The sequence below is a fragment of the Triturus cristatus genome, chromosome 11 (assembly GCF_964204655.1).
Source record: "Triturus cristatus chromosome 11, aTriCri1.1, whole genome shotgun sequence".
NCBI lineage: Eukaryota > Metazoa > Chordata > Amphibia > Caudata > Salamandridae > Triturus > Triturus cristatus.
The window spans coordinates 1,130,390,127-1,130,462,215 of NC_140594.1; the positions used below are offsets into that span (position 1 = coordinate 1,130,390,127).

The window sequence follows — 72,089 nt, forward strand, 5'->3', positions numbered from 1 at the left end:
TAGCAAAACATTGGCAGCCGTCTAACTGCCGCTATAGTTTTCTTAAAATACGGTACAGGATTAAATAACAAATTACTTCTTTTCGAACGCTCATACATAGGCCCCAGCATTCAGTGACTCACATCAGCGTTTGCTTAGGTGACTGTTCGCGCCACGTTAGTTGGCCTCTTGCGTTGCTACATGATTAGCATAGCTCCAACTGTTAGCAAAACATTGTCCTTTATACACTGTGCACAGAGTATTGGCCTTCTTTATAAAATGCACCAGCGTTTTGGTTAAAAGCAGTCTGCTGATATCGCCACATTAATTGGCTGCTTGCGGCCTACATGATTAGCATAGCTCCAACTTATAGCAAAACCTTTGGCAGCCGTCTAACTGGCGCCATAGTTTTCTTAAGGAACAGCACGGCATTAAATGTCAAATTATTTGTTATTATCTCATTGCTAAGTTTCGCTCTTTCTTCCCCTTTAAGCCGTATACGAACTGCTTTTGTGATATGCGTTGGATGTTCGATGTACTTTGCTGAGTAAACAATCATTGGCCATCTAATTTTATTCATGTTATCGTAGACAATCAGCATACAAGTTCATGTTCCTACGAAAACATGAACTGCTATAGCGAATCTGTGCGCTATATTCAACACCATTATCATGCTTGTAAGAGCAGTTGTCTACTGATCAAAGTATAATAATTTTTAGCATACCTTATAATATGCTCAATAGTATTCTGCTTAATATATGCTCAATAGTATTTTGCTTTACATTTAATATTGTTCTCTGGTCTTTCGTACTACGAAAGGGGGAACACTACTATACACTTTTGCTGTTTTTGGGGCATAACGTCCTTTATACACTGTGCACAGAGTATTGGCCTACTTTATAAAATGCAACAGCGTTTTTGTTAAAAGCAGTCTGCTGATATCGCCACATTAATTGGCTGCTTGCGGCCTACACGATTAGCATAGCTCCAACTTGTAGCGAAACCTTTAGCAGCCGTCTAACTGGCGCCATAGTTTTTTTAAAGAACGGAAAAGGACTAAATGAAAAATTACTTATTTTTAACTCATTGTTAAGTATTGCTTTTTTTCCCCTTTCAGCCTTATACGAACTGCTTTTGTGATATGCGTTGGATTTCCGATGGGCTTTGCTGTATTAAACATTCATTGGCTGTTTAATTTATTCATTATGTTATCGTAGACAATCAGGATACAAGCTCATGTTCATACGGAAACATGAACTTCTATAGCGATTCTGTGCGCTATATTAAACGCCATTATTACCGCTGTAAGAGCAGTTGTCTACTGATCTAAATATAATAAGTTTTAGCATACCTTCAAATATGCTCAATAGTATTCTGCTTAATATATACTCAATAGTATTTGGCTTACCATCTAATATTGTTGCCTGGTCCTTTGTGCTATAAAGGAGAGACACTACTAGACGCTTTTGCTGTTTTTGGGGCATGACGGTCTTTATACACTGTGCACAGAGTATTCACCTTATTTATAAAATGCATCAGCGTTTATATTAAAAGCAGCCTGCCCATATTAGTGGTATTGCATACAAACATATAGTTCTCCTGATGTTCTCAGTTGTATCTTATATTGTTGTCTAATCCTTCCAACATTAAGAAGAAATACTACTATAATCCTTTACTGCATATAAAAATTTGTCAACGTTTACATACTATGCACATGATATTGTTTTTTTTTATAAAATACAACCAAGTGTTAATTTATAAGAATACCTCGATATAAGTGGAACTGCACACAAACTTATAATTTAGCTGGTGTTCACATTCGTCATATTTTTATCGTACTTGCATACTTTATGAATAGACATTACTACTAGATGCATTTAGCTGAAATGTGCGCTTTGATGTTACACCGTATGCAAAAAGGCGTTCTCCGCATTTACAATGCCCACATGTTGTTTGTAGCACCTGCCTATCTTCACACCATCACTATACATTTCCTTTACTGTGTCTTCCCCCATTTTATGACTTTTCTTCATGGCAATGTGCTTTTCAAGGTCTATTTAAACGTGATACACCAACCATTCTACAGAATGCTGAAGCTGTGGTGCCCATTGTACGAGCTATATCTTTATCTACATACTGCTGTTATTGTGGTAAGTTTTACTGAGGTTTTATATTATTTATTTACCTGTTCATAATTATTGTACAATCTAAAATAGTTACTTATTGCACAATCTTTTTTCATAAGTGCATATGTATTATTAAGCTTATAATTTTCTTTACGTTAGTTTTATAATATTAATTATTTACATGTTATGCTACTTTAGTAAAATACTGCGTTATTGCACATATATTACCTACTTATAAGTACCATATAACTACTCGCATCTTAACATGCATACAGAGACATCGTTTGTTGGGAGCCTTACTCAACTAGCTTCTTGTACAATTTGTTACGATTACACAGCATTTGCTACAAGTGCGACTTACATACGGATACTGTACGCAGCATTGTATTATTATGCACCTTGTTTTAAAAGTCTTAATATGTGTGTAGCATATCTTAAAGCATTCTGTTAAGATGTTTTTTTAACATACATTATTTACCCAACATTATAGAAAACATATCTATAACCTTTTGCTTTGCACGTAGTACAAACGCATGTGTTTAATGCGCTTTGCCCGTTCAGCTGCCATGTATTATGCTACTTAATAATTAGTGTTGCCATGTATTTACATGTACCTGTATATTTACAACTATCTTTTTTGGATTGCAGGGTAAAAAGCTCATTGTGCCATATCGTCATTTGGATTTTTAGCTGCCTTAAAAATAATCCTTGGCTATAGTACTTCAACGAACATACGTGTGAGTAAATAATAACCTTTGTATAGTATACACTGCAATTCAAATGCAATTATGCTCTTAGTAAAATCAACTTTAGTAATTGCCCAATTTAACAGTTACTAACGTCGCTTAAGCAATTGCACTTTTAATGCTCATATAAAGCGTATTAGCGATTGCGTATTATTTCATTGGTAAACTGCTTTTAATAGAAAAATATTTTTACGTGCTTCGGGTTTGCCGCTAACACAGGTAATGTTTGCTTGTATATAAAGTACATATTACCAAACACTTTCAGGTTAATACCTATGTTTCTATTTCTTTACAAACTCACCACAATGTACTTGCCTGTATTTATATGCCGTTTTATATATGTAGTTTACACGTACTTTGTTTACCTTGTGTGCGTGATATCTTAACCTAATATATTAATAACGAATAATTTACTTGTTGTGGTTGATTTTTAATTATTTGCCTGGTTGCGAAACAGTAATACACGTAATTTTGTATTACAATTCTCGCTGTTATGTTATGCACATGCTGTGGTCTATATTACGTTAAAAAGCATCTGTTACTGTTGCACTCAAAAAATACATTTTCCAAACAGAGTACCTCAAATACATTGGATCTTATAAGCAAGCTGCATTTTATTGAGTCAATTTCCCCTATTTTTTTGGCTCTCCACTTTCATTTACCCCTTTGGTTTTCCTATATCTTTTTCTCCATCTATATTATAACGTGCATTAGTTGCTAATTAGTATATTAAAGTATCCACATGTAACTTCCTTTTACTGCTACGTGTATCTATACTCCGTTTTACTAGTTCGCATTATTTTAGATTATTACAACAAAAGCATATATAATTAGAACTATCCATGATGGTGCAATTCTTAACATGCTGCACACCTACTACTTGGCATTTTCCACATTGCTGATTATACAACGGTCTATTTAACTGCTATTTTCGATTACATTTGCTACTGTCTTCACCAAACCACCAAGCTGCAATTTCCACTACTTTCTAACATTTTCGCAATAAAATCAATTGTCAGTTCGTACTTGTACTCTCCTACCAACACTAATATATAAATATAGTCTTTCCAATCCTGTGAAGTAGCTCTTACTCTATCTGCAGTACATAAACACTGCACTACCAACGCGGTTCCTACGCTATACCTTTTGTCCTACTACAACATTCAATATCTTTACTTTGGCTTACCTACAACTATTTCTTTATGCTAAGACTGCACACTCCTCTCAACGTAATAATCTTCTAAGGTACTTACAGTTAGCAGCATTTAAAATAAGCTGAGTTCAAGTTTTCATGTACACATACAGCTAACGTTCGCATTATGCCTGTATATCACATCGAAAGCAAAATGCTCTCAGCAGCAATAATACATGCACGAATACACTAGCGAGGTTGTATCACGTGATATTTTTTTTCCCGTCTAGCATACGTTCAGTAGACGAATAGTTATAAGATAAATGCTCCTTCTTATTAAAAATAGTCTACAAATAAAGATATATTTTACATTATTGCTTTTACGATGTTGCTCTTTAGGCAACGCACTAATTATATGCATTTTTAAACATATAATGTAAACACGTGTATATATGTTTAAAGTCTTTCCTTAAAAGCGAAAAAAACATAACAACAAAACCATTAAACAAGCATTTAAAATGCAATAGTCTCGGCATTGATAAAGTTAGACTTATTGCCATTGCTCATGAAATTATTTTTGCTAATGTTTTTTGTTTTTAATGCATTTAAAAATACGTCATTGTCACTGTGCAGCAGACGTAGCACAAAAGGCATAACCTTACAGACACGCAGGGGTCTTGTCTTTTAGAGGGCAACCTTAACGCTGCCCACGCTTCTAATCGAGTGGATCCCGTTCGTAGCAGGACGATCTCGCGCTCTTGTCCCCTTCGCCTCCATCCCTCAAGCACTTCACTCCTATCGCACTATCTATCGGTAATAGGAACAGAAGCAGTATTAATAGTCTCAATTTGTGTTCCCTTTGGCATTAAATATTTATACGATCGATCGCTTGGTTTAGGGTTTTATAGATGTCTTAACACATCTTAAGGCAGGAGTCTTCGGTGGGTTATTTAGATAGCTAACTTCTAAGCCTTTGTGTGCAGTTTATTCACCCCTCCGCACAAAATTCGTGTCCAGGACGCAACGCTAATAGATATTCATTAAAAATACTCTTTTAATACTCGCTAAAGTATTATTAAAACCCATTAGCATAAGAAGTGCTGCCTTCTTACCTCCACCGGCGAATTGTCTTTGTATAGCTTGAACCTTAGAACGGTAGAGGCGAGAGCTGGGCGGAGCTACGAATTCGTTCCTAACACGTATTAAGAGCTAGTAAATGTACAGTGCCATACAAAATTATATTACAAAAATCAACGCCCTTTATTTAACTTGCTTTCTTGTACAAAGTAGTGTGTGAAACCATTTTTAAAAGTTTCGCTTAAAAATGAGCATGCTAGCCGAGATGTGCATCGTGTATTACAGCAATAATATAAGAGTTCCGTAAATTAGACAATCATTGAACAGAGCCAGTGAGAGGAAACAGCTTCCTGTGGCCAGGCATGCATTTATTTACTCACCCATTAGTTCGTAATCACTATATATAAGTGTCCACATGTAACTTCCTTTTACTGCTACGTATATCTATACTCCGTTTTACTAGTTCGTCTTCTAATATATTATAACAACAAAACCATATACAATTAAAACTATCTATTATAGTGCGATTCCTAACATGCTGCACACCTACTCCCCGGCATTTCCCACATTGCTGATTATACATCTGTCTATCTTACTGCTATTTTCGATTACATTTGCTACTGTCCTCACCGCATCTCACTAAACTGCAATCTCCACTACTTTCGCAACATTTTTGGCGAAACTCCATTTTTACTCGTATTTACCCATTTGCGCTCTCCTACTAACACTAATATTTAAATATAGTCTATACTCCCCTGCAACCTAGCACTTACTCTATCTGCAATACATAAACACTACACTACCAACGCGGTTACTACGCCATACCTTTTCTCTTCTTACAACATTCAATCCTTTTACTTTAGCATTCTTACAACTATTTGGTCATGCTAGGATTCTACGCTCCTCTTAATGTAATAATCTTTTAAGGTACTTACAGTTAGCAGCATTTAAAATAGCCTCGCTACGAGTTTCCGTGTGCCCATCCAGCTAACGTTTCCATTGTGCCTGTGTATAAACGAAAGCAAAATGCTCCCAGCAGCAATGTGCACGAGCACGCTAGCAAGGTCGTATCACGTGATATTTTTTTTCCCCAACTAGCATACGTTCAGCATGACGAACAGTTTTAAGATAAATGTTAGTTGTTATTAAAAATACTCTATAAATAAAGATATATTTTATATATTGCTTTTACGATGTTGCTCTTTCAGCAACGCACTAATTATATGCATATTTGAACACATATTGTAAACACGTGTATACGTGTTTAAAGTCTTTACTTAAAAGTGAAAAACCATAACACAAAAGCATTAAACAAGCTTTTACAATGCAAAAATCTCGGCATTGGTAAACTTACAGCTATTACCTTGCTCATAACATTATTTTTGCTTATGTTTTTTTTTAAAATTCATTTACAAAAACGTCATTGTCACCGTGCAGCAGACGTATCACAAACAGCATGACATTACTGACACGGTCGGGTCCTGTATTCTATAAAAGCAACCTGTAAGCCAACCACGCTTATAATCGAGTGGGTCCCATTTGTGGCAGGAATGATCTTGCGCTGTTGTTGTCCTAGCCCCCACCCCTCAAGCACTTCACCCATCGCACTATCTATCGGTAATAGAAACAGAAGCAATGTTAATAATTTACAATTTGTGGTATTTGTAACTGAAAAATATATAGCGATCGATCGCTCACTTCAGGATATTACATGCGGCTTAACACATATCAAGGCAAGAGTCCTCAGTGGGTTATTTAGATAGCTAACTTCTAAGCCTTTGTATGCGATTTCTGCAGTTTATCGACCCATCCGCCCACAATTCGTGTCCGGGACGCAGGGCTAATAGATTTTTATAAAACATACTCTTTTAATACTCGCTAAAATATTATTAAAAGGCCATTAGCATAAGAGGTGCTCCCTTCTATTATAAACTTACGCTCTGTCTCTGTGTAGCTTGTATCTTAAAGGGGTATAAACGAAGGCTACGCGGAAGTACAAATCCCTTCCCAACAGGTATTTATAGCTACTGAATGTACAGTGCCACACAAAATTATATGACAGATTCAAATGCTCTTTATTTAACTTGCCTTCTTATAGAAAAGTAGTGTGTGAAAGCATTTTTCAAAGTTTAACTTCAAAATAAGCACGCTAGCTGAAATATACATCATGTACCACAGCAATAAGAATGAAAGTTTTGTGAAGCTAGACAACCATTAAACACAGCTAGTAAATAGAAACTGCTTCCTATCGCTAAACATGCATTTTTCAACCCATCTATACATACACACACACATGCAATCATCCATACGTACATTAATCCATTCGTTTGTTGATGTATTTTGCCTGTTCATCCATACAACAAACATTATTTTATCCACACAGGCATCCATTCAGTCATCATCAATTTCAATATGAGCAATCATACATTCATGCATCCAATTACCAATCAACGCACTCACCCACCTACCCATCCATCCAATCAGTTCATTCTGCCGAAAATACATTTATTCATACATCCTTTTCCTTTCCATTTCTTAACTGTATACAAATATATAATGTATACCATGTATATTAACCATACCATACCTCCTAGAGGCACTGTTATATCATAGGAAAAACACAGTTGCCTCACATGGGTACATTACACTAGAACCTGGAGGTGCAGAGAACAAAAGATTCTCTCACCTGGCCTTGTGTTTTTATACTGAATTAAACATCCTAAAGGTTTCTTTTTAATATGCAAGTCGCTTTATTGCTAAAGTTATTATCAATTATAGAAAACAACTGCCCAATATTAAATTGTTTTGTAAACTTTAAGTATTAAGTACAGTGCAGTGCAAGTAAATTGATACATGTTGAAAAAATGACATAATCATGGGCCATCCTTTACAGACACTCTCCATCCAATGCAGTTGAAGAGGCCATCACTAGAAAAATAATAACATTCCAAGAGTGTGTGTAGTGTGTGTTACCCACGTACAAAAACACACACACAGCTACAAATGCGTCATTACACACATATGCATAAACAAACATACAGTCATATACATACATACAATGACATACAGACACAAAGCATATGTCAACTTGCATACACACAAAAATACACACAAATAAATATGCACAAACATAGTCACAACCACATATACATACAGAGAATATACACACACGCATAGAGACACTCAAACATGCATATATTTATAAAGGTAAACATACACAATTAACAGTCATTAAAAAATAACTTAGTATATGGTAAGCTATCTGCAATACAAAATCTAACTCTGCCACAACCAGAAAAGGTATTGAATAAGGCAACGTAATTATTAGACAGGACTCAGCTGTTTGTGTATACCCCATTCAGGTAAACAAATATAAGTTTCAATTAGTTCCCCTTGTTTGCTTCCATCCTGATATGAATTACAGATGCAGGGAAATCTATCAAAACATAAGCCTAACGTGCATTAACTCTAGCACATAATAACTGTTTTTATTTAAATAACAACAACGCGGTGGGAGGTAGCGCTCTCTACAAACTAATACAAGCTGTAGCCAAAGACAAGACATACTTGCACACACTGCAATTTTAAATAGCATAAAAGTAACACAACATAAAGTTTGTACTAATTGTTTTTCTATCCTCCTTTTGAAAAATTATGTAGCTTTAAAATAGATATCTATAAAACACTCATGCCAGTCACTTACCCAAGGTGAAGGCGTCTTTAAAAACTGGGCGCCTGACCTAAGTCCACATAGAAAAAAAAACAAACCAGTCTAAACCAGCACTAATGTTAGGGCGCTAAACAAGCCATCTGGATCAAGCAGAGGTGGCACTAGTATCGTATTATCAGGCTTTAAGTAAGAAAATTTTAATATAAAATACAGCAAGTCATAATTGCTGCTTATTTATTTTATGCAAATAACATCTATTAACAAAGCCAATAGTCCTGCCTTGTTATACATATAATATTACTTACATCATATATCTGGATGCGGTAACACAAAACAAAAAAATATATATTATGCACTACTATACTACAAACATATTTAAAGTTTATGTATAATTAAGCTACAACTTAAAATTACTTAGTTATACCCCTTTAAAAGAAGTCCCTCTTTGTTTTTAACTGACTTATAGCTATAACTAAATATAAAAAAATCTTGCTAATCAAATAAGCATGGTGTCATTTAAAATTGATGTACCATATGCCAAGAAAAAAACCCGAAGCATCAAATCTTACAGCATTGTTGCATAGTCACTGATTAATATATACTAGTCCTTTACAGTAGTAAGCAACATCTCATATTTGTTGACTGACAGTTCTATTATAATCTAATATTTTAACTTGCATAAACACAGAAACAGAAAAGCCACAATTCTTCATTACTGCAGGGCACTTCATGATCAAATTTCATTTAAATGACATATTAGGCTTGCCTTTATAATACCTATTAACTAGCCTACTAATATTCTTTGAATTAAACTCACACACTTGCATGCCTACTGTTAACAATAATTTAATAAGTTTTTATATTACCTTCACAGTTATCTACTATAATTGCTAAACTAACATGCTACTCCTGGAAAAGATTTTCTAATATTCTATCAAAGCCAGGCGCTATATATATTGCCGCTCCTTTGTTTCTCAGCTATCCTTTACAATACAAATAACTTTCTTGCATGATCACCCCTCAAATTAATACATATTGTTTTATACTAATTCACCTCTATGCATTTTTACTGCTAAAATAATATATTGTTTGCAAAACAAATAGTTTACTCACGTTAGGGATAGTAAGCACTATAGAAATGCAACATTCAATTATTATATTTGCTTACAGATCCATACTATGTGCCTGCAAAAATAGGCAACATCTAATATGTTACAGCTACAACTGCTGTTACAATTATTTATTTAACTTGCAGAAGAAAAACAACAGAGAAGCAACAATTCCTATTGAAGGGCACTTCATCATTAATTAGCAGATGGATACCTTAATAAGGCTTTGCCTTTTGCAAACTTTCTCACCTGCCTCCCTATTATCTTTCCCAATAAAACTAACAAAGTCCAAAATTCCTATTAAAGGGCACTTCATCATCAAGTAACTGGTACATACCTTAATAAGGCTTTGCCTTTTACAAACTTTCTCATCTGCCTTCCTATTGTCCTTAGTGATAAAACTAACAAACTTACATGCTCACCGCTGACATAAACTATTTTCCTATACTATTCACTACTAATCTTATGATTTCTAAAGTAACATGCTACTTTTAATAAAAGATTTCCTAATGCCTTAACAAGATGCCCAGCCTACATGAATTGTCGCTCTTGTATTTGACAGCTATCCTTTCCAAGCAAAAAAAAACTAACTTGCATATTTATCCTACAAATTAATTTCATATTTACCCATACTAATTCATCTCTAACCATTATTATTTAAGAAAACACACCCATACACTATGGCTACATAAATAAGCATGTTTTATATACTACAGCTGAAACTTGTTATTATTATCAGATTCTAATTTACGAAAAACAAAACACAGTTCTTACTAAACAGCAGTTTATAATGAAGTACCAGGTAAAAATTAATTAGGCATAGCCTTTTACAAACTATCTCACTTGCCACTTTACTATCCTTTCCAATTAAACAAACACACTTGCATGCTTACATTTCACATTGCTGATTTTCGGATACTACTTGATTAGTAATCTTATTACATTTGTGTACTAGTCCCACTTCTACAAAGAAAATTTAACACATTTTTGAGATATGAAGCACTATATAGTTGCCACCTCTGTATTTTCCAGTTATCCTTTTCAACCAAAATAACTGCTTGTTATATCCATTCTTCGTTTCATTACATATTGTTTTCTAATAAATCTCTATTGTTTTTATAAAAAATCATCCCTAAGCATTTTTAAATACAAGAACACTTAAATACTTGCTGAATGATATCTTAATGTTACATCATGGGTAGTAAGCACTATATAAATGCAAGTACAATCACCATATTTTTTTACAGCCCTATAGCAGTATGCCAAATAAGTATACTGTAGTGTTAGCGCCTAAACCTATACTCCTTCCCATACCTCTACAATTCTAAAATCCTTGAACATTATACTCGCATACTCAAATTTTACTTTAGTTACAACCACAAAAAACTCATTACAAGTTATAACTATAATTCAACATTTCTAAATTAATAATTACTTCTAAGACAGATCACTTTAAAAAGTTAATAATAAACAATTTTATTGCAATCTAACATTTTTTATTGCCTATCTAAGCAAATATCTTGTTATCTTTTGTAAACAAAAATATTACTTCAAAAAGTTATGAATATAATATCTAACAATAATATCAAGATATTTTTTTTACAAAAAACTTCTACTGCCTTATAAATGCTACAATGTGTAAAAAAATACTTTGCAAGCAATTTAAAATAGCTAATACTATAATGTAGTAAACATTTATAAATTAAAGCAAATTTTAAAAATATTTATTTCTTTTTATTTGCAGATACCTAAAAAAGAAAAGAAAAACCTATTGACAAGGTAAGATATTTATTACAATCTATCAATGTCAATATATACAAATAGTTTATACATACCAGTATAATATACCTCCTTCAAATTATCTAATTAGATCTAATTTTTATTAAGTAAACTGATATAAAAGTATTCATATAATTTTAAAAAAATACAAATATAAATATACATATAAAGTTGCATATCTATACAATTCAATATTTTAAAAAACAATTATAACCAGTAATACTTTAAAAACCACATCTGTATAAAGAAATATAAATGTATAACATAGTACAAGCCAATTAACACCAAGGAAATGAAAAGTTTGCAATGACTTCTAGAGGTAAACAATGTTTGCCAAATAGTACATTTGCTATTCTTTACAATTATGACAAACCAGCAAATATATGGGATGTTGATGATTTGCATTATATAATGGACCTTGGAGATGCTTTATATACAGAAATGCACTCCATTAACAAAGAAGATCTTATGCATCCTGATGATCTACCTAAATATATACAACATATGGATAATGTGTATTCTATAAAGCTTTATCAACCATATTATGGTAACATATTTAAACGTTTTGATTCATTATATCCAGATATACAAGCTGCATTAGCTATATCATTAACACATTCTGGAGTCCTGCTTTGCATGGATATATATGTTATTTCTATAATAAAAAATGAAGATAAGTATTTCATTTTTGATTCACATAGCCGAGATAGCAATGGAATGCCACATGAACTTGGAACATGCATAGTCCTCCAAAAAAAAACCTTTGAAGAAGTAATAAAGTACATTAACAATTTAGCATCTTGCATAAAATTATATAATGCAGAAGATGTTCAATTTGAATTAACACCAATTGATATAAATACAATACAGAAAAAGTCCTTTAGCAGAGCTCAACGCATAAACAAACAAAATACACCAAATCAAACTCCTAAATTATTTATACATAATACTGGCTTATGCACAAAACTTTATAACCCTGCAAAATCTTTTATTAAACAAACATCACCACCACAGTTGCATAATACAAATATTAATACAAGTGACCATGTACAAAATTCACTGTCATTATTAAATACACCACATACAATTACTACACCAAAAAAAAACATTAAAAAAAGACATAATCCAAACACTATTATTTGTAAACCACTTAAAAAAACTAAAAAAAGTACAGCATTAGAAAATGATATATCACAATATAACATGACACATAACACACCAGATACAAATATGCTTGAAAAAAATAAACCATTAGACACAAATATACAAAAGATACCATTAGATTTTAGTCATACTTCCACAAACAAAAACACACAACAAACTACAACAATAGATACTCTAAACACAACAGAAACACTTACTAATGTAATACATCATACAAATACAAACCCCCAAAAAACCAAACACACTAATACTAAACACCAACACCTCAAAAAGCAAACAGTTACTATAAACAAACAAAATATAGGTACCATAGACGAAACCAGCAAAGTGCAAATAGAAGCATATTTCAAAATAGAACATAACCAGGATAAACAATATTTAATAAACAACACATATAATTGCAATAATATATTTGCTATTATATATAATCACCACAAAAGTGCCTCCAAGTGGATTCCAGAAGATCTATATAATATAATGGATCTAGGCAATACATTGTATATAGAATTGATAAACTTTTATAGCAAAACAGACATACAGTTAGAAGATATACCTACTTACATAAACTACATTAATACAATATATACAATTAAAGTTAGGAAACCATATTTATATAGTATATCTATAGATAACACATTACAGCCAGCCATCAAAACAGCATTGCAGAATGCATTAGCTATATATAATTCCATAATAATATGCTTACATACAAATATAATTTCTATTGGTAAAACTAACAACATATATTATACATTTTACTCACATACAACAAACATTAAAAAAAGTTTACATATAAACTGTAAAAGTATAGCTATAACATTAAATACCATTGATAATATTACACAACATATAATTGAACTTGTAAATAATGTAATGCCCTACAATGCACCATTAATATTATTGACAATAACACCAATTACTGTAAACACAATCAAACAAGAATCCTTTAAAAAAGCACAAAAAAGAATTATTTTAAAACAGAATGAAAATAGTCACAAAAAAATGTATATACATTATACACAACAATTGTCCAACTCAACAAAAACTATTTTATCTACAAGTATACAAACAAACGCTATTAAAATACAGATCGACAGTAATATTCAAAAAACAAATAACATTGACAATAGTACACCAATAGTCACCAAGAAACTAGTTGATACTACTAACATCTCTTCGCAGGGAAACCAATGTCAAAATGAACTTTTGATTGAAAACATTACTCAGAATTGTACAAATAACATTAGCACACAAAGAACATTACAAACGTTTTTAATTGATAACTTTCATAGTGAAATACATTATGGACCAGAATATGTTTGTACTATTTGCAACCAAATGTGGCACAAACAAACAATAAAAGAAACACATAATATTGATAAACAAAATACCTTTATATTATGTAACATTAGTAAACATAAAACAAACTATATATGCACTACATGTTACAAATATATTAGCAAGGAAAAAATACCACCATGTTCTGTGTATAATGGAATGAGTTTTCCAGATATACCACCTGAACTATATTTACATAACTTAGAAGAAAGGTTAGTATCACCAAGAATACCCTTTTTGCAAATTAGGACATTGCCACGTGGTTTCCAGAAATCATTATCAGGTGCAGTTGTTAATGTTCCATCTGATGTTATGACAACTGTTACCATTTTACCTAGACAAATACATGATAATATGACAATTCCAATTAAATTAAAGCGGAGATTAAGCTATAAATCATATACACATTTTGAAAATGTAAGACCAAATGTTGTAAAAAATGCAGCTATATGGCTAGCATGCAATAGCAATTTATTCAAAGAATATGGAGTAACAGTCAATACAGATTGGGAATATGCCCCACAAGAAACAAACATAGATATTAACACTTCCGAAGCAAATAATACATCAAGTAGTACAGATAACGTACCAGTCAGCAACTTAGATACATTATTAACAAATGAAACAGTCCCTATCGATAATATAAATATCTTAAGTTTAGCCCCTGCAGAACATAATACACCACGTGGGTTATACGAAGATAAAGATTCTGAATATCTAGCATTTCCAACAATATTTGGTGGTAAACGTAGACCATCTAACAAAGAAAGACATATACCAGTACATTACAGTACAATATGTCAATGGGAATTAAGAAGCTGCGACAAAAGAGTAGCTAATTGTATAACAAATATATTTTTTAAGCTAAAAAAATTACATATAAAGCAAATTCAAGACAAAATATTTATATCACTAAAGAAACATTTTAATGATGGTAAAGTTATAACAGTTAAAGATATAAAAGACAACTTACAAGGCATACTGCAATATAATGAAGGATACAAAATACTAAAAACTATACGAAGTTCGCCTCCATATTGGGAAAATTGCAAAAAAGATTTATTTGCAATGATAAGGCAATTGGGAATACCAACATTCTTTCTCACTTTATCAGCGGCAGAAACAAAATGGTATCATTTAATTAATATACTGCTGCGTATTAACAATAAAAATGAGTGCAGTAAAGAACAATTTGAGAGCATGTCATGGGAAACAAAATGCACATTAATACAACAAAACCCAATAACATGTGCACGACACTTTGACTATCAAGTTAGGAAATTGTTTAATTGTATATTACTACACAAAAGTAATCCTATAGGAAAAATGTCTGATTACTTTTATAGAATAGAATTTCAACAAAGAGGATCACCACATATACATGCATTGTTATGGATTAATAATGCTCCGCAGTATAACAAAGCAAAAAATGAGGAAGTTATAAATTTTATTGACAGTCACATAACATGTAGTAAGACAGTAGACACATGTATAAAACCATTACTACCATTACAAAAACATGGACATACTAAAAATTGTCGCATAAAACACAAGAGAACATGTAAATATCAGTACCCTAAATATCCTATGGCATATACTGTTATACTAGAACCAATTGAATTAGACAAGACAGATAGTATACTAAAGCAGCACATAGACTTAATACATACAACAATGAATTCAGAATGCTTTAATACTTATTCATTTGAAGAATTTTTACAACATATGCACTTGACTGAAAACCAATATATAAAATGCATACAAACAATTATAGATAAAAAAACTATACTTTTAAAAAGAACACCAGCTGAATGCTTTATCAATAACTATAATAATATAATATTACAAGCATGGCAAGCTAACATTGACATACAGTATGTTTTAGATGCTTATGCTTGTGCTGTCTATATCGTGTCATATATTAGTAAATCACAGCGAGGGTTAAGCAAAATAATTGCACAAGCTGCAAAAGAAGTATACCATAATCCAAGCATCAAAGAACAATTAAAGCACATAAGTAACAAATTTTTAAATTGTACTGAAATTAGTGCACAAGAAGCAGCTTATCTCATTTTGCAAATTCCATTAAGAAAAAGTTCAAGAGCATTTGTATTTATTAATACAAATATGCCAGATAAAAGAACATACCTAATGAAAGACATACAGACAATAAACTCATTGCCAGATACGTCAAGTAAGATACAATTTGACAATATAATTGTTAAATACAGCAAACGTCCAAAAACATTAGAACAATGTACATTAGCTGACTATGCATCAAAGTACAATAAAAGAGCAAAGAAAACAAAAGAAACACTACAAAACAATCATGATAATTTTCTTCTAGAAACTAACTTTTACAGTTCAGATGATGAAGAAATTGAGATAGATAACTTACTTCAGGAAAAAACCAACATGTTATATATCAAGCGTAAACAACAAAAAATAATTCGCTACTGTAGATTTAGTAAACTAAATGACTCTGAAAATTATTACAGGGAATTATTAATGCTTTATTATCCATGGAGAATAGAAAGTGAAATAATTATACCAAAACACACATACTTAGAAAGATACTTACAAGTACAAAAGCAAGTTGATGAAAATTATTTTCAGTATAATAAACAAACTGAAATAGCAAACAATTTTAATGCAGCAACAAATAATGACCTTATTGTTACACCTCCATTATCACCTATAGCAGCAGTATCAATAGATGATATACAAAATAACACACAAGAATATCAAGAACAAATACAATATGACATATCATTTGATTTAGGAATTAGAAGCACTGCAGAAGAAGAAATCTTCGTAAATAATATATTACCAGAAAACGAATACAATCTTATCATGCAAGATTTAACACTTGAACAACTTAACTTTATATATCACCACTTAAATTTGATTAAAACTCAAACCACACCCTGTTATACTTTTTGTACAGGTGGTGCAGGAGTAGGTAAAAGTTTTCTAATAACTGCACTCTATCAAACTTTATTACGATACTACAATACTAAAGCAGGGGAAAATCATGATAATATATATATATTACTCACAGCACCAACAGGAAAAGCAGCACATAATATAAATGGAAAAACATTACATAGTACATTTAAAATACCAGTATCCCAAACATTAACATATAAACAATTAACACATGAAAACAGAAGCATGCTACAAACACAACTCATGCATATAAAAGTGCTTATAATAGATGAAATATCAATGGTAGGTGCAAATATGTTCAATTTTATACACAACAGATTGCAAGAAATAAAAGCATCTAACCAACCATTTGGTGGCATATCAATACTAGCAATAGGAGATTTCTATCAATTAAAACCTGTTTTTGACACATACATATTTGACAATTCAAGACATTTATATAAACCATTAAGTACAAACTTATGGCAAACACATTTTAAATTATATGAACTCACAAAAATAATGAGACAGTTAAATGACTTGCCATTTGCACTAATGCTTAATAGACTAAGAATAGGTGAGCATACACAAACTGATATAGCAAATATAAAATTAAGAGAAATTGTACCTCACCCAAGTATTATACAAACTATACCATATATAATGTCTACAAATAAAGAAGTCAATGAAATAAATAATAACGTTCTAATGCAACATATAAAGCACAATGCAGTATATACAACATTAGCAATAGATACAGTTGCAGCAGACTTAAGCCAAGAAGTAAAGCAAACAATATTAAAACAATTACCAACAGACTCAACAAAAACAATGGGCTTACCACACATATTGCATATTGCAATAAAATTACGCTATGATTTAACATCTAATATTAATGTAAATGATGGCTTAACCAATGGTGCAACAGGTATAGTTGAATATGTAGATAGTAATAATGGCATACCAATTGTAGTATGGATACAATTTGATCATAGCAAAGTAGGCAAATATACAAGACAACAAAACAAACACCTATATCATATTCACATTTCAGATAATTGGACACCTATTGTACCAATATCAAGACATTTCCAATTCACAAAAAAATTCATCACAATAATACGCAAACAATTTCCATTACGCCAATCTTCTGCACGCACTATACATCGAACACAAGGTGAAACAATAGAACCATTATATATACATTTTAATAATTCAAAAATACATCATTTACATTATGTAGCTATTAGCAGGGCAAAATCTTTAAAAAACATATATATTAAAAACTTTGATCACACTAAAATATTAATACACCCAAAAGTGCATGCCGAAATGTTACGCTTAAAAACATATATGTTATTGGAAATATCAATACCACAAATTAACAAATATCATGACTACTTTACAATTGTAGTACATAACATACGTTCATTACCAAAAAATTTCAAAGCAATGCTAGCTGACACTAATATATTGAGTGCTGAAATATTATGCTTAACCGAAATAAATAATACACAAACCACAAATCCAAATATATTTAAAATTGACCATTATCATATGATGTTATTTGACAAACATTATAGCAAGCATACAAACCATGGAATTGCAATATATTACAACAAACACCACATATTGCAACCAACATTTACAACTGAGCACGAAATTGACATTTTAAAATTCACAAAATGTATTAATAACACACAATACCTTATAGTAATTATATACAAACCACCAAAAGTCACAATACAAACCTTATTAGACATCTTAACAACCATATTAAATGCCTTCCCCAACTATAAATATATAATAATGGGTGATTTTAATATAGATTTAAAAAAAGCAACACACAGTACCAATTTGTTATTAAATTATATGATGGAAAATTATAACTGCATTCAAAAAATAAGCACAGTCACAACAGACTATAATTCTTTATTGGATCATATATATACAAACACAGACATCCCATATTATGGAACATTAGAATCATATTACAGTGATCACAAACCAATATGGATAGCTATTTGACAAAAATGTATTCCATGCAAGTATATTAGCAAATATTGTTTAAGCCAAACTTTATTACATCATTATTTACTGCTGCATTTTATTTTACAGATGATTTCCATACAAGAATTAAAAGACATGAAACAAGAAGATGCAAAGCCATACCAAAAGGCAATACGTGTCAACATTATTCAATGTTCAGCAAAAACCTATTATCGCAATGCCAAACAAGAAAACAAAGTATTGTATTATATGGCTCTGGCAGATCAAACTGGATCTATTAAAGCTACATGTTACAATGAAGATTATTATACTCAAACCAAAGAGCAAAATGGAATGCTAATTCGCAATTATCTGATCAAAAATGCTATATTACTAATAACCAAACAAACAAAATTATCAAGAATGCCGCCAATTACAATATCACCAGCTATTATTCAAGAAGCTGAATATATTTTGCAGCCACCAGCTCCACCACTGTCTCCTATAAAGACAGTTAGAGAAGCAAATGAAAAAACACTATTAAGTGTGTCCGGGACAATATCTGAGGTAAGTTAAAATATATCACTTTTAAATGAAATTTGTCATTGTTTGTTTTCCCATAGAAACATAAAACACAATACTACTAAAAAATGCTTCTTAATATAACTATTGTACCTAACTAATGTATAAGTGTTACTAGAAGTGGTTACAAATATTAATGCTTTTAACTATACTTGTAAATGCAATAAAATAATTTGCATGTAACATTACATACAAACATATTCTGCAACCATGAAGGAAACCTTTGTTAGTAAGTAAAATAAAATGTAAAACGTTCGTTTGAAGATAATTTCCCATTAATGCATATCAAATGAATTTACGAAGATACCCAATTTTTATATATAATATATTTATTATTAAAAAAATGAATTTCCTCTTCTATGTCTCTCTTTCTCTCTCTCTTTCTATCTCTCTATAAAAAAATTTTTTTTCTATATATATATATATATATTGTTTATTTCAATGGCTATATATTCACAAAAGCATTCAACAGTAGAAAAAAAAAATCTTCATTGTTCATGGCGTTTTAGCAGTAACAGGTAATATGTCATAGTTCATCATTGCCAACACGTTTCTAAGCTGTCTGCTTATTCTTCATAAGCAATGGAGAGGCAGACTTGCAAAGTTACTAACAGCTCCATGATTCAGCTGTCCTTTAGTAGTAGTTGATTCAAATGTGCGCCATAATTAGTTCTTGCACACTCACAATGTATGTCAGCATGTAATTTTGTCTTGCTATATTTTTCGCCAATAATCTGCTCCACAGTGCCAGTAATTTATCCAGTATTAAATTATTCATATCAACCTTTTAGATATTACATTTTATAGAAAACAAATATGATAAATGTAGTATTTTGCACAATTAATATACATAAATATATTTCTTTGCCCAAACGATATCTTGAAGCATACTTTAAAGGTGAGTAAAATAATAATATTATTATATTATGTTTAAATAAACATTAACAGCAACTATATGACATAAATGTATTTTTTGCTAAAAATGTATAAATATATAGACAAAAAAAACACCCTAATAACGCTATTAAGGTAAGTACAATAAATCAACAGTTATAAATAGACACCAATGTATATTAAACAGAATTACTAAAAATATATAAAGATACTTTCTTTTGCAATTCATGTATAAAGTATATCTACTATCTCTGTCTATGCTTATATAGCAATATTTATATGCACCTCTAAACAACTATAATAAAATAATTAATATATATTAATCTTCTATGCATGTGTATATATATATGTATATTTTTGTATATATATATATATATATATGCACACAAACATATCTATATAATGCATTAAAAATAAACTATTCCTATATAGTTCATATCAACTTTATCTATGAAACAACATAACAGGTAAGCTACTACTAACAAATAATTATTCAGCTAAGCAGCCTCCAAGACATTAATAAAAGGTAAGTAAAACTAACAGAATAAATTTGCAGCAAATATATATAACAACTTATCATCTAAACTGCAATAGCTATAAATCAATATTATTTTTTAACATAAATTTTATATATAAATACTTTAGACATGTTTATCTGAATTGTATAGAAAAAAACATGTTTTTCATTTGAAAAAACCTTACATATACAGAAACATAACAGGTAAGTAATAATTTCCATATCTGCAATAAATACAATAATATATACAAAAACAATTAGTGCAGCTACAACTTTAAAACATCATTTGAAGGTAAGTACAATATAACATAAAATAATATGCTATTGCAACATACATATGAATGCAAATAATGCATAGCATTTACTTATTATGTAAGCACATATCGAAAATGCATATCAAAGTACTACATTTAAAAACTATAAGAACTTATATTGATATTGCATTAACTTCTTGTCATATGTCATTAAATGTACATATATTATTATGTATTGTAATAATTTTTTCATTGTAAATTGAATAACTGTCTGACAATAACTAACATACTCATAAAACTACTTGCCAAAAATACTTTAAGAGTATGTGATAATAATGATATATCCTACATGTACATTTAAAGCAACATAATATTGTATAAATATATAAGACATTTTTACTAATAAAACAGTAACCAAAGCATATTTTATATTACAGGAAGAAGCAACAAAAAAAATATTCATCGGAGGACAGGAAACAAAACTAAAAAGCATAACTATAACTGATGCAACCGACTCAGTAAAAATCACTCTGTGGAGAGAAGCAACAGACTTCCCTATAGAAATTGGAAAATATGTAAAAATAACACATCTAACAGTACATCAATACAATGGAGAGAAAATCTTGAATACAACTCGACATACCCAAATCCAAGTAAGTCTACATTTATATAATAATTTTCTTAAAAAACCTGTAAGCAGTGCCATGTAATCAGTGCCATTACTAAAACGATTTCTCTTTAGGGAATACAACCACCAAAAGAAAATATAACTGTTACACTATATGGACTGGAAAAAACGTTTCAAGAAATAAGTACTATGACAGTGCAAGTTGAAGGAACAGAACATTTCCAATCAATGGATATACATAACACTACTATCATGGATTTCTTGGATATAACTGCAGATACTGAAGACTTTGGAGATGCATTAATGCCACACCTGCCAATAACCCTTAATGTACTATTCTCTAATGGATGTATCACACAAATAATAAAGGAAATTTAATGTACAATTTAAACAACTATGTATCAACAACCTATGCATACAAATGTATATCTAAAAGAATTTGATTGTGTATTCCAAATTTTACAAAGTAATACTAAATACTATTTTGTACAATACGTGATCGAACTATGGTATCTTATTATATAGACCACTAATGTAGCCAACTGCAAATACTATATAGCAATGTGTACTAATACTTAATTGTTTGTTGACATTTTATACAACAAAAATACTTGTATTGCAAAGTACTTTCTAAATATTTTTTAACTATGGTACATTATTAATATATATATTAAAAAAGCAAATTTGCCTTATAAAACAATGTATATACATAGCTATCAACATTACACTGTGTATTAAAAAAATAAATATGTGTAATATTTACCTTATTATTAAAATGTTTTCGTAACACCTACTATTCAACAAAAACTGATTAAAATGCAAAAAAAAAAATTAAAAATGTTTACTGTTTTTACACATACTTTGCATAATATTTTTTTAAAAGGGCTTAAATTACAATGTGTATTAATATAACCAAATAATTATTAATGTTATAACAGAAAATGCATGTTTACCAAATAAATTTAAAAACCTATATTCTTAAGATATGCATTATTAAAACAAAAAATTAGCTGCACAGCTCACACTGATGCACGCCTCACACTGCTGCACGCCTCACACTACTGCACGCCACATACTGCTACACGCCACACACTGCTGCACGCCACACTGCTGCATGCCACTGCACAAAACACACTACTGCATGCCACACACTGCTGCACACCTCACACTACAGCACACCACACAATGATGCACACTCTGCAGCATTACACACTGCTGCACGCCTCACAATGCTGCACCCTTAACTGCTGCACGCCACACACTGCTGCACGCCACACACTGCTGCACACCTCACACTGCTACACGCATCACACTGCTACACGCCTCACACTGCTGCACAACGCACACTGCTGCACATCGCACAATGCTACACAAAACGCTACTGCACAACACACACTACTGCACACCGCACCCTGATGCACGTCACACACTGCTGCACACTGCTGAAATACTCATTGCTGCATGCTGCACGCTACACACTGCTGCACGCCACACACTACTACACACCACACAATGTTGCACATCACACACTGCTACACTCCATACACTGCTTTTATGCAAGTTTATGCTACTGACATTGTAAATGACAATGCCTATTTACAATGCCAATAGCTCAAACTCTATCATTGCGAGACCTATTGCATTGCAAATGCTTGTTAAGCCATGTCACCAACATTGTTCTCAGGATCAGAGAGGTCATTTTTTCTATGCACCTCAACCTCTGGATGACCTGGGAAATACCTTGTACGAGGCTGTCATTGGAGTCTATCAGCAGCGCAGCCCAGTACACATCAGCTAAAGAACTGTGTGTGTCACGGTGGTGGGGGGAGGGAGGGGGGGAGAGGGGAACATGGCGACTGCCACAGACTTGTGTGTGTCCTGAAACTGCAGCAGCCCAATGTGACACATCACGGGTGGGGTATAGGGGGGGTGGGGGGGGGTGGCATGGCGACTGCTACGATTGAGGAATTATAGACAAAGCAAAGTTCCGGGCTTGCTCACCCAACCAGAAAAAAAACGCCAACTCTACCTAAATTATACATGATAGGGCCATTCAAGAGGATAATATTGTAAAGATGTGGCGAAGAGGACATTCAGCAGCAGCCAAGATGTGCCTAAGATCACATAGGGTGGAAGCAAAGAGGAGGCCATGGGGCAGTGAACTGGACATGAGGAGGGGAAGAGTAGAGCTGGGCGAGCCCATAAAAGCTTGAGTCAGATGCCTTGTTCTGGCTCTGCCCAGGGTACTCTTGGAGACTCAAGCCCAAACGACCCGAGCTTACATGCGGCTTCTGCCACCCACACTCTAATCGCAGGTGCCAACAATTAAAGACAAGGCCTTTCACGTAAGCAGGCAGAGAGAAACCTACGCCTATGTATTGGCTGGATCCCACAAAGTAAAACCAGAACATTAAAGATCGAGCTCGTTATTCCGCTTAAACAAATTGTGGGATTCTAGGAGATGGGATAGTTCTCGGAGCTTCCTCTTCACTAAGACATATGGGAGAAGCTTCAGATGCATGCGCTCAAGAATATGTGTCCTGTGCCAAAGCCTCCGACACTGAAGATAAACTATGACGCTGCACCACGTACTACAAGACTCTAGGCAGAGGCGCAACTAGAGCCAAATTTCGGGGGGGGGGCTGAGCAAAACTTTCGGGGGGGGGCTGAACTTTAAGTAATAGGCAGAGTGGAGCTGCAGGGGCTCTTAGAAGGGGTGAAACAGCAAGGCCTCATTAACATGCAAATGGTCTTTTAAAGACCTGTGAAGTGCTCGGGTGCGGCTGCTTTTTTGCCCGGGAAGGTGTCTCATCCCGGGCTGCCACACACGACGGGGGGGGGGGGCTGAAGCCCTGTGAGTCCAATGGGTGTTGCGTGCCTGACTCTAGGTCACATAAAGGATGCAGGACAACGGACTTGCCTCTTAACATAACTTGTATTTGTAAATCGCATGTTCACCCACCTTCACGTTGGCGCTGAATAACAGCTGTTTGTTAGCCAACGCAACGGTACTTATTTTGTTGACCTCAAAAGGATGAAAGGCTGAGTGGACCCGCCAGGATTTGAACCCGTGAGCATGAGATTCAACACAGGCCCCTACAGGGAGTACGTTAGTGCCCGGAGCCACCAGACCCGCTTCTTAGCTCACCATTGCCATTTCTGGAGATGGCGGGTAGGAATTTTTATGAACTATCATTTGTAATTAATACCTGCAATGCAGCGAGGGACATAACGATGCGAAGACGCAATTAGTGTTTAATTTGTAAAAGATTGAGCCCTGCCCAAAACACTGATGGTGCTAGTGCATCATGTGACTATGGTGTAATTCGAGTCATTATAGAGACGGGTTTTCAATAAATGTGAGGAAAGTGTAATGAGAGTTCACAATAGTCAGAAGTTCTTTTCTAAATACAATATAACTGATCTACCTGGGAAAGTGGCTGAGTTGCCCCCATGCCAGATGTAGGAGGTGAGTGAGCGCTCCTCGCCTGGACCTGAACCGTGCACAGGTGGACGTTCGAAAGAACTGAGGCGAAGGGGGCAGCTAAGGGTTCCGAGAGGGAAGACGAAGACGAAGCAAACCCGATCCCGGCAGTAAAACAATGGCACAGTAGAAGTGAGTGGCAACTCTCTCTCACTGGTCAAAACACGGAAGAGATTGTCAAGTTAAGTAAAATTGCGCCGCGGCCGCCACAAAATCGCTCAAACCTAAGGGTCAGTACCAAAGGGAGCCTCACCTCCTCCTCGACGCTGCTCATGTGCTCACCGTCCTGCTTGTGGCTGCTCATGGTGCAGAGGTCGGCGGCCGCTCCCTCCAGAGTGCTGTGTGAATCATGCATTACAGACCCGCAAGGCAGAAACGTATACCATTCGTAGCACTACAACGCGAAGACTAACGGAGACCTTTCTTTCACTGAAGTGACGACCTTCCTATTACATGAAAGGAAAACTTAAGCGTGCCTCCCTGCTGGAGATCACGGAACGCAGTTAGTCTAAGCAGCGACAGTCACGCACTATGTTTAAAGACAAGCATTGGCCGCACGCGCGACTCGCGCTTAAAGGTAAAAAAAAAAACAAGCCCAGCGGAGCGTGGCGCGCGCGCACTTGGGGGCGGGGGAGCGGACCCTTTGAAGTGCTCCCAAAAGGCGTATTGCATGGCGGCACGCTGCGCATGATTGTGCGCGTGCTAGCAAGGCAATCCGCTTTTTGGGAGCACTTTGAAATGCCCTTTTACAATAGTCTCGCTTTGCGATCGCTTACGCGATAGCAAGGCAAGACCTAAAAAGGGCAGAGATAAGGATGACTTGGAGAACAGCTGGAAGAAGAGGAAAGAGACAACAGATAGATGTGCAAAACAAAATTGAGAACAGAGACAGAGAGGACTGTGGGATTCAAGGGAGGGTAGGTGGGAGCGGGTTAGGGCGCAGATAAAAGAGGGGAGAGCGGGTTAAAAAGTGGGGAGAGATGAATGGGGAAGAAACGGAGGAGGTAAATGGGAGAAAGGAGAAAAGGAGACAAAGGTAGGAAGAGAGCAGGTCGATATGGGTGAGAGAGGAAGAGAGAAACTGGAAGTGGAGAAGGAGGAGAGAGAATGAAAGTGAGGAAGGAAGAAGAGGTGGGAAGAGTGGAGATTATAAAGAGAGCGGAAACAAGCGTGGAATGAGGAAATCAGAAACTCCTAAACTGGAGCACAGAGCTATATTCAGTGCCACAGGTGGCAGGGGTTTGAGAAGAGCAGTGCTTAATTTGCGCTGGTGCTTTCCGGTGCTCAGCACCAGCACTTAATTGTCAACACCATACTTAGAACACTCTACCAAATGGTGGCGCTGCTCATCTAATTTAGAGATGAGCAGGACAAGGGTTGTTTAGGAAAACAATATAAATTAAAATAGTGCTAATCCCTGCCTCCCCGCCCATTCATTTAGCTTTGGGGGCTTGGAATAATCTGAACTGTCCCATTTACATGCGAGAGAGATGGTTAGTAGTTGTTTTGGCAGCGATGACAGGGGCGACGGGTGGTGCAAGCTGCAGTGGCCTCCCGATCAGAGCCCTGGCACTGAACATTTTACAAATTAAGCACTGAAAAAGACATTACACCCCATGTAGGTTTGTATTTTAAACTCCGAGCCGGGAGCCCGCGGGTTGGGGGAGGCTACTGTCCTTGTTTGAGCCAGGGACCAGGCCTCTCTTGCTACCCCTCCCCCACCCCCCTGTGACAGGAGACTCTAATGAATTGTCCTGTGGGTCAGTCGAGACCCCGCGTGCCCCAATGTTCCTGTTACAGCTTCTTCCGGGCGCGTGCAGTCCCACTGCTTGGGCACATATGACGCCATCCCAGGGAGGCCTCCAGACGTGTTTAAATGCCAGCTCTGATCACTGACAGCGCAGACGCCACCGTCCCCTGGCGGAGCGCTTCTGTCGGCGCGCAAGCGCCATGTTCATCACCTGCGAGGAGGTGGCTGCGAGGCGCAAGCCCCGGGAGTGATGGCGCTCCTGAGCGGCTGTTTGCACTCGTGAAAGCAGAATATTCCATGCGCGGCGCTGCACGACCGCGCGAGGTCCGTTCAGTGTTTCGGAACAGTGCACCGCTTCTGGAGAAAGAAGAGGGTTTATTTACAAGCCCCTTGCGCCGCTGGTGCGTCACTTTTAACATGGGAACAAGTGACGTATGGTTTAACGATGGAGTGATTCACCCCTTTACTGGAATTCTTCGCGGCATTTCAAGGCAATATTCCCTTTTTTCACCCCAACGTTGTTGCGTAAAATCGAGCTTTATGCATATACAGAAGACAGATTGGCACAGAGTCTAATCACTGGGTTGATGTAAACCCCGATTACCAGCTTGGTTATAATTTCGTTCCCGGTGCAAACTCCCACATCGGGCTGTTGTATTTGGCGGCGCGCTAATTGCGCATCTGCTATTTGTATATATGACATTTGCGTGCCGCAACTTGAGCAGAACCTGATGGGGCATTCAAGAGTGAGCAAATAAGTGCAGTTGTGCGCGTTCGGGTGGGGGAGGGGGGGCGCAAATTGGAATTTCGCACAATTTGCCCACAAGATTCTTGTGCCTGCTGAAAATCTGTGGGCAGATAGGGTGGGCTGGGTATTTTGCACCTGAGCAGATAGCAGATGTCTGGATTAGGAATTTGCACCTTGAACAGAATAAGCCCCAATGTTGAAATCAGGGCCTACGCGTTAGGAGGCGCTGGAAAGCCATGTGATTTTTCAGGGTGGTACTAAATCCAGGGGGAAGCCACCAGTGGAATTTCCTCCAATGTATAGTGCTGTAATATCTGTATTCGCCGGTAGAGGGGGCACCTCCTTTACACTTTGGAGCTCTCGACTTAACTCTAAAACTGGCCCTTAATTCCTGTGACACTAAAATAGAGCATTGTAAAGATAGTTAGTGTCACTTATAACTTCTTATTGGCCACGTCAGTCACATCTGATCACTGTGATGAAAGGAGGAGGCCTGGCCACGTCAGTCACATCCGATCACTGTGATGAAAGGAGGAGGCTTGGCCACGTCAGTCACATCTCATCACTGTGATGAAAGGAGGAGGCATGGCCACGTCAGTAGAGAGCAGGAAGAGAAGTGCAAACATAGGACGCTAAATAGAGGGGAAGCCTGGTGGCTATTGGTTGACTCGGAAGAGGAGAGGGCGGGTTCAGAGGGGGCATTGCACACGTGATTCCAGTCGGTTTTTCGTAAACATGCAAATTGTTACATATGAGCAAGAGGAGCACAGAACATCAGCAAATAAACGATATAAACTACAAGATATTTCAATATCACTTTTAGTAATAAAGACCAAACTTTAGCTTTGTGTTTGTCCATTCCAACTCAGAACACGCATTTGGAAAGCCAAGAGGTCTGGCATTGTCAGTGATTGTTTTGTGTATGATGATTTTTGTAAAACGTCACTGTTCGGAGGGCCCCCGCCAAAAATAAAAGGCCCATTGGCTATAGCTAAAAATATATTTGTGTCCAAGAGCGCGCATTACCACAGTAGCCCCTGTCACTGGAGGGAACTACTTTGTGTGTGGATGTGCTCCATGCGAAAGGGCAGAATGCTGTCATTCATAGTGCAGTCAGCCAATCGCTGAAGTGGGCGGACCCACTGCCCCATGCTTTATGCTGTAGCGGTCAGAAGACAAATGTGAATGACACAACATCAGACCAATGGATGAAGATGGTTGGCTAAAGCCCATCTAAGTAAATATATTATATATATATCATTTTAGTCCAATCAAAAGATCCTGGCTAACGCAAAACCCATAGAAGAGGCAGCAACACCCATTAGCGGAGGGGACAGTAAAAGGAGTAGCATAAGAGTGTGTCATATGGGTCTGATTCACTCAATGACCCCATGTCTTAAAATGATTCTTCCAACCCTGACCCATTTTCGTTTCTAGGCAACAGAGACATTTTGATGATGTAGACTTCTATTGGATGACTCCAGAGCATCCCCACGTTCTCAAAATCACTGTATTAGGTCCATAGAGCATGAGCGACGCATCATTTGATTTCAAAAGTTAGCTTAAAATGCGATCACTGGGACAGAATTTGGAGTTTGTGTGGTGGAATGTGTTGTTCCTCTGGATCTGAGCGCAGTGTGTCGAAAATGGCGTCTATAAAGGAATAGGATGAGAACTTGGGATTTCGGCAGCAGAGATTGTGGGTATATTGGTAAAGAGGGCTGCATTAAGCGTTGAGCATTGGAGAATTTACAGTTGACATTGAAAGGAGTATTATATCCTATATGGAGTGCGGCAAACAGAGCTTTTTTTCCAAAATATTTTCAATGAAGGTAAAGCAGACATACAGCAAGTGCAATAGACACGTGACTCGAAGCTTTTCAAAAGAGACACATCCATACATATCCAGGCTCTCACATTTTAGGAGCGCCCCATCCCATCCATCTCAACCCCATCCACACCCCACAGCCCCCTCGGACTATCCAGCAGTGTTGCAACAGTTATTATTGGAATATACTAGGGTTGGGAGGAACTTGCGGAGTTTCACTCTACGGAATTCCGCAGAGTTACAGAAAAACTCTCCACAGAATTCCGTCAATGTGTGAAAAATATGCAGTTCGCACAGCCATTTAGCACAGGTAGAACGAGCAGCGCTGAAAATCAGTGCAAGCAGCACCATGCTTTGCGCAACAGCGTGCTGCCATTCAAGTTGATTTTGCAGTTGCTCGAGTATAAAACCTACTCAAGCGGCAGCAAATCTACTCGAACAGCAACAGCTCACGAATGTCGACGACTGCCTGTGTTAGAAAATCACTCTAGGGGACGCCAAATCTCACTCACAAGCCAGGTGACATATTCTGGAGCTTCTGGGGAGAAAAATTCCGCCATGTGGTGATTGGCAGAAGTTTGCCAGAACGCCACGTTAAAGAGTAACATGAAGTGACCAAAATTCCGCCAGTTCCGCAGGCAGAACGGGACATTTTTCCCACCCCTAGAATGTATGGGGATAAGCCTCAACCCTCTACCCTCAACCCCGTCGGACATGGCCCAAGGTTTGTTTATATCGTGGTATCTGGTAATTCATCTTATAGATGATCTTCTCGTAGGATGCTCCAGTAAGCATGTCATCCATCCAGGAGTTATACGACGTGATGGTTGGTATCTTCCATTGTCTCAGAAATCCATTTTGGCTACAGCTAGTAAAGTGGAGGACAATAGCATTATCTCCGGGAGGCTAGATGTGTTGTCCAGCACGCCCTCTAGGAGGTCAGAGGCCACAACAGTGCCATATACGCTTTCATCTCACCTCAAATGACTCACCAATAATGGTGCATCTTGGAACATTCCCACAATACGTGTACAAAGTCGCATGCCAGAGGGAACATCTCCAGCACAATGGAAAGACATACAGATCAACCATTTGAAGCCTAGATAAGGACCGCTCTAATCTTTAAAATACTCAAACTTGAGTCTCCCTTCCCACAATCCCTTTTCATGATACAAAAAAATAACACTCCAGCCCGTATCTGAGAACTAGATTGTCAGACACTTTTTCCCACCAAGATTTAGAGCTAGAGGGCATGAGTCAATCAGGAACCCCATATATGCCCAGAAATACTGCCCTATAGGACACCCCAGGTGCGTAAGTACTCCAGTTATCAGATAGCGGCAGCCGGTGCAGGTAAGCACGGTGAGGCGGTGGGGTGGGGCAGGGTGGGAGGGGGCAAAGTCAACAGATGATGGAATAGGTCAAATTAAATAAATAAATAAAACCTATTCTGTCATCTATCGACTCCCCCCCCCCCCCCCCGCCCGCACCGCTCCACTGCTCCACCACACTTACCTGCACTGGCCCGGCTGATATCAAAGTGCTGTAACTTGATCGGGGTGGACCCAACATTTGCAGCAACCAGTGCAGATGATCATGTTTCAGTATGGGGCTTGTGGCAATCAGAACACTTCCTTCAGTCTTGCTTTCTTCCACAGTTTGCAGACGATGAGTTACTATCAGTGTGGATCACCCCATTCAGTCATGTGGGTGCATCATCGTGCCGTCTATTCTCACCTCCCGGCTCTGTACACCGCAGGACAGGCATTCAATCCTGAATCAATCATGGGGTTCACGATCCCCCTCTCGGGGGATGTTTCATGTGGTTCAGGGGTAACTCCCCACTCATAGGTGAGAATTGTTCTCTCCATGAGAAGCCGCAGCAGGGTTCTTTACCCTACTGGAGTATGCACTCAGCATGGGCCAGTGGGTGTGCAATCCAGTGCGTGTCCATGTAGGGTGATGGCAGACCACTACCAGCCGTGGTCCGAGGCAATTTCAAAGCTTTCAACCTAGTTCTGGCTCCACTCCAGATAAATGTTTCAAACTTCATCTCCAGAACCTTTAGAAGGTTATTCAGTATTGTTAATGGGATCATTTTACCCACTTGTCTCCTGCTTTACACTGCAATTTATCCCACCCCAGTAGGCCATTAGCTAACCTGCCCAGATAGGGGCCATGTTTCTTTGCTGCTCTGAAACCTGTATTACTTCCTCTACTTCTGACTTTCAGGTTGGCATTGTTCTTTCTCAAAGACAACAATTCTTGTTTCCAGGCTGGAGGAGCAGCCATTTTGGGTTTCCGCTTTGGAAGTCTGTCCTCAATGGAGTATACCTACTCCAATAGGGTATGTAGATCCTCTAAGGTCAAGGGGGGAAGGGGAAGAAAGGTCGCTCCCACAGACCTTTCTCCCCCTTTCTCCCTTGACCTTAGAGGAACTGCATACCCTTATGGACTACATAGACTTTCAGGGAGCTTGTATGCTGGACCTAGTCCCTCCTTTGTGTTCAGACTGAGTGGAGTATAACCCGGCATTCAAGGCCGCAGTTTCAGTTCCAATTGACTGGATTTCAGCCACTGTTTTATTTGAAGTGGAGCCCACCGCCTCCACCAGTTCCCTTATTAGGGATTCAAGAGTGACACCTGCCACCTTAGCAGCACTTGTGCCATGGAGTAGCCTTTGTGATTTGTTTGCGACAGCTTCGGAGAATACTGTTTGCATACTGATTTCTGTTTAGACATTAGAAAACATGGTAGTCATCTGCAATCGCATGACGTACCCCGGAACCGTGCATCTGTCCTCCTGCTGGTGCACAGTCACAGAACATCTCCCAGGTACTTTGGACAGGAGCTGGGGAATCATCCTGCTCCCCATAGGTCATTTGGCCTTTAATAGAGGATGCTGAAAACATTGCAGTCATATGGAGATCACTGCTCCGGGGTGTTTAAATCACGACACAGAAGAATCGATCAACCAGCAGCATGTAGGAAATGTCAGACCTCTGGCAGATGCAGCCTGGAGTAATCCATCAAACACATTTCATCTTTTTATTGACTCCCCATTAAGCAGGATAAAGGGTTTTGTCAGTCACAGTTCTCACATCATGGCCTGCTGCTTACATTTCAATAATAACACATCCAGGCAGAGGTTTCCAAGAACATGGTCACCGTGACTAACATCAGTCAGTCCTCTTTCTAATTTTATAATTTCACAAATCCCACTGTGCTGTCAAAACCAGTGCCCCTAATTGGTTTCATTTTTGTGATCTACTGGTTCCTGGTCCAGTGGCACCTCTCGCCGCCCCCCGTTGCTCTTGATGGATCACATGGTCTTGTTGGATACCACATCTCTCAGCTCTTGCTCACCAGTTGGCCCAACATCACCCCGGCAGCTCACCATGTGGCTTCTGGGACACAGCAGCTCCCCCAGAACAAGAGAGTAAGTACAATAGCAAGAAGCGTGGGTCGGCACATGGGAGTTTGGTAGTTGTGGGGGTTCAAGCCCAAAATTGACCGTCTGATTTCATTACAGATAGAGAGTGGTGAGTGCTGAGCACCGGAAACCACCGGCTCAAATTAAGCACTGGTGTTTGACCAGCTATTGATGCACATGCCTGGGCCTTTTTCAAGCCATGGATCAAAATGTTTCGGCGCCAATGGCATTTAGATGTGGGATGATAGTTACACAGGCCACCCCAGCAGATCTCCCCACCGCTTCTGTCTCCAAACAAGCCTGCTCAGGGTTACAAATGTTAAACCAAATATCACCTTGGAAATCTCAGTGTAGTCAGCAAGTGGACTATGATCATAGGAAATAAGAAAAATAGACCTGCAGAGCTTCTCAAAGCTTCCAGCTTATAGGAAACCATAAACTCCACATCGACCTCTCACACCTCTTCATCCAGTGTGGCCTAACAGCTAGAGCGGCCGACTTCGAAGCTGGGGAACTGCATTCGAGTCTCATCATGGATGCTCAACATCCTGTGATGCTGGGCAAATCACTTAATCTCCCCGTGCCTAACAAATTGAATGTATCCATCTGTAACGCGACTGGTGTGCATGTAAAGTGCTCCGATACCTTCAGGTCGAGTTCGCGCTATATAAAACTCCCCCTCCCAAAAAAAAAACATAGTGCCTCATGCCCCATCGCATAACATCATAACCACGTCTCGGTGGTCACCATCACAACATGGCAACACTTCCCACATAGGATCAAAACAAAAACAACACCCTTCTAATCTCACACCAGACTTGGTGTAGCATGCTACTCATGTAGGGCAGTGCTTCGGCGCCCCACATAGTCGTAGTGAGCACCTTACTAATGCTGCAATACAACACAACACAACAGCACCCAGCCCTTTCATGTCAGAGGTTTATAGACAGGGTTCCTTCTGGACTCAGATTGTAATTGGCTAGCGCAGCTCCTCAAGCTAGCGCCTACTGCCAGCCGGCACTACACCTGCGTTTCCTAGAAGTTACTGGGGGTGAGGTAGAAAGGTAGGGTGACCAGATTCTCAAAACAAAAAAAGGGGACAGGTCATAGACATAGAAGTAGGACTACGGTTTGCAGTAACCATCGACACACAAGTAGGGCTATTTGACAGCTGTCATAGACATAGAAAAAGGACTACAATGACAGCTCCCTCCACAGACCGAGATGAAGCATTACAGACAACAAATCCGCGGTCTTTTATTGGCACCCTTCTCCTTTACACAGCAGCATTAGTACTTTTTATTACATTTACACTTTTAAGGACTATAGCATATATTTGCCAAAAATCAATAAAACATCACAGGCTAGCAGACGCCAGATATACTAGCTTTATCAATGCTTGTTACTATAGCTGCGCGTCAGCACCACGTAAAGTACAACTCACCAATGTTGCTTAGTTGCTCATGACAGAAAAGCATGGGAGGTAAACTGTGGAATGCTAAATAGCCAAATGGCAGCCATGGACCAATGTAAAAAAAAAACACTTCTCTCCAGGTATTACTGCTTTAGGGTCTTAAGGGTGGCAAAGGCTGGCCGACCACACAGTCCTCCCACATTTGCGTAGTCACTGCTGAGATGTCATGTTACCTTACTGGGGTATGTATAGTGCACTCTAGCCATTGGTATCATCTCATAATGCAATAGTGTGAAGACCTGAGCAAAAAGCTCAAGCAGCGCTGCTCGCCTCTTCCACAGGCGTTAATACTGCTCCTTTAAGTCCTTTCCAGCTAAACAGTTTGCCGTGATCTGAAAGGTCAGTCAAAAGGTAAAGTCATAGCTTTGATACGGAGAACACAGAGCATGCATCAATTGGTTATGAATAAAACATACAATGAGCAATGCATTAATCCTTGCACGGTATGCATAAGGGCTACTGAAAAGTTTGTATGGCTATGAATACAAGCTACAGGACGAAGAAATATTGTTTTATCCAAAGTAGAAACTTTGGCTGGCATGATAACGTAGGTGGCGCTGTGTGTAAAATGTCTCTCTTCAAAGGATTTCCCTTCTTGCTACAGCGCTCACCTCAGTGACGACACATGCCGTAAACAGTGCAAACAGAGCACGCGCGCACATGCTCAACCGGAACAATGAAAAACAGGGACATTTCTGTGTTTAACCTGGACACTGTTTGAAAACAGGGACATTTGAGTCACTTGGAGAAAAGTGTCGGGACACGGGGTCACTTCTCCAAAAACGGGGACCGTCCTGGGAAAATGGGGACGTCTGGTCTAAGAAAGGGGAAGAAGAAAATGCTCGGCGAGAAAAAGAGGAAAGGCAAAAAGCGAAGAGAAAGGAAAAAGGGAAAAGGATGCGAGAGAAGGAAAGAATTAACAAAAGGGGATGGTAGGAAACAGAAAATGGGCAGAGATAAGGATGACTTGAAGAACAGCTGGAAGAAAAGGAAAGAGACAACAGATAGATGTGCAAAACAAAATGGACAACAGAGACAGAGAGGACTGTGGGATTCAAGGGAGGGTAGGAGGGAGCGGGTTGGGGCGCAGATAGAAGAGGGGAGAGCGGGTTAAGAAGTGGGGAGAGATGAATGGGGAAGAAACGGAGGAGGTAACGGGAGAAAGGAGAAAGGAAGACAAAGGTAGGAAGAGACCATGTCGATGAGGATGAGAGATGGAAAGATAAACTGGAAGTGGAGAAGGAGGAGAGAGAATGAAAGTGAGGAAGGAAGGAGAGAAGGGAAGAGTGGAGATTATAAAGAGAGCGGAAACAAGCGTGGAATGAGGAAATAAGAAACTCCGAAGCTGGAGCATAGAGCTATTCAGTGCCACAGGTGGCGGGGGCTTGGGAAGAGTAGTGCTTAATTTGCGCTGGTGCTTTCCAGCACCGGAACCTAATTGTCAATACCATACTTAGAACACTCTACCACAAGGTCGCGCTGCTCATCTTATTTAGAGATGAGCAGAACAACTGTTGTTAGGAATACAATATGCATTAAAATTGGTAATACCTGCCTCCCCAGACATTCCTTTAGCTTTGGGGGCCTGGAATAATCTGAACTGTCCGATTTACATGTGAGAGAGATGATTAGTAGTTGTTTTGGCAGCGAGGGCGGGGTGCTGCAAGCTGCAGCAGTCTCCTGGTCAGAGCCCTGGCACTTAACATTTTACAAATTAAGCACTGGAGAAGACATTACACCCTATGTACGTTTGTATTTTAAATTCCGAGCCGGGAGCCCGCGAGGTCACTGTTCCTGTTTCAGCCAGGGACCAGGCCTCTCTTGCTACCCCCCCCCCCCCCCCCCCCCTGCCAGGAGCCTCTAATGAATTGTCCTGTGGGGTCAGTCGAGACCCCGCGTGCCCCAATGTTCCTGTTACAGCTTCTTCCGGGCTCGTGCAGTCCCGCTGCTTGGGCACATATGACGCCATCCCAGGGAGGCCTCGAGACGTGTTTAAATGCCAGCTCTGATCACTGACAGCGCAGACGCCACCGTCACCAGGCGGAGCGCTTCCGCCTGCGCGCAAGCGCCTTGTTCATCACCTGCGAGGACGTGGCTGCGAGGCGCAAGCCCCGGGAGTGATGGCGCTCCTGAGCGGCTGTTTGCACTCGTGAAAGCAGAATATTCCATGTGCGGCGCTGCACGACCGCGCGGGGCCAGTTCAGTGTTTCGGAACAGTGCGCCGCTTCTGGAGAAAGAAGAGGGTTTATTTACAAGCCCCTTGCGCCGCTGGTGCGTCACTTTTAACATGGGAACAAGTGACGTATGGGTGGCGCAAGGGGCTTGTAAATAAGCCCCAAAAGGTTTAACGATGGAGCGATTCACCCCTTTACTGGAATTCTTCAAGGCATTTCAAGGCAATATTCCTTTTTTTCACCCCAACGTTGTTGCGTAAAATCGAGCTTTATGCATATATAGAAGACAGATTGGCACAGAGACCCACTGGGCTGATGTAAACCCCGATTACCAGCTTGGTTATAATTTCGTTCCCGGTGCAAACTCCCACATCGGGCTGTTGTATTTGTCGGCGCGCTAATTGCGCGTCTGCTATTGGTATATGTGACATTTGCGTGCCGCAACTTGAGCAGAACCTGATGGGCATTCAAGAGTGAGCAAATAAGTGCAGTTGTGTGCGCGTTCGGGTGGGGGAGGGGGGGCGCAAATTGGATTTTTGCACAATTTGCCCACAAGATTCTTGTGCCTGCTGAAAATCTGTGGGCAGATAGGGTGGGCTGGGTATTTTGCACCTGAGCAGATAGCAGATGTCTGGATTAGGAATTTGCACCTTGAACAGAATAAGCCCCAATGTTGAAATCAGGGCCCAAGCGTTAGGAGGCGCTGGAAAGCCATGTGATTATTCAGGGTGGTACTAAATCCAGGGGGAAAGCCACCAGTGGAATTTCCTCCAATGTATAGTACTGTAATATCTGTATTCGCCGGTAGAGGGGGCACCTCCTTTACACTTTGGAGCCCTCGACTTAACTCTAAAACTGGCCCTTAATTCCTGTGACACTAAAATAGAGCATTGTAAAGATAGTTAGTGTCACTTATAACTTCTTATTTGACACATCTGATCACTGTGATGAAAGGAGGAGGCCTGGCCACGTCAGTCACATCTGATCACTGTGATGAAAGGAGGAGGCCTGGCCACGTCAGTCACATCTGATCACTGTGATGAAAGGAGGAGGCATGGCCACGTCAGTAGAGAGCAGGAAGAGAAGTGCAAACATAGGACGCTTAATAGAGGGGAAGCCTGGTGGCTATTGGTTGACTCGGAAGAGGAGAGGGAGGGTTCAGAGGGGGCATTTCACACGTGATTCCAGTCGGTTTTTCGTAAACATGCCAATTGTTACATATGAGCAAGAGGAGCACAGAAAATCAGCAAATAAACGATATAAACTACAAGATATTTCAATATCACTTTAGCTTTGTGTTTGTCCATTCCAACTCAGAACACGCATTTGGAAAGCCAAGAGGTCTGGCATTGTCAGTGATTGTTTTGTGTATGATGATTTTTGTAAAACGTCACTGTTCGGAGGGCCCCCGCCAAAAATAAAAGGCCCATTGGCTATAGCTAAAAATATATTTGTGTCCAAGAGCGCGCATTACCACAGTAGCCCCTGTCACTGGAGGGAACTACTTTGTGTGTGGATGTGCTCCATGCGAAAGGGCAGAATGCTGTCATTCATAGTGCAGTCAGCCAATCGCTGAAGTGGGCGGACCCACTGCCCCATGCTTTATGCTGTAGAAAAATGTGACTGACACAGCATCAGACCAATGGATGAAGATGGTTGGCTAAAGCCCATCTAAGTAAATATATTATGTATATCATTTTAGTCCAATCAAAAGATCTTGGCTAATGCAAAACCCATAGGAGAGGCAGCAACACCGATTAGCGGAGGGGACAGTAAAAGGAGTAACATAAGAGTGTGTCATATGGGTCTGATTCACTCAATGACCCCATGTCTTAAAATGATTCTTCCGACCCTGACCCTTTTTCGTTTCTAGGCAACAGAGACATTTCGATGATGCAGACTTCTATAGGATGACTCCAGAGCATCCCCACGTTCTCAAAATCACTGTATTAGATCCAGAAAGCACGAGAAACACTTCATTTGATTTCAAAAGTTAGCTTAAAATGCGATCACTGGGACAGACTATGGAGTTTGTGTGGTGGAATGTGTTGTTCCTCTGGATCTGAGCGCGGTGTGTCGAAAATCGCTTCTAGAAAGGAATAGGATGAGAACTTGGGCTTTCGGCAGCGGAGATTGTGGGTATATTGGTAAAGAGGGCTGCATTAAGTGTTGAGCATTGGAGAATTTACGGTTGACATTGAAAGGACTAGTATATCATATATGGAGTGCGGCAAACAGAGCTTTTTTTCCAAAATATTTTCAATGAAGGTAAAGCAGACATACAGCAAGTGCAATAGACACGTGACTCGAAGCTTTTCAAAAGAGACACATCCATACATATCCAGGCTCTCACATTTTAGGAGCGCCCCATCCCATCCATCTCAACCCCGTCCACACCCCACAGCCCCCTCGGACTATCCAGCAGGGTTGCAACAGTTATTATTGGAATATACTAGGGTTGGGAGGAACTTGCGGAGTTTCACTCTACGGAATTCCGCAGAGTTACAGAAAAACTATGCGAGATTCCACAGAATTACGTCAACGTGTGAAAAATATGCAGTTCGCACAGCTATTTAGCACAGGTAGAACGAGCAGCGCTGAAAATCAGTGCAAGCAGCACCATGCTTTGCGCAAGAGCGTGCTGCCATTCAAGTTGATTTTGCAGTTGCTCGAGTATAAAACCTACTCAAGCGGCAGCAAATCTACTCGAACAGCAACAGCTCACGAATGGCGACGACTGCCTGTGTTAGAAAATCGCTCTAGGGGACGCCAAATCTCACTCACAAGCCAGGTGACATATTCTGGAGCTTCTGGGGAGAAAAATTCCGCCATGTTGTGATTGGCAGAAGTTTGCCAGCACGCCACGTTAAAGAGTAACACGAAGTGACCAAAATTCCGCCAGTTCCGCAGGCAGAACGGAACATTTTTCCCACCCCTAGAATGTATGGGGATGAGCCTCAACCCTCTACCCTCAACCCCGTCGGACATGGCCCAAGGTTTGTTTATATCGTGGTATCTGGTAATTCATCTTATAGATGATCTTCTCGTAGGATGCTCCAGTAAGCATGTCATCCATCCAGGAGTTATACGACGTGATGGTTGGCATCTTCCATTGTCTCAGAAATCCATTTTGGCTACAGCTAGTAAAGTGGAGGACAATAGCATTATCTCCGGGAGGCTAGATGTGTTGTCCAGCACGCCCTCTAAGAGGTCAGAGGCCACAACAGTGCCATATACGCTTTCATCTCACCTCAAATGACTCACCAATAATGGTGCATCTTGGAACATTCCCACAATACGTGTACAAAGTCGCATGCCAGAGGGAACATCTCCAGCACAATGGAAAGACATACGGATTAACCATTTGAAGCCTAGATAAGGACCGCTCTAATCTTTAAAATACTCAAACTTGAGTCTCCCTTCCCACAATCCCTTTTCATGATACAAAAAAATAACACTCCAGCCCGTATCTGAGAACTAGATTGTCAGACACTTTTTCCCACCAAGATTTAGAGCTAGAGGGCATGAGTCAATCAGGAACCCCATATATGCCCAGAAATACTGCCCTATAGGACACCCCAGGTGCGTAAGTACTCCAGTTATCAGATAGCGGCAGCCGGTGCAGGTAAGCACGGTGAGGCGGTGGGGTGGGGCAGGGTGGGAGGGGGCAAAGTCAACAGATGATGGAATAGGTCAAATTAAATAAATAAATAAAACCTATTCTGTCATCTATCGACTCCCCCCCCCCCCCCCCCCCCCCGCCCGCACCGCTCCACTGCTCCACCACACTTACCTGCACTGGCCCGGCTGATATCAAAGTGCTGTAACTTGATCGGGGTGGACCCAACATTTGCAGCAACCAGTGCAGATGATCGTGTTTCAGTATTGGGATTTTGGCAATCAGAACTCTTCCTTCAGTCTTGCTTTCTTCCACAGTTTGCAGACGATGAGTTACTATCAGTGTGGATCACCCCATTCAGTCATGTGGGTGCATCATCGTGCCGTCTTTTCTCACCTCCCGGCTCTGTACACCGCAGGAAAGGCATTCAATCCTGAATCAATCATGGGGTTCACGATCCCACTCTCGGTGGATGTTTCAAGTGGTTCAGGGGTAACTCCCCACTCATAGGTGAGAATTGTTCTCTCCATGAGAAGCCGCAGCAGGGTTCTTTACCCTACTGGAGTATGCACTCAGCATGGGCCAGTGGGTGTGCAATCCAGTGCGTGTCCATGTAGGGTGATGGCAGACCACTACCAGCCGTGGTCCGAGGCAATTTCAAAGCTTTCAACCTAGTTCTGGCTCCACTCCAGATAAATGTTTCAAACTTCATCTCCAGGACCTGTAGAAGGTTATGGGATCATTTTACCCACTTGGCTCCTGCCCTACACTGCAATTTATCCCACCCCAGTAGGCCATTAGCTAACCTGCCCAGATAGGGGCCATGTTTCTTTGCTGCTCTGAAACCTGTATTACTTCCTCTACTCCTGACTTTCAGGTTGGCATTGTTCTTTCTCAAAGACAACAATTCTTGTTTCCAGGCTGGAGGAGTAGCCATTTTGGGTTTCCCCTTTGGAAGTCTGTCCTCAATGGAGTATACCTACTCCAATAGGGTATGTAGATCCTCTAAGGTCAAGGGGGGAAGGGGAAGAAAGGTCGCTCCCACAGACCTTTCTCCCCCTTTCTCCCTTGACCTTAGAGGAACTGCATACCCTTATGGACTACATAGACTTTCAGGGAGCTTGTATGCTGGACCTAGTCCCTCCTTTGTGTTCAGACTGAGTGGAGTATAACCCGGCATTCAAGGCCGCAGTTTCAGTTCCAATTGACTGGATTTCAGCCACTGTTTTATTTGAAGTGGAGCCCACCGCCTCCACCAGTTCCCTTATTAGGGATTCAAGAGTGACACCTGCCACCTTAGCAGCACTTGTGCCATGGAGTAGCCTTTGTGATTTGTTTGCGACAGCTTCGGAGAATACTGTTTGCATACTGATTTCTGTTTAGACATTAGAAAACATGGTAGTCATCTGCAATCGCATGACGTACCCCGGAACCGTGCATCTGTCCTCCTGCTGGTGCACAGTCACAGAACAACTCCCAGGTACTTTGGACAGGAGCTGGGGAATCATCCTGCTCCCCATAGGTCATTTGGCCTTTAATAGAGGATGCTGAAAACATTGCAGTCATATGGAGATCACTGCTCCGGGGTGTTTAAATCACGACACAGAAGAATCGATCAACCAGCAGCATGTAGGAAATGTCAGACCTCTGGCAGATGCAGCCTGGAGTAATCCATCAAACACATTTCATCTTTTTATTGACTCCCCATTAAGCCAGATAAAGGGTTTTGTCAGTCACAGTTCTCACATCATGGCCTGCTGCTTACATTTCAATAATAACACATCCAGGCAGAGGTTTCCAAGAACATGGTCACCGTGACTAACATCAGTCAGTCCTCTTTCTAATTTTATAATTTCACAAATCCCACTGAGCTGTCAAAACCAGTGCCCCTAATTGGTTTAATTTTTGTGATCTACTGGTTCCTGGTCCACTGGCACCTCTCGCCGCCCCGTTGCTCTTGATGGATCACATGGTCTTGTTGGATACCACATCTCTCAGCTCTTGCTCACCAGTTGGCCCATCATCACCCCAGCAGCTCACCATGTGGCTTCTGGGACACAGCAGCTCCCCCAGAACAAGAGAGTAAGTACAATAGCAAGAAGCGTGGGTCGGCACATGGGAGTTTGGTAGTTGTGGGGGTTCAAGCCCAAAATTGACCGTCCGCTTTCATTACAGATGGAGAGTGGTTGTTCAAGGCCGGCTTCCACTGTATCTTCTAGGCTTTCATGGGCACCGACTCAGATGCTGAGCATTCCCCATCCTCTCCGGGATATGAGGATCTAGTCGGGGAGCTGTGGTGCGGGGTAAATTCAGGCCATTGTTGGCCAAGCAGCAGCGGACCCCAAACGGAACATCACCATATACCTTGGTTCCAGAGTCTGCCTCTTAAACAGAGCTTTTGACAAGTCCTCTCCACTACCCACTAGTTACCAGGTGTACTTGTTAACTGGGGACTGGAAATTCAGACTATTGACCAGCTTCCCTCCCAACCAGAAATGCCCCTTTGTGGGTTGAGAATACTAGTTCCCTTTGGGTGGTAGGTTTTGATTTTTTTCGTCAAGGTATGAGCAGCCTAGTCTCGAATACTCCGAGTTAACTTACTCGCAATATGGGGGTCCTTGAGAAGCTACGACAATGGTCAGATGTATCTTGGCAAATTGGTTAAATTCAGAGAGTGAGTCCATTGACTACATCCAAGGAGAAACCAAGTATAAGGTAAAAGAGCTGAGAAACAGCTGTGCGGCGGCAAGGGTGTCGTGGGCCATAACGCAAGCAAGGAAAATCCGATCCCTTCGTTCCTCATCGGGTAGCAGAACCTCAAGTATTACAAACAGTCCTTAAGCATACCATATGATGTATTCAACAGTGCTAAGACCATATTTTCATAACCGTTTCATCTCACTTCAGCTTCACCATCAAGGACTTACAAGGGACCCCTCAACCTACTCTCCCTGCCAACGATAAACATCTTTGTCTGCAATTGGCTTTGTTACATACGTCTCCAAAATCTTGTTTACTCTACTTACTGCTCCTCGGCCCTCCTCTTTCACCATGAGAACACCTCAACCCACATCAGCTATACTCTCACACATCCATAATGAATCAATAAATCAATCAATCAATCAATCAGGATTTGGAAAGCGCAACTAATCACCCATGAGGGTATCCAGGCGCGGAGCGCTAAGCTGCTCGGGTGGTATCAGTTGAATTCAACTCAGTCTAAAAATCAAAGACAATGGCTTTCAAGGACTGAACATCGAGATCTGTAGAGTCTCCTCCTTGGTTGCTCGAGGAAAGGGCAACTCCTCCCTGGGCCGTAGTGCATCCCTGCACAGAACCGTAGTCATGAAAGGTAAACAAAAAACTCCCAACAGCGGCTGACCAAAGGTTCAGCACCTCAATCCCTATATAAAAACAATAAGTGTTCTGTGCATCCACTTCTTGAGCTTGCCGCAGTTAAGCTCAGCTGGTATCCAGCGGGACAAATTCTGTTAACGAAAAGAAGGTGCACCAGGGATGGAGTCAAAGTCATCAAATCAGTTTCATTTATTGTAGAAAAATTATTAAAATTTGGACATCAGCCAACGCGTTTCGCTCCCTGGGGTAACTTCATCAGGGCGTGAAATGTAATATGAAGAATATTGTCTTTACATTTATATGCAATCCTTTAGAGGAAATAGCCTCTCAGGAGTACGTCCACAATAAACTGATCCAGTCTCCTAACGAGTCAGGTGGGAGTATATTTCTCCGTTTGCAAAATTTGTATGTATAAAAGGGGATCTCCCACAGTCAGGGTAAAAAAGTATCCCAATTATTCGCCTTTCCTTGATAAGGAAAATCCGTATTCACTGCAAGTCCAAGTTCGGAAGTTGGACTTGCGGTGAATACGGATTTTCCTTATCAAGGAAAGGAGAATAAATGGGATACTTTTTACCCTGACTGTGGGGGGTCCCGTTTTATAATACAACGTTTGCAAACGTGGTCATGATAGGAGTCAGTTCTCTCCTTAAGATAGACCCAGCTGTGTAGTCAGCAAGGCACCAAACTCCCTGTGGCATCAAGGAGGAGAAATGAGCCAGGCATAAATGGAGAAGTAGAATGTAGAAGAAGGTCCAAATGCTTAAAGCCAAATCTCAGAGAAAAAAATAGTAGCAAGCAGTGAAAAACATGATGAAAAACGAAGGCAATCTGACATTTCTTCCTCTCTTCACCGCCTTCGTGATATATACATCAACCAGGATCTGACATCACATGACATGACTAAGCGCGGGCAGTGAACTTTGCTCCGTTTGCAAAGTTTTCTGCACTCCGCAAAGCATGCTAGGTTCTGAAGAACTACATTTCGCTATGCAGAGCATAGCTTTGTTTCCTTGCTTGAGCTCCCCAACGTCAAGTTGACGAGCATGAAGGAGGAAAATCCACCTCCCAGTGAGATTTTTCCTTGCTCGAGCTCCCCAACATCAAGTTGGCTAGCGCAAGCGAAAAATATTCACCTCCAAGGGAGATTTCTCAATGAGGACGATCAGATTTCTCAATGAAGGGGGGCATGTGTGGTCATGACCGCTTGCGTTGAGAAACCTTCTGTTCGCATTGAGAAAGTTGGGACTCAACTAGAAAATCTACTTGAGCTGCAGAAAAGAAGCAGCGCCCTTTTGTGCTGCGCATTGTGCCATTCGTGTTGATTTTCAAGCGCAGGACAAACACCTGATGCTAAAAATCAATGCGAACAGGCATGAGCAAGCATACTCCGCCGCTTGCATAACTCCGCGAACTCCACCCAGGCTTAGACATGACTCTGTTATATATACTTCCACCAGGAAATGACATCACATTCCATGGCTCTTTGATATATATATATATATACTTCAACCAGGAAATTACGTCACATGACATGACTCTGTGCAATATACTTTAACCAGGAAATGACTTTACGACATCCTGGTTTGGATACCCAGAACACATCATAATTCTCCCGAGCACCATACTAGGCTGTTTCTAGGAGTTGTCTATGCCTCCATCCTAAAATTCATGGGGGCAGATTTACAAGCCCCTTGCGAGACATTTATGCCGCTGTTGCGTCACTTCTGTGACGCAGCGGCGGCGTAAACCATGCGCCATGTTGCGCCTTATTTACAACGTGACGCATCTAGGGAGATGCGTCACGTTGTAAAGCCCTGCGCTACATTAAACCTGTGTCAGGTTTAATGTATGCAGGGTGGGCGTTCTGTCAGAAAAAGCCTCGGAAAAGTGACGCAGTGAAATCTACAAGATTTCACTGAGTCACTTTTCTGACGCCGCTGCATCAAAAGCCTGCGCCTGCTTGAAGCAGGCGTAAGGCATGACGCAGCATGTTAGGTATGGGCAGCCCCTGAGCATTGCTGGAGTTGCGTCATGCTTGCGACACGACTCCAGCAATGTGACGCCCTTATGCCATCAGATGCCTCACGCATCTGTTTATCCTTTTGCCACGATGCGCTGCATTGTAAATGCGACGCATCTGTGGTGGCGCACGGGTAAACTTGCATGACGCATCTTTCCTGGCGCATCCCTGCTGATTTGCAGGGATGCGCCAGGAAACATAAATCTGCCCCATGGTGTTTATTTCACCAGTGAAGAAGAAGCCCACATTTGATATTAATCTGGCCACACTAAATTCTGCTTCCCCTCACTCCCCTCTATGTTTTTGTGCCAAGAGTCTAGCGGAACATCCTTCTGGGTCTCAGCAAGTGTGGAGACGCCAGAACAATCCAGGGAGTGAGGGGGCCAGGGTAGGATTGCTCGCGGCATCCAACAATGCGCCGTCGAGCGTCACATGGAGGGAGCACCTTCCTCCTCTGAATATGTGAAGTCTCTGGTAAGCTCTTAGGACTGGTCTCGGCACTGCCCTCATCCCAGATCTCAGCCCAGATGTCACGATGACCTATCCTCTATGCCACTGTACACTTGAGCCAGCGGACTCTCAAACCTCTTGCCCTCATGGCCAGTGTTTCAACTACTCTAAAAAAAAAACTCCTGTCCATATCTCATCTTTCCATTTATTGCTCAGTATCTCAACTCCCCTTCTTCTCGAAGACGCCAAAGCAATTGGTCTTGACTTGCCTTGCACTCTATCTTTCCTCAATTTCTTTAACCGCTTCCTATCAGGTTCCTGTACCAATCCCTCTATGGAAACATCATGTTGTTGACGAATATCCAACAACATCCCTATTGATTCTCATAATTGTTTCTCTTCCATCCTCACACTGCTGGATCTATCCGCTGCCTTCGACACTGTTGATCCACCTGATATTCTCTCCTCTCTAGACTCATGAGGCACCGGAGGCCGCACACACAACTGGTTTCCATCCTGCATCTCTGGCTACCCTATCTCATTCGCCTGATCTCAAAGACGTCAACCCTCACCCCACTTCTGTTGGCATCCATCGATGCTCTGTGCCTGTCTCTGCCCTCTTCTCACTACTCAACCTCCAATCACACATCTCAGATTGCCTCACTGCCATCTGACACTCACTGGCACCACAGCAGTAAGCTCTTCTAAAACTTTGGTCCTATACTTTCCCTCATCAGCACCCATCTCTCTTACTCACATACACCAATCAAGTTCAACCCATCACCATAGGCTACTGTAATACTCTTCCAGTTGATCGCCCCTAGGACATTTACCACAAGGTAAGAGACTAAACCTTGTTACCTAAATTCTGTAAATGTACCCATTCATACCCCCATCAAGCCAGTGGGCTAACTGCAAAGAGCCGGGCCATCTACAATCCACTGACTTGGGTGTTCAAAGCAACAAAGGGCCTTTCCTACTGTACAGTAAGATGACTTCTAGCTAATAATGAGAACCAAGTCTAATCATGCAAGCTGAGCTACTCACTTATATGTGCATTGCATAAGGATTAATAAAGGCCAAGAAACTCAAATAAAAACCTCAGTTATGCTGCATTCTGCTTACAGAATTTGTGGGATCAAAGCTGCTTAGGTAAAAATTTACCCATGGAGTCCCAGAGGATCATTTTGTTCCTTTATGTGCGTTTATGGATAATGTTTCAAATGTGAACATTTCACTGGGAATGGTGTTATCTGTCATTCAAGACAGGGGATGACAATGTTCTCTCTCTGACAACAAGTATCTGAAGGGTAAACAGGCTTCCAGAGGATAAGCTCATCTCTGGGATAAGTACATTTAGGTAGCAGTCTCAATAAAGAGAAGCTCAGCGCTCATGCCTTTGCCTTACGACAGCTTTTTCTCCGGTGGTCCTAATGGTGCCTTGCTATGCATTCCGCCTGAGTAACTGATGGTCGATTGTGCTCTCTTTGAAAGACCATCTAAAGAAAAACCTGAGCCTCAGCATCAGGATGTCTAAAAAGGTATCTCTGAAGGCACAATTCAGAAAAGTATTCCATCAAGCCCAGAAATACGCCTGATTTATATTTACGATTTAAATCTGAATCAAATCATTTTCTGTTTTCTATAAACAATATTAAAACATTTGCAAACTCATCTGACTTTTTAAGATATTCTGGCATCCTGTTATATTTCATATTGGTACCCTAATATAGGTTTAGAGAACATCGTACTCTTTCCCTACATCATCTCCTCTTTATTTCATATGAACGAGCTTTATTAGGACATAACTCAAAATAAGGACAGAATGCCTTATAGGGACTGAACGCCTTAGAAGGACTGACGCCTTTTAAGGACTAAACCTTTCACCTAGTTCTATGATGAGGGTGGGTTCTGCCCGTTCGATATTGCTAAGACGTCATCCTTAGCACATATGAATAAGTTATGAGTACACTCTCCAGGGGGGCATACTTCACCTCTCCTATCTACGTACAAAGGTTTAATCCCCAACGTCATCTTCATGCTGAACAATGGGTAACATACACATATGGACTGTATAAATACAGCACCTCTTGCTATCAGTAGTCAGGAGGGAACCGAGACTTCAAGGCTGGCACACTGACCAGAGACGCTGCAGCTCCTGCATGTCATCGCTCCAGCTGACAGTGGTCTAACCATCCCTGATGGTGTGTCCAACTCAAGTCCAGGACGAAGTCCCACACTCTCACTATTCAGGTAATGGGGTTCGACTAAATCCTAGCGGGATTCTTGGCTCTTAGATTCTAGACTATTAGGCTCTTAGGCTTAGTAGCTCTTTCGCACCTACTAGGTACACTCAGGTACATCTAGACAGGCATTTTAGGAGTACGCACTTTATTTTATAAATGTATTTTATAGTCATGACTATTGCAAAATGGGAGAACAATACTATTCCTTTTTATTCACTGTACTGCTGGTTCTATATCTCTGATACTGTGTTACAGTTGTAGCAGCACATTTGTTTTACATGAGAAGAACTATGGTACAATAAATTCTTATTGTAAACACGCCCAACTGTTTCTTCTGTGTATCTCTCTGAGAGCAAAACAAGCAAGCACAAGTGACTGGGTGAAAAGTAGTATATTGTTTCCACGAGTCTGAGGTTATTATGTTCTGAGGTTGCAAAAACGAATCTCTCTGATAACAGGAGATTCTAGTAGCACTACGAGCTAGCTAATGCGAAAACAGGCTAACATATTCGGCGGGGGTGTACAGAGTCAGTCTGCCACCAGACCCACAGTTTATGTTATCCGCAAATGCGTAGGTCCTGCATGAAGGGTACTATTGGAACTACACTACATGGCGCCCAACGTAGTATATACATGGCGCACTTACTCAACAGTAGAACCGGAGTAGCTTAGTCGTGCTTATTCTACCTACTTACAAAACCCAGAGACGTCTGGAGTAAGTGGGAAAAACTCCGCCACAGCTGAGTAGGCGAGATATCCTATTTATTGGCTGTTGGTTAATCAAGCTTGAAGGAAATATTCCCAAAATTGTGCATAAAACCTTTTGCATAAAACTTTTCCTTGGACAATAATTATGTGTCCTAAACACGATGTCTATCGAAAACGGAGGCTTAAACCCAATAGACAATCTAGCCCGCGGACTTAATCAGTCTGGTGAGGAAGATGCAAATGCAATACAAATTGCAGCCAATGTAAGCCAAACTTTGACAGTTAAACTACTCAAATGTAGGTTACCACCCAGAGGAGGTGTAGTAATATTCGTGATAGCGGCAAACAAAGATTTCAAAACAGAGGTATTCTACTCTTGGGTTACATTCCCAGCAGCAGATGCTGTAACACAAACTTTTCATTATTACTTACATGAAGACATTCCAAGGGTCTACACTCCGTTTGAGGAGATTGAGATTCCGCTTACTTACCAGGGACATATTTTCTGGTTTAATGGCGACCTACCCCACATAAAAACAAGAGCAAGGCTTGGTCCTTTAGGGATTCCAGGAGCAACATGGCCGATATTAGTGACCTATGCACCACATCCAGACATTGACACAATGCCACAGGATGAACTACTTGTTCAACACAAAGAGTTGATAAAACTCTACAGAAACATGGCACACTTTGTCTTAAGGACACTAGTGGTCCAACCAACAGTAATTACACCAAATCCAGCTCCTACACAGAGCTCAGCTACTAAAATTACTCCTCAAACATTACACGCGGTAATGGGCATAGTGCCAACAAAACGTGAACAAATTCCTTTCTGGGTAGCTCAGAAAATAACCCAGTTAGAAGCAGTATTCCCAAATACAACACCATTTGAAAAACACAGAATGTTACCAATCTGTTTGCCCATGGGGATTACCTCACAGTTAGAGGATTGCACCTCTTGGGGTACAGTCTCTGCTGCCATATATACCAGAACTCCTGGTATTCCTTCATTAGCAGTAGTACCTGATGTATAGGCTGTCCGGAAGTCGGTTAAAACCGACTCTACCCGACAGTACCCTACCGGATGAAAATCAGCTGACCGAGTGTCACTGATTTTTTCACATTCTTACACTGCTTGGCCACTTGAGGGAGCCAAATCAGTACAAAGCAGAACTGTACTGAAAAGGTCGCTCTGGGAAGTTTAGAACAACGCAAACCTCCCAGCTACTTAGTCTTTGCCCGGAGGGATCTCCACCTCCTTTTGGAGAATTCTCAGACGCGCAACGCCCATAAGGCTTACAGGGCTTCAGCACCACCCTCCCACCCCCATCCGGATTTGCACCACCACTCAGGAATAATCAGTGCGTGTGGATATTTGCACGAATGGTAGCACATTAGTCACTTATAAACTGTGCCTCAACTCCAAGCCCAACAACACTTGTGCACTTACAATGCACACACACACATCAATTCGAGCACGAGACGATGAGCAAGTCATGTTCCATTGACTGGTTTCAGTCATGAGAATGCTGGGTTGTGTAGAATTAGCGGTCCATGGATCATTTTGCCAAAATAGCCCTGCATCACGAGAAGTGCTGCTGTTGCCGGTACCACTGTATTCCTCGGATCGATGTGTTGGAGTTGGGGGTGGGGGGGGCAAGTGTCACGGGAAACGGTGTTGAAGGTGTAGGTGTCAGCATACTCATGAACCTACATTCAAATTGTAGGCTGAACACCGAGTCCTTGATATTTAAGCAGTAATGTGGTAATCGCTGGGTCCATTCCACAGATCTGTAAAGTCTTCTTAAAGGACACTTTTTAGGAGTGACCCGCTAAGCACGAGAGGTGAGTTTCAGCACAAGAAACAAAAGATGAAACTTCAAGAGCAAAGAAGTGGGGAAGTGTTCTCTACTTCGACCTATGCAGAAAAGCGACAACGTCAGCACTGGGACCACAGTGTCAGGACAGTAGGCTGCGCATGCAGTGAGGACAACAGCACATCCGCTCAGCTGCATCATTCTGGCACCATTATCCCTCCTGACAACGATCTGAAAACGTTTGACAAGGGCCTTGTTAAATTGTGCTTTCCTGAAACTAAGAATATATTTTCAGACAGATTTTTTTTGTGCATTTAAAAAAAAACTGTATTTGGCCTGGAGCTGTTGGCTTGTGGCCAGGAGCGCAACGCCCATTGGGCTCAATGGGCTAAAGCCCCCCCCACCCCCGCCGTGTGTGTCAGCCCGGCTGAGACAGCTTCCCGGCACACACCCAGCCGACCCCGAGTACTTCACAGGTCTTTAGAAGACCATTTACGTGTTAACGAGGCTTTGTTCTGTTTTCACCCCTTCTTAGAGCCCCTGCATCTTCACTCTGCCTATTGCTGGAAGAATTTTTAGTAGCCCCCCTACCCCCCAACATTTGACTCTAGTTGTGCCTCTGAGAATTCCTCCACAATTGTGATCCCTGCAGCTGCTTACGTGTGCATTTTCCATTAATATTCTTAATGCCAACATAATCAGTTTTTTTCATGTGTATGGCCTCGTTCTGATTCAAAACGTGCACAGTTTTAACTTTTAACTGTGCAGTGCATGCTGCACCGGAGTTACGCTGCAAAATACCTCAGTAGTAATTGAATCTGACCCATGACGCCAGGGGACATTTCCTGGAAGCCACTGCGTAGGGACGGGAATATTGAAATGTGCTTAAAAACAGGTGGGAAAGACTTGCCACACCGCCACCCAGTAACTGTTTTTCCAGTTACAACTCGATCGAAGGGATCCACAGCAAGGTCACCTGGCACGTTGTGTTCTAGTCGACAGGAGACGTAATCACTTATAAACGTGAAATTCAACCAGCAACAGAAATGAAAGAAGAATTACTGGATGCACTGAAACTACCTCAGAGGCAGAATTGAATAGAAAAGTTCCAATGCTGACTAGGATACTAGGTACCCCATGCAGCTCAGCGGTTGTTTAGTAGTCTGAACAGCCACCACCAGAAATTCTGCCCAACTTGAGTCACTCAATCAATAGGAGGCACTCTTCAATACCAAATAAATGAAAGCGGTGAACATGCGTGCTTTTAGTCAGATGTGTTCAAGTTTGAGATACTACATATATTTAATCAGCATTTTTTCATCAATATGCATGTGTAATACAATTTCCTACAGAATTTAAGTTTCCACCCAATTAAAACACTTCGGTAATGGTGTGCATTGCCAGTAATACATGTTTCCATCCCAATGTTCACAGATTGTCAATTACACAAATGCTTCTTACCATAGCACTATTTTATCCTATGTCACAAATATGTATTTTCAAATAACACAACCACACTTAGAAAGCATACTCCATGTAATGCATATACACAAACGACCAATGTCTTCCTTAAAGGTTCTGTTAAAAGAAATACAATTTTTTGTTCAAGCCATTTGGATCAACTGTAAATTTTATTTATATAGCTCTGACTATCCCTAGCAAGGCATTGAAGCACCCTGCAGCAGCGAACAGCATGCTACTTCTGAGGATTATAGTTCACTCAGCACAAATAAAGATTTACTGTGTTTCTAATTAACATTAGAATTAGAGGCACTATGGGGGACAATCAAAATCAAATCCATTGTTATCTATTTAACAGAAATGGGATGGAAACAATACTGATAACCCTAATCAGTACATAAATTTGTAATCCTGATTCCCCATAAATCTATGACCATAATATTGTAGGATATTTTTCGAGGGGGTGAGTACTCATCTCAAGTAATACCCATAACCCTTGTCAGGGTGAACCCTTAAAGTCACAAAATTACCCTGAGCTCAAACCCCTGGTTTAGATGTGACGGGAAGATTCCTGATTGATTGATAGTTTGCAAGCACCTCCGGATCTCAGTTATTAGCTAGTCCTTTTTAGTGAGATAGGCACATCACATTGCCCCAAGGACCCATCAGCCCACTGCCCAGCACAATACTGGTCTGACTGATGTGACATATATTTGTTGGTCAGTTCATGTCTGTTGAACAGTGTGTACTTCTTGCTCAGTATACAAGTGGCGATCACTGTGTGTTGCTTGGTGTCTTTGTTGATGACTATGGAGTATTACCAGTTGTGTGTTTGTTGATGCATATTTGTTTCATGGCATGCTTTTCTTGATTAATGTTTTGCATTAAGACTTTGTTGCTTAGTATATTTATTATTCAGTATGTCTTTGTCTGCATGTTTTTATTTCTCAGTGTGGTATTCAACTCATTCTTTGTTAATGCTCATGGTGTATCCGTTGTTGTGTGTGTTTGTTTCCTGCACACGAGCTGCTCAAAGCAGTGGTCAGTGAGTCATTTGCTTAGTTTACATTCACTGAATGGAGTGTGTTTTTTGCTTGCTTTATGTTTATTACATGGTTTGCATTTGTTGCTGCGAAGCCAAGGTGTGAATGTACTGGCTGTTTTGGCGTTGCCAGTCTCAAGTGCCAATGTGGAGAGGGCCTTTTCACAAATAAAAGTTTACATGGGAAGGAAAGAGAAAGCGCGAATGACCAAAGACTCACTGAAGAAATATTGTGTGGTGTACTACAATAAGTTCGACTTGTAAAAATGTATTTGGACCTCAGATACACTGTACGTACACTGTCTATATACCATGCATCAATGAAGAAAGCAAGCAATAATAAAAGCAAAGCGTTCCATAAACACCGGTAAAACACTGTTTTGGTTGTTTTTTATGACACGAAAATGAGTAACCACTGAAAAGCACTGTTATTTTGAGGTATTGAAATCACTGGAAAACACTGAAAAAACACCACCAGAATTTACCAAAAATAGAAACTGAAAACAGGAAAGCCTACTGATGTATTAAGACAAATGAGTACGGAGCAGAACCTGCCCTAAACTTAGGGATGAAGTTATTAAATAACTACGACCAGGTATCAGCCATAATACTAGCTAACATAAAAGGGGAAGCAGCATCAGTGGCAATCCGCCAACGCCTCCGGGAGTTCTCTCCATTAGATAAGGAAAATGAACTACCCAAAATAATTGAAACTGCTTATGCAGAGTTAGGCAGAGATAGTTTGGGGGTAAAAGCTTTACAACCTCAACTACAGGGCAGTCCTGAAAAGGACACTTCTATGCAGACACCTACTTCCTCTAAAAAGAAGTGGGATAATAAAAAGAATGCTTTAAAGACAAGAGATCTCAGTCCCAAGGTAGGTCTCCTCCACAGGAGCCCTCTGAAATGAGGTACAACCTTAGGAATAGGGATAATATTAGGAAACCTGACAGGTATCAGGATACTGATACACATTCCTCTCGTTCCTTTCAGGGCTCGAAGAAAAGCTCCGAAAGAGAAGGACGGTCAGAAAATAGAGAGGAGCGCACACAGTCCAGAGACAAACAGCGCGCTCAAAACTTTACTTCTAAAAAAGAGGATAAGCAAAATCCAAAACCTCAGTTTAAGAAATAGAAAGTTGCTGGTCTGAAAATCAGACATGCCCAGAACTCTGCGGACACAACATCTGAACGAGGAATGGGCTCTGATGATGCTAGACAGTGTGGCAGAAGTAACAATAGCTCGCCTGAACCTGAAGGAATTTCTGGTGACAGCGGAGTTGAATGATTACATCACTGTGGACACACCAGACACCAGGGTGAGCGTCCCACATACGTTATATGAAATAACACTCCAGATGGAGGGGGACAAGCCCAGGAAAGTAAAAGCTCTTTTTTGGAAGAATTTATCATCTGGTTATGACATCCTGTTATCAGAACAAGATTGGCCGCCTGCATTCGTAATAGAGTGCCCCAGGGGAGAAAGTGTAATTTTTCCTGCATTTTCAAACCACGTTCCCGTTCACCTTAAACATACATATGCACAGGGATGGGCAGTAGCCCAAGCCCCTGCATTGTACAAAAATCACGCACTGGGATGGGAACTCAACCTACCACGTGATCCCATTAAAAGTTTCACCTAAGTCTCAAAGGCAATATCCAATAAAGCAAGAAGCTAAAACACAGGTCAGGGAGATCTTAGATCAACTTGAATACCAGGGGGTTATTGAAAAATGTACCTCTCCAATGAACAATCGTTTGTTTCCTATTGCTAAAACCGACAATGCATATCGTCTAGTTTTAGATTACAGACATTTAAACTCATGCACAAAGACATTTGTTGTCCAAAATGCACATAGTGCCGCACTAATGAATAACATTGTGCGCAAAAAATACAAAACCACACTTGATAGCTCAAATGGATTTTTCTGTCAAAATATAGCACCTGATAGCAGGTATCTGACGGCATTCAGTGCGTTAGGGTCTCAATGACAATTTTGTCGACTAGCACAAGGGTATAAAAACAGCCTGGGTGTATTTTCAGCAAGAGTAACAGAGTTACTTCAAAGAAGAAGCGTTGTCCTATGTGGATGATATTTATCTGACAGACGACGACTTAGAGAGGCACTTGACCAGGGTAAGCACCATAATTGTGGGATTTGACAGAGAGGGCTACAAATTTAACTTTAAAAAATCAAAAATAGCCCACCTCAATGTCCTATTTTTGGGTTATGAGCTGTCAAGTGAAGGCAAAAGTCTTCCAGCTAACTTTTTAGAAAAGTGTGCGTTGCTCCAGCCTCCAAAATGATTAAAACATTTACAATCAATACTAGGATTCCTAAATTTCGCAGGACATACATTTTAGATTATGCGCACAAGGTAAAACCTTTCTATACCTTAATAAAACCTGACTTTTCAGCCAGTGATTGGACACAAGAACATACTAATATTCTTCGTGTACTCCAGGAAGACATGATTGCTTCCAAACACTTACAAACACGCGTAAATGTACGCCACTTGGTGATACGAATAATTGCGGGTCAAAGGGGCTACACTTATTTGACCTTCAATGAAGGCAAAATTGTACCAATTGCATACAAATCACACCTGTACACAAATGCAGAAATGCGTTTCACTTCAACAGAAAAATACTGACAGCTGTTCAGACTGCCGTAGCAAGAGAAAGAGCACTGGCTCAGGGGAAACGCATTATTGTCATAACTCCGGTACCGGCTTTAGAAGCAGTTACAAAGGCCAGCATCCCGAATGCGAAAGCGTCTAATCCAAGATGGATATAATGGGCTAATTCTCTTACTGCAACAGATGTTGAAAACAGATTTGATCCAAGTTTAAAAACACAAGCATTCCTGTAATATGAACAAGAATATCCTCTACCAAATGAAATCTTGCCTCTAGATCAGTATGAATAAATTATTTACACTGACGGATCTGCTCAACCGGCGATAGGAAGTAAGCAGCAATATTTTTCAGCATGTGCTATCGTTAAAGGTCGCATGCGTGATGGCAAGTTCCATCCTAGCTGCACAAAGACGCAAGCTCTAGGAGACTGCACGGCTCAGTTAGCAGAATTAAAAGCACTGATACTGGCACTTGTAAATACGGATCATGAATTCCCCACACTTATCGTGTGTGATTCTTTTTACTGTGTACAGTCGTACAATGAGTACTTACAGCATTGGGAACAAAACGGGTTTAAGGATGCAAAAGGTGGCACAATTAAGCACAAAATGTTATGGGAACTGGTAGCAGGGTTGAAAGCAGAGCTTCCGAGGACTCACGTGATCCATACCCTGAGTCATCAACGTGATGGCGTTCACGTTGAAGGGAATTCATTGGCTGATGAAGCCGCAAAGGGAGCTGTTCGCACAGCTTCCGTAGCTGCGCTAACTCGTTAAAAAACGAGAATAGACGGAGATATAATGGTAGCTGTCATCGCATCATGCAAAGGCGGCACAGCAGTACCTAAAAAATTTCCATTCAAATACTCCTAAAATTTAGATGCACACAACATTCCATATGCTCAGATTCCTGGAGTGGGGGATAGAGTAATACCAAATGTGGATCGTAGGCAAGGTTTAATACTAGCTGCACATGAGGGTTTGGGCTCTGCGCACACAGGCATTATAGCAACTATTTCTTTACTGAAACAGCGCTATTGGTGGCCAGGGTTAACTAAGCAAACTAAAGACTATGTCTTGAAATGCGACATCTGCCAGCAGATGAAAGGCTCCACCGTTGCACTCCCGGCACAGACGCCATTACTAAAATCTGACAAACCTCTTGCATGTGTGTACTTGGACCACTGCGGCCCCTTACAAATGGATGGGACTTACAGATATATCATGGTTGCAGTGGATTCATGCTCGAGATTCCTATGGGTATGGCCTCAGCGTTCGGCTGACGCTTAAACTGTTATAAAAGATTTGCGAGTCTTCATTAGTACATACGCAGTTAGCACGTTACACTCTGACTGAGACTCTGCGTTTAGCTCTCGGGCTTACAAAGAGGCCATGGAAGGAATGGGCGTAGCATTGCGGTTCTCATCTTCGTACCATCCTGAGGAAAATTCAGTTGTGGAGAGAAAAAAAACGTGACTTAAAGCAATCTTTAACAGCTAGTGTATTAGGAAAGGGTGATAGTTGGGTCACACACCTATATGGGGTACAGCGGGCATTAAACAACCAGCCAAGAAGCTCTCTAGGGAGTGCCACTCGATATAAGGTCCTCTTTGGGACACAAATCTTGATTGTGAAGGCACAGTGGCGGATGAAAAACTATTTGATATCCATGGTCGTTTGGCTGTTTTACAGGATCTAAATGAATCCAGGACAAAACAAAGTAATGTCCATCTAAAGCAGACCGCCACTGAGGAAGTCAAGGTAGTCACAGCAAGACCTGTCTGGATCCCAAAAATTGGGGATCTGGTCAGAGAGAAAATTGCGGACAAAAAGGAATTTGGACCATCTTACAGAAACCCTGTACCAATCCTTGCAGTACAAGGAACAAGAACCGTGCTGCTACCGCCTCTTGCCAGAAAGAAGGAGAAAAGATTTGTCTCAATCGGCTTAATCAAACCACACTATGTGGCCGATACTAAACAGTAGGCCTAGTGAACTCCGCTGTAGCAGACGTCCTCCTCTAGCTACAATCCAAGAAGTTCAAACAGAAAGACTCATCACTTTTGAAGAGCCACCTTTAAGGAATGAAGGACTAAGCAACGATGCTATGAAACTTGTTCCACTTGAACCAGACATTCAAATTCTAAATGAAAATAAGAATAATTCACAAGTTGCAATTAGACCTAATACAGACACCGACATCAACATGCCTCGTCAAGAGGAAATTAACATTTCAACTAATCCTGATGCAATTCCAACAATTGATCGAACTGCTTCTGGCTATTAAATTAACTTTGATACGTTTTCTCTGGATCCAAGTGAGCCAGAAACGACGCCAGCTAAAACACCGTTCAAGCAAGAATGAAAGAACTTTCTTCTCTTTCTTCAAAAGACATACCTGGTATCACCTTGGATTGAACTCTGGATAATTTCTGGGATATTGTTTTTTCTTTTCTGGTTAGGCTTAGTATTGACTTTAGTATGCCTATCAATGGTCACTATCTTCAACAAGGTTTCACCGCCCAAAAGGTCAACATCCTACTGAAGCTACATCCATCATCACATCGTGAACAAAGAGACTTGTCATCAGTGCACATTACAGCAGTTCCTATACCCGGTGGTATAGTATGGGACAAGGTTGATTTCAACATTTTCGGCCCGACCGAACTTTTAAAAATTAATCATATATTTAAAATCTCACTAAGCGATATCATTACCTCCAGAACATTTTCAGATGATTGGGACACTGAAACAGTAAATAACATGTTGTCTGATTTAGAGAAAACTGCTGCATTTTCTAATAATGAAATGTTAGAGGGTTCTTCAGACTACGACAAATTGTACTGTTATCAACATTATGGTCATCACTTTCTCCACAAATCCATTTCACCCAGGAATGTATTTGAGTGCCATCAGTGGGAACATTGCCTAACACCACCAAAAACTAGTTCACAAGAGTTTGCACAGAAATTTGCATACTTTTCAGGATTTAACACAACAGATCCAGCCTCATTTTATTATATGGTTGCACCAACATCAGCACTGAAATTTATGTTGACAAACACCAAACAGATTTACTCTGCTTCCTTTTTGGCCCAATTGTCTGTACAAGGTTTCCACCTATGGAAAGGCGAAATTGACTTAAAATCAATTTGGGGTTCAAAGAACTGGCAAGTCCAGGGTACAGAGGCACTATTTAGAGCATGCCTCATTCCACAGCAGGTGATCCTTTTAAATGATACTGTGCACCAGACATCCTGTCTTGGAATAGCCAAGATAAAGGACCTGAACACTCCAAAGTTTCCTACACCAACACAGGGGTGGCAGAATTCTTCTACAAAGGAAGGTGCAACAGTTGATAACATACTAAAGTATGATATATTGAAGTACAATAGAACAGACCCCAATTGGAAGGAGTGGGTGGTCTGGCCCTTAGACACAAACAAATGCCATAAACGGTTCCTGCACATCACCAAGGGACTCAGTATGCATTGGTCAGACCCACGTTATGTACAGAGAGAACATCCAGGGGTAGTGACATCCTATAGTGTTTGGAAGTTGTGCCTAGATTGGCAAGAAACCTCAACACTTGCAGAAGTGAAACATCACTTATCTTTTATGCTTACTCTCACAAGACATGGATCTTAGGGATTTTTTACTAGGACCTAGGAAACAACGTCAAAAACGTTTCATATATGCAGGCATTTATGCTGCCTATAATGAAATCTGGAAAATTTCCCAAAAAGAAGCCGCAGAGAGAATACGGGAAACAGACCGTATAAACTTAGAAAAAGCTTTTGCGGTAGAGAATGGGTTAACAACTTTGACCTCCAGAATATATTCATTGGGCAACATTGTATCTTCTGCTATTGACATACTGGAACAAGATTTAGCCATATTACAACACGGCCAATCACAGTTACGTTCTATTATGTTATTAAGCTGGCCGCTGCAATCTTTGCGTGTAGGATTTGTGCCTTGGCGTCTTATAAACAGTACGTCTCTGTTTTCAGAATACAACCTAACTGATACACAGATAGAAATGGCACACAGGGGAGCTAAATATACAATGCTGCAAATTGAAAAACTGGAACGGTTACCATTCACAGTAGCTGAATTACCATCAACAGATTGTCTACTTCATGGCCAAATCACTCTCCCGGTCACGATCTTTCAGTTTCACTATTGCCTTGAGCAAAGGTAGATATGAAAAATTGGGTAAAGAATACACTAAGAAATCCTGTGCTACTAGAATATCCTGTTATCAGAGAGATTAGTTTTTGCAACCTCAAGGGAACACCTGTAAAAGAGAAATAGACAAGATATTCCAAATTAAACACACTTTAGTTAGCTCCAGAGACCCCTAGCTGAATATATAAGAAATGTTTGGAGGAGTTTAAGGTGGAATTTGGTAGCTCAGGAACCGATTCTCTCATGATGTTGTTAGGAAATTTAATTCTCAAAAATCCATCCTTGGAGGCACCATTCAGAAGCCTATTTGATGATCATCATGACAGCACTAAGCAAGGATTTAGTAAAGTTCATTAAAAAAAAAAAAACCTTTTATGATCAGGATGTCTAGTTCATGAGCCACGCCAATGGGCCTTGGGAAGTAGCCTCTGGCTAATAAGGGCATCTGCGGAGAAGAGAAAATAGTCTGGTGAGGTTGGCAAAGAGGTGAGCTCACACATTGATTAACGTTAGCAAGGTTCCCTGGTTCTTCTCGCAAAGAGGTTTGCATCAACTGCAACACAAAATATAGACTCTGTAGAGAATTAGACATTGAAAGATAAATTGATATTTGTAAGGTTATGTGTCGTCAGAAGACACCGTACCTTTGCTGTGACCCTCCTTCTTTCTGTTCCATGTAAGGATGGATGTTACTTGTGCTACTGCTCTTTAGACAAAGATAGCTCACGGGGTTTCAAAAGTGGTCTGTAAACCCGATGGTTCCTTTTGCTGATCTTAAGCCTCCCACCGGGGTCAATTTTGAGAAAGCTTCCATGTTGAGGTAAGAAGTATGTAAAGACGGCTCTGCATTACTGTACTCCATTCTAGAACCCATGCTATTTCATCTAGAAACCGACTATCAGCACTGACTTTAGATTTCGCAACCCCTTCTTCTTGAAAGCCCATCAGACCAGAAGACATAATGGCTGAAGTGATCCATGCATTGGAGTGCCCTCAGAGACTGGAACTCCAGCGTCAAGGCACCAGGAAAACCTCTTCTTCTGATCCCTTCAACAATAATTAAAAGGTCAGTTGTTCCAATGCCACATCATACCACGAAATAACCAGATCTAAGCCAAGTTCCACTGACTGAAAAGTCAGTACTTTTGTAATAAGGCTCTTTGTCCCCCCTCAATATATAGAGTTGTACATGCTATAGTAGAACATTGGAATGTTGAGCGCTCCATTGAAAACAATGGTGTGCTCGGGCTTCTAATGGCTGGTAGAAGCCCGGAGCATCAACATTCCAATGGTTGTTCACAGCTGTTGCAGAGAACAAAGGCCTCACGGAGCCCGAGGGGATTTCCGACCCTCTCGGGCTCCATGAGGCCTTTATTTTACAAATTGGAACATTCTGCCCTCTAGGAGCAGAATGTTCTAATAGCCTTAGAGCCCTCCTTAGGGGGATCTACCATCCATTAAAGTCCCGCTCCCTTGTTAACGGCCCTGTGAACGCTGGAGCGGGCTTTAATGGCTGATAGAGCCCACTACGGCGGGTTCCAAGGCTATATTAGAGCATTTGAATGCTGCAGACAATGGAGTGGCTCTGGGTTTATAGTGGCTGGTATGAGCCTTCTGCTCCAACATTATAATGTGAATCTTTGTGTTTCTCCCTCTTTAATTTAAAACACTATATCCTCAGTGGGTGGAATGTTCTAATAGCCGTATAGCCCTTCTGCCTCTGGCTATACCAGTTGTTAAAGGCCCCCTCCCTCGTTATAGGCTGTTGCCTGTGGCCTTTAACTCCGGTGTAGGTTTATAATCTCAGTAGCGGGTTTAAGACTATATGATATGACTGAACTCTGTTGTTAGCACATATGTCAGAGTTATGTTTAAAATATGCACAGCTAACCTGTTATTCACATATAATATGTGTCAAACTGGCACCCAATTTATTTGCCTTTTCAGTTCCCTGTATTACTTGCAGTGATTCCCTGGAACTTGGCCCTGTGTAAAATTCACTGTCACCTAAAGGGTTTTGTACCCACTTTATAAAACTACTACGAAATAGACAAGTATATAGCATCACAGACATCAACCTCGGGTAGCCAGGGGTAACAGCTGCTACCAAAGATATGTCAATTGGTGGTCCTGAAATGGTACCTGCCAAATTTCACTATCTGGATTCACTTGTTCCAAAAAGCTCCACGATAGCCCTATAACCTGCCTCGCAGCTCTGAAATGACAGGATTGTGAAACAGGCAAGTCCTCCGCATCGTTAGGATGGAAGGATAGTCAAACGATGACTCGTGAGCAGGAAATTCTCTGGCGGTTGCTAGTGGCAGCTGCTACTTAACAGAGGTGGCAAGGCAGGAGAATGAAAAAAAAATCTCTTACCTGCAGGCCGGCCGCTGCCTCTCGGTCCTCTTCGGTCGAATCCAGAAGCAGAAAGCACACAGGCTCCCAGACTCCCCTAGCCAATCACGACTCTGCCGTCACCAGCATGACAGAAGCGTTGTGATTGGTCTGTGTGCCGTGGATCGTCGCTCAGAAAGGTGCTGGGAGCCTGTGCATGTTCTACACCCAGGCTGTGCAATACAGCCGAGTGGAGAACATGCTAAGTGCGCATGCCCATTTGGCCGGCCCAAGACAGCCAGGCAAACCATCATACACACATAAGAGAGTGCCCACGCCTCCTCGCCCTGCTCCTGTGACAGCCCAGCCCCACCCCACCCCTACAATGTAAGCCAGCTGAGGCAGCACGGTAAAATAAAATGATAATAACATTGCGTTCTTATCATTTTATTTTTCCTCTTTGAACTGCTCACAGAGCAGTGGGACGATGCACCTTCGCCTTAGCGGAGGAGCCACCACTGGTGGTTGCCTGAACTCTCCCTGCTTAGACAAGAGAAGTGGGTGGTGGAAGGTGGAATACATGTGGTACGGGTGGGAGGGTGGAAGGAAGCTGCGCTGGGCACTAGCCGGGTCACGTGGATCGGCAGGTTTCAGAATACATTGGTTTCACATTCCAATTCCCTGGTTTTTTTTCCTAGTGCAAAATGCTTTTTTGTAATATGGGCTGAGGCAAAAATGTTTTCTCTGTACAATGCTACACAAGCAGAATGAGAGAGCAAAACTTATTTTCTCTGATCATGCATCACTGCAAGGATTCTGTAAAATGACTCAAGAGAGACTCAGTCCATGCAATGCGAGAGGCACAAAGAGGCACCGAAAAACGAATTGGGTATTGATTATTTGGGGCCCCATGTATCAAAAAGCATTTTGCGATTACCAGATAGCGATTTTTACTGAATCTCTATTTGATAATCACAAAATGATACGTATGTAAAGAATCACCAAATATTTAGCGATTCCTTAATATTACCAAATAGCGATTCGGGAATAAATAGAGAATCGCTATTAGGTAATATTACTTCATTCGTTCATTTGGGCCTAAAGGCCCATAAGTGCGAATGGTTTTTGCATTAGCTAATTTGCTAATACCTAATTGGTAATCGCAATTTAGCTAATGCATAGCAAAGGGTCCCCGGGTTCTAAGGCCCCCCTGAAGCACCCCATAAAATAAAAATGTGCACTTTGAAAAATGCATTTTTGCGCAATTTTCAAAATTTGCACATGGTTACCATCGACTTCCAGTCAATGGTAATAGCATTTTCCTAAATGCACAATCTGCATTTAGAAAATGCTTGGTACATGTGCTTAGGAAATCGCAAATTGCGATTCGCAATTTGTAGTCGCAATTTTATGGAAATTGCTATTTTGCGATTCCCTTAAATTGTGAAAACAAAGCCTTTCATTCATCTTGAAAGGCTATTTTGCATTCACAAACGGTCAAAATTTCCGATTCGCACCGTTTGCGAATGCAAAATTGTTTGACACTTTTGGCCCTCGGTGTTTTGAACTCCAGTGGCACTGTCCTGCTGCACAGTTTGGAAGGCAAACACAGGCGGGGGCTGGGCACCCAGTGACCTGTATCACTTTTATATGTTTGTCATTGGCCCTAAAGTCAGACTTTACAACTTTGTTAAAATATAGTGATTCAGCTCAAAATGACTGCATCAAACATTCTGTAAATCCAGTGATTTATTTCTTACATTTTTTTTTAACATATAGATATTACCAACTTGTCATGTCCCGCTCCAGAGCTCACTCATCGTAGAGCAGGCTTGGCGAGCCGAGTTGATGTGCTTGGGCGGTGGAGTGAATAAAAGATGAAAATTTGAGGGTACAGAAAGATCACGGTGACGATTCACAAAAACATTTATGAGTATGAACAGTAGTTCTACAGGAGATGTCTTTTACACACTCTTACATGCCTTTGTATTTGTACTAATTGTATATGAGTATTCCCTGAACATTCACATTTTATTCCCACTTTTTAGTTTTTCAATGGAGCTACCAACATTCCAATGTTCTAATTGAAATGAATGCAATGAAAGCAGGCGCTGTCGAGTCTTATCTCATTAATGTTATGATAAATACTGTTTTCAATTAAGTCGTTTCACGAAAGTCCTCCAGGGGCACTAACTGTGGCAGTGCCCCAGGGGCACTCATAATACACTGGTAACCTGCCGCGTACTTCAAAGAACAGGTTCTTGAAAGTAACAGGAGTGTGTGTTTCTACCTCAAATCGCTTGTCGCTCGGAAGGCATCATGGCCTGCCTGTCTGGGGTTGTATGCCATATACAAAAATAAAGATTGTGCCCTAAATATTGTTCACAAACATACTGTACCATTGAGTGTAGATTTTTTATGAATTTTTGAGAGTGGTATTTAGGACACAATATTCCTTTCAGACAATATTCTGACCGGACCTTCTGGTATCAGGACCTCAGTAGCCCTTTCACTGGTGGGTTTGCAGGTAGGATGAGGTCAATGGAATATAAATTGAGATATTAATAATGATGACCTGATTGGGTTAAGCAAACGTTTATTTTAGGAATAAGTGTATTGGATTCTTTACTGTTAGTTCCGCGTGTGAGCGTGTCTTCACGTCTCTGAAATGGCGGCCCGCTGTCGCATATTTGCACAGACTGATTACACAGGTAGCAGCGGTCAGCTGAGGTCTCAGGGGGGGATGAGTTTGCCCTCTTTTGTTGTGTCTTTCTGGTGGGGGTGACATGATGCTGTTCTGTATGGCCTTGATAGCCCTTGCCCTCGCTGCTGCCCTGCACCCTTGCCTTGAATATGGCTTTGAAGGAGAGCGGCACCATGTGGGTACCAGCATCAGAAAGCTTTTTTTTGGAGGAGGGGCTTGGGACGGGGTGGGGGCAAAAGTGCCACTGAGGTACTTTTCACATGAGACCACACCCCTCCTCACACAGTGAGACTTTTGTTCAAGATGGCAAGTCTGTTTTCCGCAGCCTGTTGTCACTGAGCGCTTCACACATCAGGAGGAGGAGAAAGTTGGCTTCTAAATGTACTTCTCAGCTCCAGTGCTTAATTTGAGCCCGTGGTTTTCGGTGCTCAGCACTGGCACTTAATCATAAACATCGGTGCTTGGACATCAGTTAAGGAAACATTTATTTTTGGTAGGCACAGGGAGATTAGGTGATTCACCCAGATTCACAGGAACTTGAGCCAACGCAGAGACTCAAACCTGGTATCCCCAGCTTCGAAGTCGGGAGCTTTGGCCAGTGGCCATTACACTATATCCTCTCCCCGCTTGTAGGGTTTGTTGGTTCTCAGTGGCGGCTGCAACCTGGAAGCAACAGTGGGGCGGGTGGGGGAAATGGGCGGCAGGAGGGATGGGTTAACAAAAAACCACTTACCTCCCGGCGAGCTGGCTGGTCGGCCGCCGTGTCTCCTATGTCCTCTTCCTGGCTTCTTGGGGGAGACGGGAAGCAGCAAGCACCAGGGCTCAAAGGCTCCCTGCAGCCAATCGCAACGCTGCGGTGTGATTTGTCTAAGCGCCGTGACACGGCGCTTAATCAGGGGCTGACGGTGTGGGCATGTTCTGCACGCAGGCTGTAATGCAGCCTGCATGGAGAACACAGTATGTGCGCATGACTGTTTTGGGCAGCCCAAGAGGGCAGACCAAGCACTCATGCTCACATAGGGAGTGCAAACCACTCCTCCCCCTGCTCTGAGAGCAGCCCGCCCAACAAAGACACCGCAACATGGAAAATTAAAATGATAATAACCTCAAATTATTAACATTTTAATTTTCTTTTTTTTACACTTCAAAAAGCAGTGGGGCGATGCTTCTCCGCCTTAGCCGAGGAGCCGCCACTGTTGGTTCTGTTAGGCAGCGCTAAGAGGGGAAATAGACTGGTCGAAGCTGCCTCCTAACAGAGCCCTGACCCTTTCTTTTACAAATTAACCAGCCCCGAATACAGATTGCACAGTGATGGGGTCCTGAAACTCGTAAGGCTGTAATCACCGATTCCAGCTGATAATTACACCCCTCTAATGTGAAAGGACAACTATCAGGGCCCGGATTGGTGTCTAAAATAACTTCCAAGTCTCGCTGGTCCATGCATGACTAGTTGCTCCAGTCCTGTTTTTTATTTCTTCAGGGACTTGTAGTTCTGGATGTAAAATGACATAAACAAGATTTCCCATCACAGATTGCAAATGAAAAAACTGGACTGGAGCAGCTAGTTCTTCATGGACCGGGGAAACGTGGCAGAGCTGTGGCAGAACCAGATACAAGGAGGTGTTTGATGTTTGGGCAGAGTAAGTCCTGGTGGTTATTAGATACCTGGCTTTTAGCGCTATATTGTGCATGATTGGTAGCTTCAGTAACAAGGAGTGAGACCTTTAAACAGGTTATATATTTATTTATTCAGTGTTTTATATAGCGCGAGCTTGACCCCATTGGGAATCAGCGCGCTTCACAGTAAAAACGTATTTTGTTAGTACGTTTCGAAAGCGAGCAATATACAAAAAAGAAAGCATAAAAATAACTTCTCATAGCAGCACACACGTTTGCAAATTCCTAAAATACGAGTCTAAAGAATCCAGGGGCATATTATCAAGCACGGCGTTAAAATTATCACTGCCGCTAAAGCGGCGATAATGGGCTTGATAGTATGCCGCAGAGAATTCCACTAGAAGCCCATGTTTTGGTGTGAACATGGGCTTCTATTGGAATTCTCTGCGACATATTATCAAGCCCATTATCCCCGCATTGGCGGCAGTTTTCTGCCGCTAAAGCAACGATAATTTTAACGCCGTTTCTTGATAATATGCCCCTCATTTTGTAAACTAGCACATTCGAACAAAAAATTTGCAAGAATCTCAATTTAACAGGTATATAGGGCATATGTCTCTAGATGGTTACGAGGATTGGTTCTCAGAGGTACGTTGAATGGGTTCTAAATGCTTCGTCTTTGGGTTCAAATGGCGCAGGCAAAAAATATAAAAAATTGATTACCTTACACTGCATAATCTGGGACATGTATCTAGTGGCCCATGTTTGTGGAGACGTGAGGGCGATCGATATGGAATGCATTAGCCAATAAGCCTCTTAATGAATCCCAATGACCTGTCTGTAAAAACTGTGCATCTGAACGCCGGTGCAGATTTTAATGAAGTGTTTATTGATGTTTCTGCTGAACAAATATGTACGTAGTTTGTTTAATGATGAGGGATTAGAGGTTTCAGATTGGGGGCAGAGTGCAGGTTTGAAGTGATTCTGACACAAGTGTAGCCATTGACGCAACTACCTGGCTGTTTCAGGTAACCCCATCCAAAGGATGCTAATCTCTTACTAGGATCAGACCACCCCAGATCGACGAAAGGATAGCCCAACACATCAGTCAGGATTCTAATGCTAAGCAATTTACAGTGAGAAATACAACTCCTTTTTCCTATTATTCTGCGGATGGTACAGTCACTGATGATTGGGCTGGTTTGTTTGCTCTTTTATTAGTTAGAAATTTGGATGCATGGTTTAATCATTTATACTTTCAACACGTCAATCCTTTTTTGGTGCCCAAGGGATGCTTTGTAACCTGCTTTGAAGATGTTGGGGCCAAGGAGAAAGGTCTGTAGGAGTACGTAAAAGAGAACTCCTGTAGTTCAACTCATAAATGCTTTTGTGAATCAGCCCCACTGTCTTATTGCTCATTCGAGTCCTGCTTGCCGACACTTTAAATTGGTTAAATGCTCATTCAACCAGGAGACTGGTCTATGTCTAACCATCATCTGAAGGGACACAACACTAGCGGAGTGGAGATCCTGCAGTTCTAAAGAGTGCAGTCCATACTTGAGGCAACAGTCAGACAAGATGACCAGCCTTGTTCCAACCAGCGGCAGTTCCTCCGCTAAGGCTGAGGAGAGTCGGCCCACTGCTCTCCGAGCAGTGCAAAGGAAAAATAAAAAGATAACAAAACGTGATTAACATTTTATTTTTAGTATGGAACTTGGAGCCAGATTAGGGCAGGGCAGAGCTGGGCTAGCATGACGTCAGGGGGAGGAGGAGTGGTTGGCGCACCATAAGTGCGCATTACGGTTTGCCCGGCCGCACTTAGCATGTTCTCCACCCGGTTGTATTGTACAGCCTGGGTGGAGAACCTGGCTGCTCAGACCAATCACAACGCTGCTGTCATGCTAGCGACTCGTTACAACAAACAAATGATGGACGGAATGCTGACAATGCAAACATTCTCCCCCAGTCAAGAGATCTGGGTTAAATCCATCGTTCTTTTGCCCACTACGCCACCCCAGTTCAGACATGGCCATATGCAAATCAGTCTTGACCCTGTGCCTCATGGGAACAGTCCAGCCCGAACTGCCAAGCCATGTCTTCCCTGGACCGGAATCAAGCATCCTAGGACCGGTTTCTGGCTATCAGCCGTCATCAGCCAGGATAGCTTGACTCCAGTGGCGTAGTGAGCACGGGACCCACGTCTGGGCATACCCATCCCACTTAGGGCGAAAAGCGTTACAACAAACAAATGATGGACGGAATGCTGACAATGCAAACATTCACACCCAGTCAAGAGATCTGGGTTAAATCCATCGTTCTTTTGCCCACTACGCCACCCCAGTTCAGACATGGCCATATACAAATCAGTCTTGACCCTGTGCCTCATGGGAATAGTCCAGCCCGAACTGCCAAGCCATGTCTTCCCTGGACCGGAATCAAGCATCCTAGGACCGGTTTCTGGCTATCAGCCGTCATCAGCCAGGATAGCTTGACTCCAGTGGCGTAGTGAGCACGGGACCCACGTCTGGGCATACCTATCCCACTTAGGGCGAAAAGCGTTACAACAAACAAATGATGGACGGAATACTGACAATGCAAACATTCTCCCCCAGTCAAGAGATCTGGGTTAAATCCATCGTTCTTTTGCCCACTACGCCACCCCAGTTCAGACATGGCCATATGCAAATCAGTCTTGACCCTGTGCCTCATGGGAACAGTCCAGCCCGAACTGCCAAGCCATGTCTTCCCTGGACCGGAATCAAGCATCCTAGGACCGGTTTCTGGCTATCAGCCGTCATCAGCCAGGATAGCTTGACTCCAGTGGCGTAGTGAGCACGGGACCCACGTCTGGGCATACCCATCCCACTTAGGGCGAAAAGCATTACAACAAACAAATGATGGACGGAATGCTGACAATGCAAACATTCTCCCCCAGTCAAGAGATCTGGGTTAAATCCATCGTTCTTTTGCCCACTACGCCACCCCAGTTCAGACATGGCCATATGCAAATCAGTCTTGACCCTGTGCCTCATGGGAACAGTCCAGCCCGAACTGCCAAGCCATGTCTTCCCTGCTAGCGACAGCAGCGTCATGATTGGCTAGGGAAGTCTGAGTGCCTGGATGCCGCCGGGAGCCAGGAAAACAGGGAGTACAGAGGAGAGCCGGCGTCCGGCGGCTGGCGACCGGTGACCAGCAGGTAAGTCTTCTTCTTTTTTCTTTTTGTCTAACCGCCTTTCATCCTTCCCTACCAGCCGCCACTGGTTCCAACAACAGCCCACCTTCTTCTAGGCTGATTCTGTCTCAATATTTGCTTCTTCTTACACCTCTTGTTGAGGTGACTAAATCTATTTTACAATCAATGATACACAACATTATGGCTGCATGATTAAACCATAGAAGGGGATCCCTCGGTCCTAGAGATCATGTTTGGTGCATGACACACTGGATCCATGGTGTGACCCACCATCTACGCGTCACTTTTGTGACGCAGCGGCGGCGCAAAACCAGTGCCATGCTGCGGGGTATTTACAACGTGACGCATCTAGGGAGATGCGTCACGTTGTAAAGCCCTGTGCCACATGTGGGCGTTCCGGCGCGGGGGGGGGGGGGGGGCATTTCCGGCGCAGGAACCCCTCCTAAAAGATTTCACTCAGTCACTTTTACGGCCATGCTGCGTCATAACCCTGCGCCTGCTTGAAGCAGGCGTAAGGATTGACGCGGCATTTTAGGCAAAGGGGCACCCCGAGCCTTGCTGGAGCTGCGTCGCGCTTGCCACGTGACTCCAGCAATGCGTCCCCTTTATGGCAGCAGATGCGTCACGCATCTGTCTATTCTTGCCCCATGGTGCGCCGCATTGTAAATGCGGCGCATCCATGGTGGCGCAAGAGGTGTCTGCCGTGATGCAAAATAACTGGCGCATCCCTGCTGATATGCAGGGATGCACCAGTTATTGTAAATCTGCCCCCAAGTGTCCCCAGGTGGAAAAGGAAGCCACAGCCAGTGAGCAACACCAAGCTGCCGCCTCATCCCACAAACTCAACAATTTCAGGACCATTAATGTTTGACAAACCAAAGCCAAAAGTGCTGAAAATCTGTCACTGATGTCAGGAAAGAAGCATCTGAGCCTGGAGGGTTTTAGACGGTCAGCAAGGTTGCTGAATGATCAGTCATAAAAGTAGTGAGCTCTAAAGAATAAACTCACCTTTCAGACATGAGGCAAGGTCGTTCATGGAATGCGTTGTAAAGGTAGTTTTTTAAAATGCGTTGTAGTGTCATGAAATGTAAGGGAATGCGTTGTAGTGGATGTTGTGATGTAAAAATTGCGTTGTAAGTGCATGCGTTGTAAAAGTATGCGTTGTAACGTCCTACATCTGCACCCTGGCACCCCTCAAGAAAAGACCAGGTAAACAAAACTCCAAGAAGGCAAACTGGTTAACACCTGCCCTCCACTAGTCCAGACGCACCTGCAGACGTCTCGAGTAGAGACGGAGCCACAACATCAATCAACTGCGCAACTCAGTCACCCTTGCACCATGGTTTAAGGGTACCTGCGTTGGTGCATGGCAGCCATTGTGCGCCATCGTAGGGGAAAAAGACAGGGGGGTTTATTCCTGAGCCCCTTCCATCAGGTTAACGCCACCGGTGCGTCATTTTCTTGACATACTTGCTGCATGAATCTTGCACCACGTTGCGCCGTATTTACAAAACTACGCATCTTGGAATATGCATGACCTTGTGAAGCCCTGTGCCACATTATACCTGCATCGGGTATGATGTATGCAGGGTGGGCGTTCCCACGCAACAAAGCCTTGTAGGATTGGCACAGTGAATTCTCTCAGGTTTCACTGCAACAATTCTAGGACACTACAGTGTCAAAACCTTACGCCTGCCTCATGGCAGGCGTAAGGGTGAAGCAGTGCCATAGAGATAGGCTGGCCCCATACATTACTGGAGTTGTGTCATGCTTGTAACACAACCGTAGCAATGCGTGACTTTAGCTCTGCCATATACGTCAGGATTCCAGACGTATCTGTCATTGATTGCGACATGGAGCACGATACATTGAACACGGCACATTCA

At 41.1% G+C, this 72,089-nt stretch overlaps 1 protein-coding gene across 1 annotated transcript; it reads left to right on the forward strand.

Moving 5' to 3' along the window:
- Positions 1 to 2,029: 2,029 nt before the first annotated feature.
- Positions 2,030 to 22,434, forward strand: LOC146786184 (uncharacterized). The gene is made up of 6 exons (XM_085634047.1): positions 2,030 to 2,129; positions 2,754 to 2,842; positions 11,584 to 11,618; positions 19,167 to 19,604; positions 21,722 to 21,937; positions 22,027 to 22,434. The coding sequence occupies exons 4-6, from the start codon at positions 19,167 to 19,169 to the stop codon at positions 22,288 to 22,290; spliced, it is 918 nt and encodes a 305-aa protein (XP_085490173.1). The 5' UTR covers positions 2,030 to 2,129; positions 2,754 to 2,842; positions 11,584 to 11,618; the 3' UTR covers positions 22,291 to 22,434.
- The last annotated feature ends 49,655 nt before the right edge of the window (positions 22,435 to 72,089 follow it).

Bases quoted from the DNA above. Each gene is read 5' to 3' on its own strand.
- LOC146786184 (XM_085634047.1), top strand. From the start codon at position 19,167: ATGATTTCCATACAAGAATTAAAAGACATGAAACAAGAAGATGCAAAG. The intron at 19,605-21,721 runs GTAAGTTAAAAT...TTTATATTACAG, and splicing joins TGTCCGGGACAATATCTGAG to GAAGAAGCAACAAAAAAAAT. The intron at 21,938-22,026 runs GTAAGTCTACAT...ATTTCTCTTTAG, and splicing joins CTCGACATACCCAAATCCAA to GGAATACAACCACCAAAAGA.